Source organism: Phoxinus phoxinus (assembly GCF_949152265.1).
Source record: "Phoxinus phoxinus genome assembly, chromosome: 17".
NCBI lineage: Eukaryota > Metazoa > Chordata > Actinopteri > Cypriniformes > Leuciscidae > Phoxinus > Phoxinus phoxinus.
The window spans coordinates 10260950-10311565 of record NC_136892.1 but is presented as its reverse complement, the minus strand read 5'-3'; the positions used below and the strand labels follow the sequence as shown (position 1 = coordinate 10311565).

The 50616-nt window shown below is 39.3% G+C and overlaps 1 protein-coding gene across 1 annotated transcript; it reads right to left on the bottom strand.

The window, feature by feature from the left end:
• Nucleotides 1–6550: 6550 nt before the first annotated feature.
• fgfr4 (fibroblast growth factor receptor 4) lies at nt 6551–17480 on the bottom strand. Its single transcript, XM_079586165.1, has 20 exons — nt 16782–17480; nt 15685–15868; nt 13811–13992; nt 13585–13723; nt 13114–13374; nt 12926–13015; nt 12663–12829; nt 12422–12545; nt 11541–11731; nt 11300–11438; nt 11019–11212; nt 10769–10914; nt 10560–10681; nt 10354–10464; nt 10079–10269; nt 9296–9418; nt 8938–9008; nt 8565–8702; nt 8376–8481; nt 6551–8283 (listed from the first exon to the last, which is right to left on the bottom strand). The coding sequence occupies exons 2-20, from the start codon at nt 15773–15775 to the stop codon at nt 8107–8109; spliced, it is 2763 nt and encodes a 920-aa protein (XP_079442291.1). The 5' UTR covers nt 15776–15868; nt 16782–17480; the 3' UTR covers nt 6551–8106.
• Nucleotides 17481–50616: the final 33136 nt, after the last annotated feature.

Here is a 50616-nt window from a genome sequence, read left to right as displayed (position 1 = left end):
TGATTTGACAGACAGGTTATTAACACCTTGATAAAACAGCGTTGGAGATTGTCTTTCCCCGTTCAAGACCTGAAACTGAATGGGGCCGCCAAGATGGCCGCCAAGTGGACTGACTTGCCTAAAAATGACTTTTATATTTCTCATGTGTACATACTAATGAGTTGAAATGCTATTTCCACTTCATTAAAGCGCAGACATTTCCCTCATTTTGGTCTTAACTTAAAGTGTTGCAGTGTGTCACGCCTCAACATTCAATGTCTGGAAACTTGCTCTTTTACACTCGGATCCACTTCATTGGAGGCTGCCGTTTTCCCCAGTCTTGGGCCGGATCCCAGTCTGTGCCCTTGGCATGCGTGTCGCTCCCTAGCTGAAGTGTTCGCGTGGAAGATCATATCGTGTTGGTTTAGACATTCGATACTGACAAACATTTATTCACCCCTCCACCCTTTCTCGTCGCCCTCTGCTGTGCCGCCCCAGGTCATTAAAAACTTGTCACAGTTTGGGCCGGTTTAAAGGATCGGCGTGGATAAGTTGCCGTCACACATCTTGTTGTGGGAATGCTGATAAAGTGGGTTGGTTTGGAGACCATGGCAGACTATGAAGGGAAGTGAGGCGGTGAAGGGGCCCAGATTCCCCATTCCGATTGCAGGGGCCCATCCCACTCCTCCCATGCTTGAAATCTAAGCCAAATCAATTACACTCCCCCGGCACCTCAGAAATTACAGAGCAATAAATAACCCCCCAGAACAATTTGAAGGAGTTATAAGGGTCTGCAGGCGGTTGTGAGGCCCATGGCTTCTTCATGGTTCCCTCTGGTCCCCCTCCTTCCGTCTTCGCCGCGCTCTTCCTCTTTCAGTGACTTTAGTTTAGGTCCCCTTGATTCTTCTCTAGTTTCAGGGCTTTCTGTTGTCCATGACCTACAGTCCTGCTTTAGGATATGTGATCCGGCGTGTAGCAGTCGCCCTGCTTCTCTAGTAGCCGACAGGGACTGTGGGACATTTATATTGTTTCCTGAATTGGACCTTGAGCTCTTGGTAGCCCTTAATGGAAGCCAATATCTCACATTTGACAATTTCCCAGATATTTTTTTTGTTTCATTTATGTATTTGCAAAGCTGTTTAAATATAGCATATTTAAATGATGATATTTATTATTCACGAATGTTTATTCTAATTAATTATAGTAATTAATACCACTAAACGTAATAATGTAGCATTGCATTTAATAATAAAATAAATATTCTGTATTTTTATCATCATTTTATTCATTTATTTATGTCTTAGATGTAACTTTTATTAAGACATGTAGAAAGTTTCTTAAAGGGTTAGTTCACCCCAAAATTGTAATTATCAAATCATTTATTCCTCCTCAAGCCAGGTGTATATGACTTTCTTCTTTCAGCCAAACACAATCAGAGTTACATTAAAAAATATCATGGCTCTTCCGAGATTTATAATGGGAGTAAATAGTAAACTGAGATTTTGAAGCCCCAAAAAAGCGCATCCATCCATTATAAAAGTAATCCATACGACTCCAGGGGGTTAATAAAGGCCTTCTGAAGCGAAGCGATGCGTTTTTGTAAGAAAAATATCCATATTTCTAACTTTATAAACTGTAATCACTGCTTACGCAACGGCCGTACGTGAGTCTAGTTCTGACTCGTGAACTTGAGGCAAACGATGGCCGGTAGGATGGCTTGAGGGTGAGTATTATTGGATCATTTACATTTTTGGGTGAATTAACCCTTTAATGAAGGCTGTGATGCAGCTACACCAACACACTCTCATGGCAATTCACAACTATTTTATGTTTAGGCGATAATAATAATAATAATAAGTTTAATTTATATTGCACTTTACACGTGAACAAACATGTCTCAAAGTGCTACAGTTGCACAGGTAAAATCACAGATCATAAAAACAGTAAAAACAGCAAGAAACAAAATTATATTAAGAAAATGCAGTAAAAAATAAGTAGGTCTTTAATTTGTTTTTAAAAACCTCTATAGACTGTGGCGCCCTCAAATTGTTGGGGAGGGCATTCCACAGTCGAGGCGCAGCCGCCTGGAAGGCCCTATCTCCCATAGTGCAGAGTTTGGACTTGGGGACCTGGAGTTTGTGGTTGTCAGAGGAACGGAGATGTCGGGTTGGGTTGTGTCTATTTATGAGTTCTTTGAGGTATAATGGTGCGCTGCCATAGACACACTGATAGGCCAGGAGACAGATCTTATACTCAATCCTGAACCTAACAGGAAGCCAGTGAAGTTTATGGAGGATGGGTGTGATGTGCTCAAATTTGCGCACCCCCATCAGGACCCTGGCAGCGCAGTTTTGAATACTCTGCAGTCTCTGCAGGCTCCTGCCAGGGATCCCGATGAGGAGTGCATTGCAGTAGTCGAGCCTGGAGGAGACAAAGGCATGAACCAGCTTCTCTGCATCGGAAAGAGAGAGGGAGGGGCGGAGTTTGGAGATGTTCCGGAGGTGAAAGAATGCAGTCTTACAGATAAGTTGGATGTGGGTGTTAAATGATAGGTGGGGGTCAAATCGAACTCCCAGGTTTGTTATAGAGGATGTGAGAGGAATGTCGTGGCCAGCAAATGAGTAAACGGTCAAGGGGGAGGATCGGAGTTGGTGTGGGGTCCCAATGAGGAGACCTTCAGTTTTGGAGCTGTTTAACTGAAGGAAGTTGTCAGTCATCCATGCCCTTGTCTCCTCCAAGCAGACAGATAAAGTGGAGAGTGATGATGCGGAAGATGTGGGGTCCAACCTGACATAGAGCTGAGTATCATCAGCATAGCAGTGGAAAGCAACTCCATGCCTGCTGATGATGTGGCCCAAGGGGAGCATATAAATGGAGAATAGAGTGGGGCCAAGGACCGAACCCTGAGGCACTCCACATGTAACTGTGTGGGGCCTCGACCTGTTTCCCCCCAGGGCCACATACTCAACTCTATCAGTCAGGTAGGACCGAAACCATTGTAATGCTGTGTGTGAAATGCCAATAAAGTGTTGCAGACGGTGGAGAAGGATGATGTGGTCAACAGTGTCGAAGGCGGCTGAGAGGTCCAAGAGCAGGAGGAGGGATGGAGAGCCCTGGTCAGCAGCCACAAGCAGATCGTTTGTGACCCTGACCAGGGCTGTCTCTGTGCTATGGGCAGAGCGAAAACCAGACTGGAATTTTTCATAAAGACTGTGTGATTGAAGGTGGTTATGGATTTGGGTGACAATTACTTTTTCAAATGTCTCATTCGTACCTGTTTATATCATCCCCTTACACCCACTGACGGTTAGGTTTAGGGGTGGACCCTCATGCTTACATTTGTTTTGTTTTTTTCAATAAGAAATCTCATACAATTGTTCGTTTTCTAGTTTTCTCATGATCGGATTGAATACACCATAATAATCAGGTAAACCATGATGTATTTACTATATACAATATAGTTACAATTGCTTCGATTTTTTTATCAATTCGTCACTCATTGTACCAAAGTGTTTGCTCCTTTATTAAAAACAGCATTTAGATGTGTTTTGGCAAATAACAGCATGTTTTCTGACCTGACCTGACCGACTCCGCTTATCACCACACAAAATAAACTCCTTTTAAATCCTTACATAACCAGTGTTTCCCAAAGACACATAAAATACATTTTAGCATAAACTCTTTCCATCCAGTTGTACACATAGCATGCTAGTGACTGAAAATCCACTGTGTGGACTCAGAAATGCTAAGCTTAGCTTATGTTGTTTTTAGCTATTTTAGCTAAAATGAACTGAAAACAACAGCATTAATTGTTATGTCTACTTGCAAACTAGTTAACTAAAGAAATGTCTAGGTTTGCTCATTGTGAAGACCACTTTAAAGCACTTCTCTCAAATTTGAGCCTTTATTTAACATGTTAGCGTTTACAGTGTACTGAAGAGCTAATGGAGAGATGTACGAGTCTGACGTCAATTTGAACTGGAATGTCAAACTCCACTATATAGCCTAATCCAGCAGCAATACTGTATATCTTCAACATAAACTCTGACGTATGCCAGTCCATTTCAACGAAGAAGTCCAAACCTGTGTGGAAGCGTAAGAGCCAAAATAAAATGGCGCCATTTACTGGGGGATGTTTACCCTTCACACTTCCTGGCCTCACACACTCTAAGCATTATCCACAGAGGCTCTGTGTATAGACAAGTGTTCAAATACTTCCCTTGATCAGCAGATAGAGAGAAAGAGAAACACACACACACACACACACACACACACACACACACACACACACACACACACACACACACACACACACACACACACAGATAAGCCATTGTGCTCTCGTCCGGAGCACTGGGCTGAAGGCTAAGCGGTTGAACATTAACTTTGAACTGCTGGACGGTTAGCATGACTCAAATACAGCCAGTGCTTACATCATGTGTGTAACAGTGAGAAACTATACTAGATTAAATATTCTATAACAAGAGAAATCAGTTTTGTGAACGAGTCTGATGTTTGTCTTCACTAAGTGAGGGAATGTGTCCTGATTAAGAGAGATTTTGTAAGTGTGTGACCTTAATTGGAACCGGATACAGGAAGGCAAACAGCTGATGTAATATTCTAAAGTAATTGCTCCATAATTACTCTGGCTGGCCTTACTGCACTACACACTTTTCTGTAGATAAAAATGACATTGACATAGTGTGCAATAATGTTTCCATTGCCGTACGTTCTGTTATTACTTTGCTCTTTAGCAATGTCACTCCTCAAGAGGTTTTGATAATAAGATTGACAAATGATGCAATGTTGCATGCAACATATCAATTGTTTACTTTTCAGGGAAAAGGAATATGTATCAGTTAGAGATACTTTTAGGGAAATCAGTGGTAAAGCAATGTTATCAGATTGTAATAGTACTTTGATTTCCCTTTAAAAAAAGTACACTTTTGCATAATTTTAAACCTTATTATGGAAATAATATATTTAAAATAAAATTGTTAAGTGTGAATGTAATGTTTTTTTTACACGTAATTATTTACAATTAACTAATATTTTATTATAGTTTAAATTGATATTAAATGCAATTTATGTTGTTATAATAAGTGCTGTTTTGAAGTAGGACTTAAGTGCCTCTTTATATGTAATTTCATAATTACTTCTAATTATTATATATATATATATATATATATATATATATATATATATATATGGTTAAAGTGTACTGCCAAATGTACTGAGGCATTTACGGTAAATAATTTAACACCATAAATTAAAGTAAAATAAAGTACAAAAAATTATAATCAAGTACTTTACTTGTGCTTTATGTTAGTCAACAAAATAAGAGTATTTCAAAGATTATACTTTTTTTTTTTTTTTACAAAAGTGCACTTTTTAAAGATGGTATATATTAAAATGCCATCAAGGTTATTTAGTGCTGCTAGCAATGCTATGTTTATGGGTTAAAATGGGTTGAACTGATTAACTGAATACCCTGAACTTGGATAAATGCATTAAATATTGCAGATGTTCAGCTACATAACTGCTTGTCTGGCCATGACTGGATCATCTCTACTTCTTGCTGCCAACCAACAATCAGCAGAAGCAGCAATATCTTTGATCAGTAACACCAGAACAGTGATTATGGTCTTGGGATGAGTTGAGAAATATCTCGAAGGTTGGCGGGCTTGAAACACATGCTTGCTTAAATGATTTGAAACGAAGACAAACTATAAGCGGCTTCCAAAAAGCAGTAACTCACAGAAGAGATACTGTTTGACTAAATTGAGGTTAAGTCAAATCCAATCACCAAAGACGAAATACTGACGGATTCTGAAAGACAGTGAAAACTTACATCATTGATGTTTCGATTGAATTGCCTATGAACGCAAAAAAAAAAAAAACAAGGTCAATTCTAGTATGTATTGGCAGGGACATTTCCAAGGACAGCTCCAGCCAACAAAATCGGGGACTATCCCCGGACAACACGGACATCTGATCACTCTATGAACAAAATAAATGAAGTAAGAAAGTAACCAGAGCTTGATGCAGTCCAGGGCATTTGGTAGGCTGGATTGGGCCTTTGCCCTTTGGCTAAACATGCAGGACATACAAAGAGGAGAGACGCCTAGTCCAAGGTGGACAAACTCTTATCTAACCAACACCAGCTGGCTGAGATTGTCTCCATGGAGAGACAGGCACATGTGGACTGTAGTGATAGTTGTCCCGATAATTATCCCGTCTCATAATGGTTTGTTACGCATGAGAGATAAGTAAGTGATGCAGTAGAGTTGCGTCTAGACAATTTAAATGGTGACACTGAGGTGTGATCAGATAGTCAATCTGCATGTTTGAAGCAGACGAAATACTAACAAAGAATTGTGTGAAAAGAATGCATTGATCTGATGTTCATGGAACAAATACTGGCCACGTTAAATAAAAATAAGCGTTTGATCAGAAATTCGAATCCCACGCTAAACCCACCCATCACAAACCCGGTGGCTATAAACCTAGTTCGAGATTCTTCAAACATTCTCTGCTCACGCATTCACAGAAACAAGATACCAGACTGGCTCAGTATTTTAAATTATACTTTATTTAATATAAAACAAACAATAAACAAATAAATTAAATATTTCTAAAATAATTCTTTAGAGGGGAAATTTATAATAACATCGATTGTTACAATGGGGAATACACAAATGGAATGTCATGTGTTTTATAATTCTTTGTACACAAAGAATGTGCTCTTACAATTTTGGAGGTGTGTCATGGACTGCTAAGAGTTTCTTTCCTATTGAGAGGTCAAACATCACTGTAGCTGCCTGAAAAGAAGATATGGAGCTTTGACGATAAATCGAAATTGAACAATTTTGCTCTCATTGGGGAAATCAACCACCAATTGTCCCAGAATATGCCCAAAGGGAACCGTAGGAGCGTCCCTGGCTGAGAATGCAAAGTACTGGGTAAATTAACTTGAGAAAAGCCATTGGCTTCTTATCAGCTTGTGGGATGAGGCTTTGCATTCCCTGAAGGACATTGCTGAGTTTGTTTAGAAAGGCCAGCATTAGCATTTGTATATTAAAAGATAGTGCAGGATAAAGATGGGCAGCTGGAGCCATTAGCATAATAAGGGGCTTTCTCATTTGCACACAGGCCTTAGACAGCCCCCCAATCACCCTAGCCAGCAGTCACACACATTACAGCTGCATGAGACCATTGTCCACCTCGGCCTATGCCTGGATCCCGCAAACAAGCCGGGGTGGTTAAAAGGTTACAGCCAAACAATGGAGGATTCACCATTTGAAATCAATCAATATCAAGGCATTTCACATTCAGTCCTTTTCTTCTGTACAGTACTGACAATCGAAGCATTGCTGGTCCCCGCGTTGTCTCAGTTTGAATGGGGTGATTGGTCGGGGAGATGACAACGACAAACCATGCTTACCAAACGGTGAAGCATGAAATGAACAGAACAACAGGAAGTTGAGTGCTCAGAGGTTTAGCCTTGACAGTGTACAATGGTACGAGCAGCGAACAATAGCTATTGTAAATGTGTCGATTGTTCAGGGATAGCTTCAGAATAGATTTACATAATTTCTTCACCTAAGTAACACCTTCACTTTATATCATTTAGAATAATTTATAAAATGTAATTGTCTTCTGTAATGATATGTACATAAAAATATTTTAAGATATTCACAGGAAATCAAAAAATCAGGCACTTTGCTGCCACTACAACATGCAAGATCCTGAGATTTAAGACAGTTTTTTTTAAATAAAAAATGTAGAATAATTTTATATAGAGAGAGATTTATATTTATCAACGCTATTCGCTTTTAATATCAAAATAAATGTTCTCTTTTTAAAAAAAAATCTGGTTTGAAATCGCTCCTGTATGCTGCTCCAATATAGCTTTCTACATCTAGCAGCACCCATTCAATAAAAACTCATGACCAGTCCTCTAGTAGAAATCTGATGATATGAGAGTGAAAATGATTCATCACCAAGTTTCATAGTGCCAAGCATCGTTATAATGTTCTTAGGCATAACAACAAAGGTGAAAATCCTTGCATCACTTTTCATAGCAACATCTGATGTCCACAAGCTTGTGCCCTCTGCCAAAAAGGCCTATCGCATCGTCGTCTTGAGGTCCATCCGAGAACGCACATCGTGGTAGCCAAGGAGGCATGGGACAGTTGACATAGCATCATGGGTAAACACTGAATCATTGTCTGAAGAGCAAGAGCTGGAGGTGTCCTCACAAGATGGGGAGTACTGTTCGAAAGGGGTGGATAGGTCCAGGTACTAAAACAAATTAAAAATATGAATGGTTTAGAGGTTTGGATACAAAAACAACATCTTGTGGGACTCAAACTTTAGTTGAAACAGGCGTTTACCTCATCTGAAATGGACACCAGCACCCTATCAAGCTCTTCCACAAGCTGTTTGAATGTTGGTCTTTGTGTTGGAACCGCATGCCAGCATTCTCTCATCTTCATGTAGCTATAAAATAAATTTGAATATAAGTAAATCACATTGAAGACTGAAATTAAACGTGTTTTTTTGGTGAACAGATTGATTCTTACAGTTCATGGGTGCAGTTGGAAGGTTTGTCCATTCGATGACCTTCCTTCAGCAGCTTAAAAAGCTCCTCTACCGGTATCCCAGGGTACGGCGATCCCCCCAGTGTGAAAATCTCCCACATCAAAACTCCAAAGGACCAACTGCGGAAGCAAGAGTCAAAAAATGTCAGTGCACCATGTAGGATAATCAGCTTGAGCCGTTCTAATTCAATCCTCTTGTTGAGAGCATATTTTAGTCATTAAAAACGTCCACCATCTAATCAGGATTAAACTATACTGGTGCATTCTGGTTAATCTGAACAGACCAGCATTCCAGCAAGGGGGATCCCTGCTCAGCTGATTCTTTGGCATAGCTATAATGATTAGCCAGACTTACACATCGCTCTGGTGTGTGTAGACTCTGTCAAACAAGGCTTCTGGTGCCATCCATTTCACTGGCAGACGTCCCTGAAATTGGAAACAACAGGGCTGTGAGTGGGACAGTTAGCTGCCACACAGGCCGAGCCAAAGCACTCCACCTCCTTTTGATCCACAAAAATATGACTGCCCATTCTTTCGCTAATCCCCGCCCCCCTTTCCCCAATTATCTTCAATTAAGATTTCTGCCAATCAGTTTGGACACATTACACATCTGTCTTTCAAAGCATTAAGGCATCAAACAGGGCCATGCAGTCCTGCTTACAAATGGGATGTCTTCAAAAGAACAAAAAAACTTGAATAGAATTGTTACTTACATTAGTGGTTTTTTTGTAGTAATCGATTTGATGCACTCCTCTTGCCAAACCAAAATCTGCGATTTTCATCACGTTGTCCTCTGTCACAAGAACATTCCTTGCTGCCAAATCTCTGTGAATGCACTGAATGCCAAAAAAAAAGAGATTTCTGTTTAGTTAAAATGGCACAAACAATGTTTCGCAGACTCTTTTCCGCTTCTGGTAAGTAGATAAACATGTTCACATTGAGGCTAGGGTTTTGTTCCCGCAAACCAGATGAAACCGAAATTAAAGCTACTTTCTATATGAGGTCTGCTGTATAAATCAACATATAGCATGCAACATTTGCAAAAGTTTAAACAAGCCGAACTTTAAATAGACTTGGACTTTACAGAAAAACAACACAGAGCTAGTTTCTGATGTAAATGCATGTCATTAAGTTTATTTTGGTTTTCATTTGAAATAGAAGTGGTATTTGAGGATTGAAAAAGAGGACGAAAAAGGCCCCTGGTTTGTGGCCCTTAATGGAGGGGTTTCAGACGACTGCATTCTTAGCAGGCCACAAAAAGCTAGTAATACGATCCAGTGCACAGGCGGGTCCGAGCGCCTGCTTGCTAACAGATTTATGGCAGTGCTAAAAAGGACAAAGCCCACAGAGACAGGATGGACACAGCGGTAAACACGACACACCACCACTCCACTAAGGAATGCTTGGCATCACGTGTCAGACAAAGGAACGTGTTGATAAGATGCAGGGGGGGCTGGTTTCAAACCGAAGCTAATTGAGCCCTGCAAGCAACTTACTCTTTTGGAGGCCAGGTACTCCATGCCTCTTGCCACTTGGTAGGCGCAGGAAACTAGGTCTTTGAAGGTGAGCTGTTCCTCAGGAACCTTGGTCACATCAAAGGTGTAGTCCATGCCTGGAGGTCGACGAGCTCTGAGGTATTCCCGTAGGCTACCCTTAGAGGCATATTCAACCAGCACGTAAAGTGGACCTGATCCAGAAATATAAATTTAGATGAAGTCCAATGTCCGTATGAAGTTAGTACAACCATGAGATGTCACTGTGTTTAACTTACCATCCTGTGTGCAAACACCAAGAAGATTTATGATGTTCTTGTGCTTGTCCATCACCTTCATTAGCTCCATCTCAGAGATGAGGTCTGCCAGGTCTTTGTCAGTTGCATCATCTAAAAAAAAAAAAAAAAACACAGAAAAATCCTTCTTAGTCTGAAATTCAGAAATGCTTAACACTTGAATACGATATATATAAGTACAAACATACCTTTTAGCATTTTAACAGCTACAGTTGCCGTTTGATCTTGATTTTCTCTGCTTATCCCATAAGCCTCAGCTCTCACCACTTGACCAAAACAGCCCTCTCCAAGTGGTTTCCCTAAAGTCAAACTAGCACAAGAGAATTCAAATAAATAGTCAGTTCACCATCATATAAAAGAAACATATTTTACAGCTATGGTTGCTAGTGCTACTTACTTCTCTCTTGGATACTCCCAGTCAGGGTCATAAGGTAGTTCAAACTCCATAACTCCAGCCAGCATTGGGGAACAACTGGAGGAAAGACGAGCCACCCTCATCAGTGACGCACTTGATTTTCCAGAAGAATTGGACTCCACAGAATACTGAAATAGGGTCCAAAACATACAGGATTAGAAACCAGAATGCTCTGCTGAATACCATGTTCTTGGGGAATTATCATGAGGATTGTTCAGAAGTGTCATCTTACCTGTCTGCGTAGAGGAAATTTGGAGAGTTTCTGCACTGGGAGCGTATCAAAAGGCTCGCGACTGGGATGAACCTGCATGCGGCATAGGACCACAATAACTATGGCCATCACCAGTGCCAGGAAGCCAGATGCATAGATGATGATGTCAGTGTACTTGGACTCCGTAAGGTCTATCTCCTTGGCCACGTCCTCCTCTGTGGAATTGATAAGTTTTCTTTACTCTTACACAAACAGAATATTTATGATTTGTGTCATCAATGTGTCTATACAAACAAATCTACCTAATAAGACTGTAAGCCAAGCAGACTGATGAGAGAATCCAATAGAGTTTCCTGCCAAGCAAGTGTATTCCCCAGCATCCTCCATTGTAATATTGGTAAGATATAAGACTTCCACTTCAGACATGTTCAAGCTTCCTGTCTGAGAAGGTGGAAAAAAACAATCAAAATTTTTATTAATTCCATACCGATCTGGTAATGTGATCTACCTCCAGAAAAGTGTAATGAATGACTCGCTAAATACCTTCACGATCTTCACATAAGGAATGCCATCAGGCCCATAACGGCTGCCATTCATCTCTATGTGCTTTAGCCACTGGATGTGAGGCTGGGCATCACTGTAGACTTTACACAGGAACTGGGCATCTCCACCCACTACAGCTGTAATGTTTTTGGGTAGACCAGCTTGAAGGATGGGTCTGTGTGGAGAGCGTTCTGAAAAAAGAAATCTGAAAGTTCAGTACTTTGATACTATATTCAAAAGATATTTACAGTTCAATCTAAATTCTCAACATCCCCCCATTTGAAGGAAGACCTAAGGCACAGGGATAGACAAGCGGCACAGGGATATTCCAATGCTGATCAAGGCTCACTAATTAGTTCTATGAAGGGATTTTTAGAACCAGGCCCATGTATTGGGTCGCTTTGAAGTCGTTGGGCTCTTAATTTCCTGTTCTTTCCCCCCTGTCTGCTAGGACACAGCAGTTGACCCCATGCCGGACTCTTAACAAACAGGTCTGTCACAGGTCAGGTAGAAAATTGGTCTGGACGCCTCAACCCACAGCGCTTCCAGGCACGTACCACAGACCGATGCCAACCCCCCAACCCGCATTGCCCTGCTGTGATGATATTTATTGCCCTTTTCCAGTGTAGTTCTTAAATATCTGTATAGACATGTAGAGCCTCGGGTGAACCCCGGTGCCTGTGGTGCAGCAGTGTGCCCTGTGGCTCTCTCTGAGGTGCATTTGGTGCCTGTCTCGCTATGTGACGCCACTGAGCTGCTGGTACAGGATCTCACTGATTTGATGCTTATTGCTTCTGACACTTGCTAAGCATGGCAGACTTGCGATGGCTCCTCGTGGAGCCAGGCGGCTGTCTAGAGCAGGCAAGCAGAAGCCCTCTTACCCAACACGTCCAAGAGGTAGGTGTGAGCAATGGACCCATATTTGTTTTCCACCACACAACTGTAGTTCCCACGGTCTGAGGGAACCACACTCTCCATGACCAGGCTCCAGTGTTGATGTCGTAGCTATGAACACAAAATGGCAATGTGTAAGCATGAGGCGGTGCTGATATTTATTGTGAGATTTTGAACAGTTCAAGTTTGTTGGCAAGTCTCCAACAAACCAAAATATCTATCTCTCACCTTGATGCCTCCGATCCGGTGCTCTCCTCTGAATTCTCTTCCATTCTTTAGCCAGCGAATGGTGGGAAGAGGGTTCCCTGTGGCAGGGCAGCGGAATTTGACAGTGTTTCCAGCTGGGACTGCGTAGAGCTTCTTCTCCATCCTTTGAGTAAGAGTCCAGTATGGTGCTAAAATGTAAGAAACAATGGTACATTTCAAGCTATCACTCTGAAACTGAAACGCAAGTAAACGCAACTGAATGTGTAGTTACAATAAACACTAACCTCTGGAGATGTAGACCTGATCATTTTCAATCTCAGGACCAGCGTCATCAATACCATTGTCCTCATCATCATCTCCTGATCCTACAGCATCTGCAAAGGAGCATTAAGGGTTCAAGTTATTAGATGAACATTCAAAAGAAAGGGTTATTATAATAAGACTATTAATCTTCTTAACGGTCAGAACCAACCTGTCACTGTGATAGTGAAGTTGCGTAGAGCCTCTTTGGTGCCACGCAGCATACACACATACACTCCTGAATCTTCATAGGTGACATCCGCAATCTCCATGACTGCTCCCCTTATCTGGATACGAGCATTGTGTTGCACCCGCAAACCACCCTTGAACCACTGGACAGCTCCAGGACGGTTTGTGTCACAACGGAGTTTTAGTACATCTCCAAGCTCTAGAAGTAGATCCTCTGATGTTTCCTCAGTTGGCTCCTCTGAAACTTTTTGGACAAAACATGAATGGCACCACTATCACACTTAACTGAAGCTTACACCTTAGCTGTGACCTTTTAACTACATTATGTGGTTTGTCCTACTAAATACTCGTTATATGGTTTTCACGGCAATAAAACGCCAATGGCTGTCAGAGAATGATGGTAGATCAGCCCTGAAGATGAGAAGGTTAGATGTTATCAGATGCTATGGCTTACCTGATGAGACTTCCAGCCAGGCAGAGCGCGTTGTTTGACCAACTGAGTTTTCTGCCTTGCATACGTACTCTCCAGCATCTTTCACGGAGACATTCACTAAAGGAAGAATGTTGACTTTGGAGAGGTTCTCAAGAAGAGGCTGCGGGGGAAACAAATGTAACATTACTCCCTCTTTCTTTAAGACAGAAAATATGCACAATAGAGGATCTTTAAATCACTTTCTCACCGTAAGCGCTGTAAAAAATGGTGATCCATCAGGCCCCTGGCGATTGCTGTCCTTCTTGAACCACTGGAGACGTGTTGAGGCTGGCTGGTGGAGTTTACACACCAGTTTCACATGTCCTCCAACTAACACAGTAGCATTCTCAGGAAAACCAGGAATAAGAATTGGTCGAGAAACTCGGATATCTGGCGGGATGGAGAAAAGGAGGTTTTGAACAACTACTCCTGTAAATAGTCTGTAGAATAAACCACATTTAATAAACACTTCTAATTAACATAACTTCTCACTAATTGCTAACCAGAGCCTTTCTCACAGAGATCACCACTGTTTTGGAGCAAATCAGGCAAACAAAGCCACAAACAAAAGAGAGAACAGAAACACAATTCTTAGCTGAGAATGACCCAACTTTGACTTCACAGCAGTGTTTCTTGTGGCCCGGAGGTGAATGTAATTTTGAGCATTTGAGTGAAGAACGCCCCCTAACCAAGCAATGTCACCTCCAGCACTGAAGCATAACATTCTTCCACCAACACACTAATGAACTTCACTGAATAAAACTAGGGCCTGGCCCGTATCTGACCCTGAAGAGGGTGTGAATGGTCAGCAGGAAAATAAAGGACAAGCTAAACAAAACACACAAACACATGCGGTCACCAAAAATAGCCTGAATGGCTCAACTGGCAAACTTTACATGAAAAATATCCCTCTTAAGGACACATTTTGTAGGGGCATGCAGTCTACATTTTTAGGTTTAGCATTTATCATAAGGTTTATCATAAGAGGGTAATTTGCAATCATGAAGTATCACAGTACTAACGGAATAATGGAAAACTCCATTAGTCCAATAAATCCACAAAAGACTCGCGTTGTTTCTGAATTTAAAATGTGCATAAAAGTTATAATCAAATAATTATATAACTTACTAGCTGTAGATAAATCAAATTATTACTATGAAATGCTTGTTTTTTTAGTTCCTCTTCAACAAGTTCATTTATGCCTCTTCTTGTTCATTTAGCTCTGCATGTCTCACTTGCTTGGGTGGCTCGGCCCATTAAAGTCTTACAGTTGTCAAATGACTTTAATTTCTCCTGGCAGGAACTTAGTGGGGCATTGTTGGGCTGCACCACAGGGATTTTCAACCTTTATCACCTTCCTAGCACTGTATGTAGCTCACAAGTGTTCAGAGAAAGATGCTTTTAACGAAGACTTTGCCCCAGCATTGACAAGGGTCTACATCTTATCCCTTCATTCTCTAGACCTCAGAATGGTGCACTCAGGGTGAGCATATCAACAGCCTAACATAAATAGCCACATAAAGCTTTTAGGTAATCCTGTGATTTACAAAAAATCCTCTGATTTGTATACATGAGGCTTTTTCACACAAAAAACTCAAAGCCAGTTCTGTGTAAGTCTTAGTAGCTCTTGGAGTTAATCGGATACCTCCCTGGCAGGTACAAAATCGAGACAACCCAGTGTTTGTACAATTAAATAGGAGACCCATCTTGCCCCAAAACACCCCCCCCCCCCCCCCCCCCAACATCCCACAAGCCCCTGTTACTGGCACCGGGCCAGACAGATTTACACTTCCGAGCCTCGGGGCTTTGGAAGGATCAGGTAGCACTGTTTATGGCTCAAGAAAATACTGGGATTCTTTTACTCTCTAAACGATTACATCCTCTCCAACTTCCCCTGGACTTAAATTCTTCACAATCAGCTCGGCTCCTTTTATCATATATTGAATATTCATCAGATAATCAAACCGTTTTAAGTACAATTCTAAATATTAAGTAACATTATCAACTTTGTATTTGTATTTTATACTTGGAAAAGTTGGATTTGGGTGATTTCAAATGAAATTGTTAATTTGTAATCCATACCTTTTGCCCGGACTTCCCTAGATGTTATGCTTCTTGAAAACGCCAGTTCCGTGAAGCAGATGGTAATGAAAACTTTAAAGATGCTCAACATCTTGCTGAGGTAATGTTTGTGTGTGTGTGGAAGACAGCTGGTCAGCTTCAAATGCTGACTCCAGGCATTGGCAACCTCACTGTAGTCACAAACCTGAGAGAAAACAGAACTGATTTACAATTCACAGAAGCTATTGTGAAAGATGAACCTTTAAAATGACATAAATGCATAATGCATTGCACATCCCAACCCTGCCCACTAAACCACATTTGGAAATGAATGTCCTATTGTACACCTACATCGTTGTTAGAGATTGTCTACCTCCTCTTGTACATGAATAACCCTCAGGTACGAATGTGCAGCAGTTAAGGACAGTTGTATATGAATAGAACCTGTACAGCGTGCTTTTGATGGGTCGTTTCAATATAAACACGTGAATTGGACCCGGAACATCTACGATTGCAACAACTAATTGTCCAAACTCTGAACTTTTAAAAAGGTATAAACAGAAATCATGTAGCCTACATTGAAGATTTTTCCACGCATTAGCTTACTCCGAATGTGCTTCTAAAATACTTATTTTGCTCAGCATGAGAGATAAATAAGAGCAAACGTCACGAGGGTACGAGGAGACACATGTGTTCTCAAAACATACGAGAATTTCACACCAGAGTGAGAGTTTGGTTAAGGTAAATAAATCCGTTTACAAGTGTGAAACCAATTGGTAGAGTTAATGAAAGTTATTCTGCGCGAGTAAACCTAAACCGAACCAGAGTCAGAAAACTGCAATTGAATGTAATCAATAAAAGTTTTCATTTACGATCCAAAGCAAGCATTGCGTTTTTATACGAAATTCCCAACTGCGCCGAAATAACGCTTAAGCGAAGTTTAAACTAAACATTTACAATTTATGCTACTATAAGTCCATAAAAATTAGACCTAATTTGCAGTTTAATTTATCTGAAGCAACTAATTACTTAATAAATAGGCTTATACAAATATACATGCAACGAATCTGACCCTAAATTTACCATTTGCAAAAAAAACAAAAACAAACAAAATTTACCTATTTTCTTGTGCACTTTGCCCGGTCCCTATGGGTTCGATGAGGCAGTACTTAGTGCCCTTGGATCGCGGTGGCCCTCGAGATACTCATGTGTCCTTTTTCCCCCTTACAGATTCACAATACTTTATCCTTGGAAATCCAATAAGCAACTTTTGGGAAAGTCTGAGTTACGCTGGTAAATCCATTTAAAAAATAAAACCAATAGACAGATAGTGCAAGGGTAAGACTACTAATCTTCGGATTCAAAGTCCAGTGCTGCTTTCCTTTGATGAGCTTCTACGTGTCTCGCGCTGTGCTCGTGAGCGCTCCAGACTCCAAAACCGCTATAAATCCACAGAAATCAACGACGCGGGGGATTTAGATAGTGTCTATTTTTTCTTCTCAAAATGTAAAAAAAAAAACAACAACAAAAAAATCCAGCCTTAGATTGTGTGAACGAAAGCATCCAATACCAAATACGTTGTAGCGTCCCTCTGTCTTATTTCACATGAATAATGTGATTTGCGCGCACTGACAGCGGAGTGGGGTTTTGCGCGCTCGCTCTCTCTCTCTCGCTTGGGTTCCTGTAGAATGATTTGCTCCACACAGCTTAGGTGAGTTTAAAACTGAAGAGCCCGAAGAGTCTCTATCTGGCAACTCTCTGCTTACACTCTGAGGCAGAGCAAGCGTCTGACTGGCAGTGGGAGACAACAGCACTCTGAGGGGAAGGTTCACAACAATGGACTAAAACCAGAGGGAGAGAGAGAGAGAGGGGGGGAAGGGGGTGTTAAATCCCCCACCCACAAAAACAAACCCCCAGAGGCAGACCCCAGCAACATAGACTATTTATATTAGAGATAGATAGATAGATAGATAGATAGATAGATAGATAGATAGATAGATAGATAGATAGATAGATAGATAGATAGATGGATAGACAGATAGATGTGTAGGCTACTCTTTGTTGGTTAGAAACATTATGTTTGTTATGTGTTGTTTTCCATCCTTATTTTGTGAAAAACTTTCCCTCCCAATTGAGCAATATTTTAAAACAACGACACTGCTTTTACTTTTTATGAGAGTTTAAAAAAATATATATATTTCTTTATAATCTCTGAGCAATTACACCAATTTTCTCTGGGCATTTTTTTTTTTACTTCCAATAAATAATATTTTTTACTTCAGATATTAATAGAAAAAAAATCATCATAGAATAGATTGATTAAGGTATTGTAAGAATTTAAAATAACTTCGTTCTGGACAAAAACAAATCTGATATGTAAAAAGTAAACAATCCCACACTTATATGGTAAATAGACTGACTAAATAACTCTAAATTACACCTAGATTTATTGCATTGTAAATAAGAAGGAAAAACAAATTAGGCAGTTCCTTTGAAAAGTTCACGAGCTCTGTATTCAACAACTGTAAATGACACCTTTCCTTAATTACATTATTGTGTTATCTTTCCCACTAATCCTTTCAGACGTGACGTCACAATGCACGCGTAATTGATTTATTAGTTGGCGATGCCAGGAATGTCTTTTTAGAAACATCGCGCATTTTCTTCTTTCTTGTTCTTTTAATTAATGGATCAACGTATTTGCGACTGATCACAGGCTACGTTTGTTCAAAATAACACATTATTATGGAAAGTAGGCTAATAACTGTTTCCTGTCCACGTTGCAAAGCATCTTATAGCGCATATTAAATTGGACACGCGGTTAATGTGAAATCTTTAAAAGAATTGATCATGGTCAAGTTTCCGCGACCGTGCAGGTGTTATAATGAACTAAAGCCCGAGGCGGAGAGAGTGAGGCTTAGAGTGCTTACGAGAAGGATCTGAGGGGAACACTTGGTTTGAAATGATCCCGTTTCTCCCATTCATCAGCGGACTGTGGCGTAACGAGCCCCGCGGTCAAGTCCAGAGGAGAAGAGTCTAACACGCACACACACACACACACACACACACACACGCGCGCGCGCGCGCACGCACGCACGCACACACGCACGCACATTCATTTATCTCGCATAACTAATAAAGATGATCAAACGCATTATGTTGATCAAAGGCTAAACATTACTCATGAATAAATAAATAAAGATGGATGGATGGATGGATGGATGGATGGATTGATAAATGAGCAGTGTGGCACGCTGCCTTTCTGCTACCTGGGTGAATAAAAGAGAGATTCTGCATGTTGAAAAAGCTTGTCTTTTCTCCTATTCCTACTATAAATCACTGTCCATCCCGCTCTTTCCCTCTGTCTGTTTATCTCTTACTTTTTCTAATTTGATCCTCTGGCCTCTCTCAAAAAAACGCTGACATTCCCCGGAACAATGGCAGATTTCCCCCCACCATCGTCCTCAGCTTGTGTCTCCAAGGCCAGGAATTAAAGCACTCTGGAGCAACAATCGGCCCCTCTCCCAAATCCCACTGCCTGGTCTTTGTTATGTCCTGCTGAATGTGAATGCCCCATTAAAGCCTATTATCTTGAGCTTCTCCGTTGCCCTGCAGATCCACTTCTAACCGTCCCCTCAAAAGAACTCTCTCCTCAAAGCTTTGGCTGACCAGGGTAATCAGGTACACACATTATTTCATCATTATATCTAGTGCTCAGTACTCGAAAAATATCAAAAGCAACTGCTTTTGCCCACTTGTTGCACACAATTCTACATGTTTCTAGATTCGAAAGTCCAAATGTACAAACAAAAACGCAGGAACAATTTAAGCTGTAAAAGATGGTCATTTCTTGACAAGCTCACAAACAAGAGGAAGAACACCAATGACCTCAGCCATTAATAATTTCACATTACTCTCAACTATGCCAGGAATCCTTGGCTTGAAAACACAACATCTTAACCAGTCACTATTGAGTTTCCCTCCAATGAAAACACCCTCAATTCCTGTCACGTATGTTGATAGCCAGTGTTGATGTTTATACTGCATTATTCTAACTGTCCAAAGTTCACTCATGTTACTGGTGTTGGGCAACGCATACACAATTACAAGTGTTTGTGCAAGAGGCTGACTGAATGTTACTGTATTACAGTTCAAACTGTACGAGACAACCTCGGAATGACATCACCGGAGTATACACTTTTTGAAAAGTTTTAGAATTATGAAAAGTATTTTGGTATTTTGCTGCTCACGGTTAGGTTTAAGCTTTAAATGGATAGATAACCGGAAAATTATAATTCTGTCATTAATTACTCACCCTCACCAAATCTCACAAATCAAATCGTAAAATTTGCCCAGGGCTAAAAAACAGTGGGAAAAAAGCTGTTAAAAAAATGAAATAAATACATTTTCTGTTTTTTTTTCTTCTTTCTCTGAAATGTGTCACTTTGATTTTCAGTGACATTGCTTTAACATCAAATATGCAAAAGTTCAGATACATCCCAAAGATAAGCTGTTCCATATATATATGTTCTATATATATATAGGCCTATGTTCTATATATATATATATATATATATATATATATATATATATATATATATATATATATATACTGTATATTTACATACATAAGTTGTCTCTCTATAACATTAACATACCAAATTTGACATTGTACTCTTACACAATATATATTGTGTAAGTTTTACACAATATAAATGGGTAAAAACATAATTATCTTTATATTTTTTGAAAAGCGATCCCATATTTGGAGGTCATTGCAATTAAAAGACCCCGGCTAACGCAAAGTCAAAGGGAACGCAGCATGAGAACCACATTCCCCGAATGCATGTTGGCAACAAATCAACAGCAACATTCTTCTTGTCCTCCCCACCTCCTTCTTATCTGATTACATTAGTGATACGCTGGACGGCCCTTACGCCTCGGCCAGCTGGGAGACCTGAGAGAGTCTGAAAGTATTGATACTTGCATAACTATGCTAATGAGCCGCTCAACTGATGGCTGTGATAGGGGAGACAGTGGTGTGAATAATTAGCCAGGGTTGTAGCCAGTGAACGGCCTATAGCAACAGAGCATGTGAATGCAAGGTGGGGCTGGTCGCTCATTAACCGCAGCACTTGTTGGTCCCAGGCTATTGTCTCGGGTTTGTGTTAATTATTAGCTTGACTAGGCCAGACAATGGTGTGACTGAGAGGTCTACTTTGTAATGCAAGTTGACTTCTGCTGCCAAACATATTCTGCGAGGGTCCCACACCCAGCTGTTTTTACAGAGATGGATATCCCTGCAGCCACTGTTTTCTCTGCTCGTCTTCTTTTCTTCTTCTTCTTCTTCTTTTTTCATTAGAGATGAGGGTACTCTAGATGAACCTTCCCTGAACTCATCTCTCTTGATGAATCTGATAGAATGTGTGAATGATTTCTTAAAGCAGGGGCATATGTGTTAATTGACGAGAGCGAGTGCCAGAAGTTTTAGGTCATCCGCATGCGGTCTCCATTTTAATTAGTCTCCGTTTTAATTAAACTCCTTAATTAATCTTCTTTTTCACTTTCTGGAAAAAAAGTTCAAAGAACAAATACTTCTTTTAAACTTTATTCTGTGGATCATTACAGCCTTAGATATGCTGCCTATGTTTAGTCTAAAAAACAACAACAAAAAGGTTTTTAAAATATCATGGATGGATGGATGGATGGATGGATGGATGGATGGATGGATGGATGGATGGATGGATGGATGGATGGAAGGATGGATGGAAGGATGGATGGATGGATGGATGGATGGATGGATGGATGGATGGATGGATGGATGGATAGATAGATAGATAGATAGATAGATAGATAGATAGATAGATAGATAGATAGATAGATAGATAGATAGATAGATAGATAAGTAGATAGATAGATAGATAGATAGATAGATAGATAGATAGATAGATAGATAGATAGATAGATAGATAAGTAGATAGACAAGTAGATACATAGACAAGTAGATAGATAGATAGATAGATAGATAGATAGATAGATAGATAGATAGATAGATAGATAGATAGATAGATAGATAGATAGATAGATAGATAGATAGATAGATAGATAGATAGATAGATAGATAGACAAGTAAATAGATAGACAAGTAAATAGATAGATAGATAGATAGATAGATAGATAGATAGATAGATAGATAGATATATAGATAGATAGATAGATAGATAGATAGATAGATAGATAGATAGATAGATAGAAAGATAGATAGATAGATAGATAGATAGATAGATAGATAGATAGATAGATAGATAGATAGATAGATAGATAGATAGATAGATAGATAGATGATAGATAGATAGATAGATAGATAAGTAAATAGATAGACAAGTAAATAGATAGATAGATAGATAGATAGATAGATAGATAGATAGATAGATAGATAGATAGATAGATAGATAGATAGATAGATAGATAGATAGATAGATAGATAGATAGATAGATAGATAGATAGATAGATAGATAGATAGATAGATAGATAGATAGATAGATAGATAACCATCAATGTTACAGAGAGAATTTCAGGCTCTGATTTCCCCGTGTGTGTATCTGTGTCAGTATTAGTTAATCATTATTTAAAACTCCCATTCCCTGCGAGTGAATTATGGGAATGCATCATTGTCTCATTAAAACAACAATCCATTGTGTGAGTGTAACAGCTCTCGTCATGAGGCAATTCACACTCTCACTCCAGACGCAAGTCCTGATATAGCCACGGCAGGTATACTTACACACAGTATATTGGGTCTCTATCACACACACGTGTGTATTTACAGAGAAATTCAGTACATATACGCACACATGTCTGACTTATCCTGCAGAATTACTCATCCAAGCATCGCCTAAGCAGGACAGCCCTTTGATAAACGTTGCACATATGAACGAATCAAGAGATTACACTCTGTAAATATGTTCCGAGCTGCGATGATCTCGGGAGGTCCCGTGTGTATTTTGGTTCACCCTGACAAGCTTTTCATCCGAGGGCCTTTCTTTTGAGGATTATGTCCAATTGCTATAGATGTTATCTCCATGGAAACAAAACCATATTTGGTGGAGTATTGATTACAGCTGAAAACAGAAACAGAGCACCCAGACAGTAACCCCGAAGTCCATGTTTATGTTCATAAAGCTTGCGCTAAAGGGATCAAGACATGCGCAAGGAGAAATAACATAGTTGGAATTATATGTAACTGGATCTTCCCAGATCATCCAGATCTCAGAGAAACTGCCCTTTTTCGGGCTATATGTGATGCGAGGCATGCTTGCTGCGTTTTTGAAATCCCGGTGTTCTCCGCTTCCAAGGTTTTTGGAGACGTCCAACATTCGTGACTGATTGTTTTTTGAGCTGGAATCAAAGTGCGCCGAGGCTCGAGCCAGATCAAACCTGACTATTTTAATGAATCAACGCAAGCTAGTGAATATTAGCTCGATGATGTCCTTCAGATCGCTTCATTCCCAACTGCTTGTGACAGATTCCTGAGATTTCTTTTCATTAAGAAGGTGTCTTATGAAGACATTAAGCCTGTTTGACAACGTCACACTATCCTTTGTTGGCTCCACCACCCCCTTTGTGGACCGGCCTTGAGGGGTTCAAAGGGTCGCCATCCCCGGTTTGAATTAAGGAGTATCCAGGGTTCTTCTCCAGGGCTTCCTGCTGTGGCCTATCTTCAGAGGTAATCCAGGGGGATCGGCTCAAAGTTCTCAGAAGCTTATTAGATCAGGCCGCTGAAGAAAGCAGGAGCTGGAGGTCGCATTGTTTGGCCTGATTAAGAGCTTCTCATCGTTTCTGAGGAATCTGGGGAGCCCTGAGTTTGCCTCTCAGCTTTTCTCTCATGTGACACATTGTTGCGGGATAAAGTGAAGAGTTTCTTTTAACGGCGGCTCATGTGTTAACAATAGGATGTGCTGAGATTAGACTTTACTTCTTCAGTTTTACCCTTTAAACTAAGATTTTGCTACTGCAAAGTAGTGACACAGGTGGCCGCCACTGATAGTAGCTGTCGTCATGACTGAATACATCTTCACCCTGTTGTAACTTGTTACCCTTTTTGAGTGCTTGATTTTGATGGATCAATAATGGCATTCTGATCTGAGGTACGGTGATTTTGTATAAAGACCGATAAACTGGCCACAAAATGTTTCTGCATTGCTGCTAATGCAACACAATCTCATGGCAATTTGTAACAATTTTACAGTTCGGAAAATTAGTGGCTAATTCGTATGAATTTGTACGATCTCATTCTATGTTTTTGTGCGATATGCTCACGCCCCACTGATTATTAGCTCTTTCGCCACCATTGACGGAAATCTATGGCTTTCAGTGTTTTCACTGTTAAACGGTAGGGGGCGCTATAACACATCTTCTGAAAGAGTAATAATAATAATAATTTGTTACATTTATATAGCGCTTTTCTGGGTACTCAAAGTGCTTTACATGGAAGGGGGGATCTCCTCAACCACCACCAATGTACAGCATCCACCTGGATGATGCGACGGCAGCCATATTGCGCCAGAACGCCCCCCACACACCAGCTTACTGGTGGAGAGGAGACGGTGATGAAGCCAATCAGTATGGGGATGATTAGGAGACCATGATGGACAGAGGCCACGGGGCAAATTTGGCCAGGATGCCGAGGTAACACCCCTACTCTTTCGAAGGACATCTTGGGATTTTTAATGACCACAGAGAGTCAGGACCTCGGTTTAACGTCTCATCCGAAGGACGAGTACTGAATCTTCGGATCAAAACACAGGCAAAAAAGAAGCAGAAACAAGCGATAGCAGATGTAAGCTGATGCATATGTAAAATAATGCGATCATAAACATTAAACAGCATAAATCAAAATTGCCCAATGTTACTGAATGAAATGTTGACCCGGGTTGATTTATAGGACTGTGAAGCTTTAGGGATGTTTATGGACTCAATCTGCTCCATCAATGTTTTGTATCAAATTCGTACATGAGGTCGTACAAATTTGCACGAATTAGCCACCTCGTAATATACGTACGAATTGGTCGTGAGCGTTGAAAAATTGCATTTTTATCAAAGACTACATCCATTCGTACAAATTCATACGAATTGGGTAACTGGTAAAATACGTACGATTTAGCAAAAATAGTACGAATTTATACGAGTGAGGCCGTATGAATTCGTACGAATTAGCCACCTCATAAAATACGTACGAATTGTCGTGAGATCGGGTTGGATTTTCTCCGCTTTTTGCACAAAATTTAGCTTTTTTTATGATTCAAGTGTTTCTAACTATTTTGAGTTTTGGCGAATTGGTGGCTAATTCATATAAATTCGTATGATTGCATTCATACGTTTTCATTCAATCTGCTTACACTCCATTGATGGTTTGGTTTAGGGCTAAAAATCTTACATTCCTGTACAAATTACATCGTACGATATCACCAACTCGTAAAATAAAAAAAAACCAGTTGAAACCTTCAAACTGACATTATATCAGTCTGCTGTTTACTAAATGGATGAAGTTCATATCATGCTTCAATGTGCTGGTTTATAGGGGAGGTAGTAATGATGATTGATGTGCTCTGAGCACTTGAAACAGTTCATCTCGATAAGCCAGCCTCCAGTGTTTTGACCAGCAGGCAACAGGTGTGCCTGCGGTGTGCATGTATGCATCAGAACAACACAATGATCTTGCTTATAATAGCCCTCCCACCCCTGATCTACACCTGGCCCCAGGAAGCCACGGGTGGGTGCCGAGAAGAAGACCCTCTTAAAACCCACTGGAGATCCCATATCTCGCTCTCATGACCGTAACCCTCGGTGGCGCGTCGCTCTTGAACTCGTCCCCAGAAGAGAGAGGCAAACCGCCTTCACATTCTCCTGAGACAAAAGGGGGATGGTTCCCGTGGGGTGAAGGTTTTTGGTATGTTTGGATTTTGAGATTTCAGTCACGGTTTGAGAGACAAAAGGACCTACACTCCAAACAGAGACAGGAGGGACCAGGTGCCACCTGGAGTACAGCATCAGGGTCTTGCTCGACAGCGCCAGCGTGAGACTGGACCAGCAAAGACATTACCCATGCTTTTAAGATGTTTGAAAAAGGCTTATTTTATATTATTCGATTTTATATTGTTTATTATAGTTTCATTTATTTTTATTTAAATTTGTATTTACATTTCAAATAAATACACACTCGGCTTGGTATTCAAATCGTGATTGAATTCACACTTTATTAAGAATTATATTTAGAATAAATGTTGAATGAATATGACTTTAATCTGTTAATTTATATTATTATATTTTACAACATCATTGATAACAATTGTTATGTTCACTTAATTTAATGTTTATTACATTCATTTACATTAAAAATAAAAATGGTTCAACTTTAATTTAAGGTGACATAGTTACACATTACCGCATGTGCACTGTAAAAAAAAGTTGCTGCCTTTAATTTAAGTACAATCAACTAGGATGTTTAAGTTATTTTAACTTAAATTACATTAAACATAAAAAAATTATTTGAATCTTGTATAACCTATAAAAAAAGTTGATAGTTGATTTACTTATTTTAATGAGTTAAAGCAATGTTATCAGAGTGAATTACTATAGTAATAACAGTAAATTATGCATAATTACAAGTAACAAACCCTAAACCAAACCTACCTATAACAGTAACTCTATAGTTAGCCTACATGATAATTAATATTACTTAGTATACAATGTAACTACGTCACCTTAAAATAAAGTGTAACCTAAATGTTTTTTTAATACATTGTTGTTTTTTATTATCAATGGCTTTGTTTGCTTTGTTTTGTGCTTTTTTGTAGTTGTGACTTTTATTTATTTTATATTATCTTATTTATATTTTACACTTTAAATTCAATTAAATTCTTTTTTTGGTTTAAATGAAACTTTTAAGCTTATTTCCATGTTAAATAAATATATTTTCCTGATTGTTAGTTCACTCTCCCTGGAGATTTCCCGCAGTTTTGGGTGTCCACATCTGTGCCTGATTAGCACAACAAAGGAAGCCCAGCGCCTCTTGCATTAATGAGAGCTCCTCCAAGCCAGGGCCGAGGACCTCAGCACAATACACCCTGCAAATTACCACAGGCTTCTGGAGAAGACGCATTCACATCAATGGCAGCTCCTGTTCTACAGTTTACCAAACCAAAATTACATCTGAAAACCTCTTCCATAAACCTTAACCCTAAGAAAATTCCTCTCCAAATCATAATACTACTCACTCCCACAGTCCTCCTCTATTTCCTGGGAAAGACGTTGGGGAAATAGGAACGAAAAAGACCATAGGTCCATTGGTGATGTGAGCACCATTGTGTTCGGTATGGATTCAGCTGCTTAAGAAGAGCAAACATGGATGACATTTGAGCTGCGCAAACAGAGCGCTCCTTCGTCTGTTTGTCTTTGCATGAAACGTGAGGAATTGTGGAATGAAACTTTTGAAGAAAACCTCAATTTTAGTGTCTGATTGATCACTTTTTAATAGGTTATTGGTTTTGAGCCGGGGTCATAATGGAGCGCTGCAGTGATGACGTATTTTGTAGGCCGACTCGGAAGTCAGCATCACACTGGTTCCCTCCACAAAACCCAATATGATACCATTGGTTTTTAGATTATTGCATAAGCTCTGTGATCAATAAAAGATTCTTCTTCATCACAATAATCTTCACAAATGCACACAACTTTTATGAATTGTGAAGCCTATATAATCGACGGAAGCAAAAAGATAAACGTAGCCTAACAAACTACACCACAGCCAAACTACACCTACACCACATGGCTTCAGCGTATCCACACAGTAAAAAATATTTTATGATCAATTCGTTATGACAACATTTGTTTTTACATTGCTTTAACTCATCAAAATAAGTTAACTTGATTTTGTATAAGTTATACAAGATTCAACTAATTTTTTAAGTCAGTTTAATGTAATTTAAGTTGAAATTACTTAAATATTCAAGTTGATTGCCCTTAAAAATTCAAGGTAACCACTTTTTTTTTTTCACAGTGTACCATAAAGAAACTCTTTTAGTCTTTATTTAAAAACATTTTCCCTTAAAGTTCGACTTTCAGTTTGCAAGAGCGAGATTATAAACACAAACAGACTGTAAAAGTGCAGCGGACTATAGTGAGTAGATGCGTTTTCCTGTTTAATGTCCCTGACTCACAAAATATGTGGTCCCATTTTGCCAGCAACTACCTTTTTTAAAACAAGTAAGCTTCAAACAAATAACAAGAGGGTTTTACTGATTTATTATAGATAGGTAATAGAATAAAACATGAACATATCTTGAGCTTCTATTAACCACGGACCTTATTTCAGACATTTAACCAGAAACCCATTGACTTCAGGACGATGGAAGCGGAAGTGCTAAAATGCTTACTTGTTTCTTGGGTTTGGCCTACAAATATACATCATTCCCGCAGACCTCTTTTAGACATGTTGACATGGACAGTTATAATCAAACTACAGCAAGGTTACTGTCTTCATCTGTCTGTCTAAGTATACATGACACAATTCATAATCAAATAGTTGAATGGCTATCAAATCGCACCTCACAAAATGTTCCTGAAGTCTGATGGAAGTCTATGTTAGAAGTGCATGTAAAGGCACTTATCGAGTGTCCTGTGACAGATAAATGGATCGCAGGTTAATTTCCAAGGAAGAGCACATGTGCCGCTGACATAGCACTGTATGCATAAATCTCACTGTAAAAAAAATATTGTTGGTTTAACTTTTTCAAGTTTTAAATTTTGAGTTCATTGAAATTAAAAAAATTGAGTTAATTCAATGAAGGAGCTTGGTTTAACATAGAAACTCAAAATATTATGTTATCTGAACCACATTAATTATCAAAGTTGATTTGACGAAAGATAAAAAGTTGTGATAACAAATCATGAATTTGTTTTCTTTACAGTGAAGTATGAGTGAGCAGAATCTATCTTCCCTAACTAATACAACACACATTGTTGCTAAAATTGGATCGAAAACTGTCATATATTATCCTTATATCAGAATTACAATACTAAGCTGTTGCCTAACATGTTCATTGTGTCTGCTTAACTGAATACACAATGTTTACAACCCAGAGAGCAACATAGTGTCGGCCCAGATCCGGCCCACATCTGGTGCGTGTTGAATCCGACACAAGTTTGCTTTCTGGGTAACCATGAAACTTGTAGCATCTTATACTGCCATTACTTTTACACACTCATCTCTGGCTGATAACACTGAATATGCATATTCCGTGAAGCTGCTTTGAAACAATGTTGTTAAGCGATACATGACACAAGGTCAGTAATAATCAAGCGCGGGTGCCGAGTGCCGAATGGCTGTTAGAAACGTGGCCTAATGTCAGAACAAGGTGCTAATGTTCTCCAACAACGAAACGATGATTCACGACCGATCCCACATGAATGGTCAATTAATGTCCTCGGTTGCTAGTGTTTATTACCCTGCCTAAATGAATCGGGGGCCTCCCCGGAGTCTCCTTCACCTCCCCTGCTAGCGAAATGAGAAACAGCAAAGGCGCTTTTGCTGATTTGCCGAATCCGCGCTGTGTGGTCTGGAATAGAGGGGGAGAAACGCCTGACTTTACGGGCTTCAGTAATCGGCAGGCGTTAAACTGAACAATTAGGCGCTGGCTATATTGTCGCCCGGTTTATGGCTCTACTCTGGCTTTAGCTCGCACAATATGGCTCCATTCAGTCACTCCTCCCAGCCGCTCTGGTAAGCGGGACGCAGAGACACCCCTGAGCCCAAAAGAGAGGAAATTACAGGTATATGCAGCTAAGCAGCTTAGTGTACCGTTACAAACTGAGCATGGGTAATGAGACATATCAGCGCCCCGCGGCTGGAAGGATGGGACTTCTCATTAGGATGTCTTTCTGGACGTTATGGAGAACAGGTTAAAGGGCCAGACCCCTGAGAGAGTGACACCGGTCTCAAATGGGATCAATCGGGGCAGATGGCAACGGGGCAAAGGGATTATTCGTAGATAATCTGTTTAATGAAATCTTTAATGTTGGAACTTTTCTTGAAGGTGGTCTCAGTTATTGGTCTCAGTTACCCTAACATTGAGTATTTTGTCTCCTTGAGATTGGTAAAAATGTTTTATGTATAATAGTAAAATATAACAGTAAAGGTTTACAATAGGTCCCATTAGTTAACGTAGTTTCCCTTTATTTTTCGATAGTCCACTTTTAAGACATTCTACCATAAGTAATATGTAAACACACTATTATTAATTGTTACTTATAGTTAGTAGAAAGACTATCAAAATTGTGTTACCGTTAAAAAGTGTTACTATTAACGTCAGTTAATATTCTAACATTAACAAACAATGACCAATTTGTTAAAGAATTTATTGGTAACACTTTACAATAAGGTTCATAGTTAACATTTAATTTATTAACTAACATGAACTAACAATAAGCAATACATTTGTTACAGTATTTATTTAATCTTTTTTTAATGTTAGTTAATAACAAATACAGCTGTTCATTGTTTGTTCATGTTAGTTCACAGTGCATTATCTAATTTTAACAATTACAACCTTGATTTTAATAACGTATTAGTAAATGTTAAAATTAATGTTATCTAAGATTAACGAATGCCTAAGAAGTATTGTTCATTCTTAGTTCATGTTCAATGTTGACTAATGAACCTTATTGTAAAGTGTTACCAATTTATCAATCTTTGTTGATGTTAGTTAAAAAAAACTGTTTATGTTTGCTCAGGTCATTAAATAAAATGAACAAATCCGACATTTGATTTTAATAATGTTTTAGTAAATGCTGAAATTTAATTAACTAAGATTAATGACAAATATTTAACAGATGTTTTAACATTGTTTTAACTGATAAAAAAAGTCAACTCTTTTATAAGTTTCTTTAAAAAAAAAACAGTTTAATGTAATTTAAGTTAAAATTACTTAAACATCCAAGTTGATTGTACTTAAAAAATTCAAGGCAGCAACTTTATTTTTATTTGTTAGTGTTTAAGTATTTTTGGTAGGTCATGTAAACTTATGTGGTTAACTAATACTAACAAATGGATCTTATTGTAAAGTGTTACCAATATAACATATGGTAAATAAATAAAAGCTGTTTTTATACACTATATTTATCCAGCGTCTTTCCTCTACATTTTCTGAACCGGTGGAAAGCCACAGGGCTTGGGCCCCAGAATGACAGAAGGTGAGAGTGTACGTGATGTGTTTGTCGACAGATCCGACAGGGCCACAGCTGCGGGCCGACCTCAGGGTCTCCCGAAAGGTGTTTGCAGTCGGATGTAGACCCTCTCCATCATCCCGAAAACTGATGACCCCCCTGACAGTCCCCTGGCCCCTGTGGAAAAATGTGTGTTTTGCGGAAGACAAATGTGAGCCAAATTTGCCATAGAGGATGATATTTATCTCTGCTGTGAGACTGAGATGAGCAGCATTAGTTTAGTATATCTGATGGGTACATGAGTGACTACGCTGAAAGGGTTAATTCACCCAAAAATGAAAATTATGTAATTTACTCGCTCTCAAGTCGTTCAAAAAAACACACACACAGACAGATATGATTTATAAGCAGTTCAAAAGCCGACACCAAAAAATTTAAGGATTTTGTATATTGCCATCTTTGTGACATTTTTGACACACACACTCACACACACACACACACACACACACACACACACACACACACACACACACACACACACACACACACACACACACACACACACACACACACACACACACACACACAGATATTTTGAAAACCGTTCCAACTATTTTGTTCACTCTGGACTCACATTAACTTTAATGTGTTTTGGCGTGGTAATGAATATGACAATGTTATGACAAATTTAACATAATCTGCAAGTGTAGTTTTTTTTTAAGATTTAAGATTCGAGGTACACTACAAGTGCACATACAATACAATTAGGCACACTTCTTTTTCACAAGTTACAGATTTGGAACAACGCGAGAGTGACAAAATGCTTATTTTTGTGTAATCTATACCTTCAATTGTTCTTTTTGTTACAATGCATACTTTTCGGTTGCAGAGATGTAGAAATAAAACTATCTTGGTGTTTTTTCATGCCCCGTCGAGTCTTCCGCCCCATGCCAGTCTAAAAATAGCAGCCCGTGCACTTGTGGCTTGTGATGGCCTGACTGATTGCGCTGTAGCGGTCTGTGATTTCAGCTGAGCAGAAAACCATATCGTTTCCGTGCGCCACGTGTTCTTTCCCCTGTTGTTTTACATGTGGCTGTAAGTGATTCCAGGCGTTTGCGATGCACTGTGACGCAGATTACGAAATGTAAGTCAGGGTACATTGCACGAGAAGCCTTCAATTCACCTTCTAATTACTTTCATTATATCTAATTATGTCTATTAATTATCTGTGAAATAGCCTCAAATGCACAAATGGCACCGATTTGTTAAGTTCAGGACGTTTTATTCGGAAGGTCCCGGAATGGTTTCCCTGGTCAAATACACTGTTGGGGAAACGCATAGGTCGTAAGTGATGGCAGCTGCTGTGTTTAATATGGCAAATCTCAGCTTCCTAACCATTGGCTGGGTGAAGTGTTAATGCTCCCATGTGATGACAGGACATAAACAAAAAAGATGGCTGAAAAGGGAAATAGGAAAATGGTTGAGTTGTCAAATAAGTATTAAATCGTTCATTTTTTCTGTCAGTAGATGCTGTGAGATCCTAGACTCATAATAAATGATTGCGTCTGTAAAAATAGACTAATTCTGAAGTCTCAAGGATACATTGGTCCCCGAAATAGAGGATTTGGACACACTGTAAAAAATAATCCTGTAAAAAAAAAACAGTAAACTACTGGCAGCTGTGGTTGCCAGCATCATACCGTAAAAATACGGTGTTACTGTTTTTAAATTAACAGCTAAATACCGTTTTATCAGCTACAGTATAAAACTGTAATTTAACAGCATATAGCTGTAACTGACAAAACAGTATTTAGCTGTTAATTTAAAAAACGGTAACATTCTGTATTTTTACAGTATGATGCTGGCAACCACAGCTGCCATTATTTTTTTACAGTGGCAATAGTTTACCCAAAATTTTGTATAATTTTCTCGCCCTTCATGTTGTTCCAAAACTTTCTGCAAATTATTTTCAAGCTGATTTTTTGTTCTACTAACATTTGACAACCAGAAAATGTCACAAAAGTGTACTTTTCGGGCCAAAGTTTCCGGGGGCCCCAAGTTGATCCCTGTAATAAGAGCAACTCGTTTTAGATAGAAGCCACTACTTGTACAAATCCTCAGCTAGTGATCTTAGCTCAGCACTGAGCGTCAAAGAGAACGACAGAGCAATCCAATGAGCAAGTCAGGGTCCGAATCCTCCGGTAGTGATTGAGGGCCAGGTGGGGGCCCTTTCAGCTCAAACGGACCTTGAAGGCGGCTGATTGAATTCCCACTTCCTCTCTGTGTTTCCCTCTCAGCGGTGTGGACAGCAGGAGTGTATCCTGCACGGCACTTCATTCTGCTCCACTACTCTTTCCACACTCAATGTGCTTTTTGTTCCCCCTTTACACACTTTTTACACACACATACACGCTCAGAGAAGAAGGACAGAGGAACTCACTTAGGTTTTACAGTTATGGTAGACACTTCAGTTGAAATGAAACAGAACAATGTTCAACACTTCCATGCAGTGTGAGCTGCATACTAAAATAAAAAGTATGTGACACAGGATGCAGTTTGCAGTCACATACTGTCACATGACTTAGGTAGGTTGTTTGATTAATTTAATGATTTAAATTGATCTAATAATGGGTTGAGAAGATGTCAAACTTATCATGCTGGTGAAAGAAGGTCATGTGCATTGCATTGTGGGATACATTATTCCATGTGCACATTTTGGAAGTAGCAGGTAATTCGATTACTCCATGCATTCCTACAGTTTACAAACTACAGTGGACAGAATACATACTGCTTACTTCAAAAAACGTATCACTGTCATTCTAAAGATATTCAAAAAGATTCCACCAAAATTACACACACGAGAACCAATCGAGACTGTATTCATTTCTCACTATCGTGACTTAATTTTCCTATGATCTCGATATAACAAATGTTGCCGTCTTGTGATTTTCAACTCAATGCATTTTGAGAAACTGTTCATCAACTCACCATTTCCCTGGTCAGCCGCAAACCATGCAGATGTGTCTTTGACAATAGTCTCCGTCTCAAATGTCAGACACTAGTTTAAAAGTGGTCTATCACTGACAGACATGGAGTTATTTCAGTCTGAGTGTCTGATCAGAGTAAAAACCAACATTCTTGTCCATGACAGACATCCCACCTCTCCTGGAAGGTCCTGGGGTCTCCTGCATTATTGATAGCGGCTCCCTGACGCCCGCAAATCCCAGAAATCCCAGAAGCCTGTTTCCAGCTGGTTTTAAAGTCCCCCTGTAGTCAATTGTATCCCTTAAAACTTATCTTTGATCACCAAAATTCCTTATTAAATCTTTTTTTCCTTGAAATTAGTTTTTGCAGTGTGGGATGTCTGCCATGATTATACTGAACTTACTGGTAGTAATGTTTTTTAAATAAAGGAAATTAGAAAGAGTAAGTAGAGATCTGAATTTTTTGTTATACATTAAAATCATGAGGAAAATTTAGATTAATTTGAGATTAACAAAATAATAATTGTCATATCGAAATCACAAGAAGTTTAAGTCAAGATCAAATTTTTCCTAATCACAAGAAAGATAGGTAGCGAGAGAGAAAATCAAGTCGCAATCTTGAAAAAGCTACTTTTGTTGTGTCCAAACCACAAGAAATTCAAATTGAGATCTTGAGAAATAACTTTTGTTGTTTCAAAATAACAAGAAAATCAAGTCAAGAGCTCAAGTCAACAACTTTTGATGTGTTGAAATCAAAGTAAAATCAAGCCTTGATCTCAAGAAAACAACTTCTGTTTTGTCAAAATCCTAGGAAAATCCCGTCAAGGTTTCTGAGAAAGCAATTTTCGTGTTGTATCCAGAATTTCAAACTGAGATTTTGAGAAACAACTTTTGTTTTTTGAGAAACACATTTTTATTTTGATGTGATCACAAGAGTATTAAGTTGGGATCATGACAAAAGAAGATAATAGAGCTCCTGAGCAGAAACAGATCTGTGAAAAAGCTTGTACTATGATTCTGACAACGCTATCTCACGACCAATTCGTACGAATTTGTACGAGTGATTAAAAGGTGGCTAATTCGTACGAATTTGTACGACCTCACTCGTACGAATTTGTACGATTTGTCTAAACCCACGTGACGGTTGGGTTTAGGGGCGGGGTCAGGGGTAGGTCATTCGTATGAATTCATACGATTTTGGCAAATCGTAAAATATGTACGATTTAGCAAAAAACGTACAAATTCGTACGAGTGAGGTCGTATGAATTGGTACGAATTAGCCACCTCGTAAAATTCGTACGAATTGCCGTGAGATCGGGTTGGATTCTGAACATCCATTGTGCATTTTATAATACGAAACATTCAGAATATACACATAAATGGTCGACGTGTTGATCTTCAATAATTTCTGAATATTTTTCAAGCATTCCTGACATAAAACATCTGGAGTGTTGTAGAACATCTCATAAGGCCACAATTATTTTTCTCTAGATCAATACCCTCTATTTACGCTTTCCTTCGAAATCAAGCAAAACCCTGTTTACGACTCAATGTAAGTCTGTAGTAGGCCGACCCAAAAAGTGCACCCTGCATCCTGTTGCATAGACATGTATCTATTAACATTTCGGTCTAGACCCCTCGGTCCCTGTTACATAGACTCGGAGGCACCATAAGTATCCACTTAAATTTATTGGACTCCCTTAAAACCACAAACTCAGTGTTGAGCTGCCGGTTGTCTGAGGCCCCTCTCTCAACACCCGTGTAGTGAAAGTCCTGTCTAATAACAAGACGGACGTGGGCTGGGGCGACGTCAGCTTTCGGATCCGGCTGGTCCGTTACAATAGACTCCTGTCACCGACCCCTCCACCACGGGATTCGGAGGGAGTGTCTGGATACGAAGGCCAGGGTTGGTGCTGTTCATCCAGGCAGAGAGCGGCCCCCGGGGATTACGCAGGGGCCGACGGACAGACAAGCCGACTGCAGCGCCATGCCGCCATCCACTTTTGAGGAAATGACCCCATGCTAAGTGCTGCCTGACATACTAGAGAGGCTGGTGATAAAGTAATTGGCAAACGTAGAGACTAATCTCACTTGTTGAGCATTTACAGGCTGATCTGAAGCTCTGATAAGCACAACCCAGACTGCTAACCTGCATATCTTAGTCTTGCGCAATCAACCTAAAGACTTAAGATGAAGTTCTGACTAGTAATGATGAGAACGGTTGAGCAGGCTAGACTTTGAATGCACTTTTTCAAAGTATTAGACGATAAAAGTGTCGTTAAAGGAATGGCTTATCCAAAAACTCAGGCATTATTTACAATATTTATTCACCACTATATATGTCACGAAGTGGCTCTAGTCACATCGTCTTTAATCATAAATCCAACTGGGAACTAACAGGAGATCACAGGGATAATAAGCATTGCAAACAATCATGTAAAACATAGACAAGACCGAACAAAGAACAATGAACTAAGGGGCTTAAAGTTTTTTAGCTTTTTGTATGAATGTTAGTCTTAAAGGGATGGTCCGGAGTAAAATCAACCTAGGGTACTACTTTGCACCATGACCTCGAGCCAAACACCCCCCCCAGAAGCCTTTTTTTCCTTGGTCGAACAATATTAAAGTTATAGCTTATTTAGAGAAATCAGCCGAATGGCTTAGTGTAGGCGCTAACGGCTCCAAATATATATCTCGTAAATTACCCCACTAATAATGTCCAGAATGGTACCAAACTACTATAGTAGTGCAAATATGTTCTGTACTCATAAAACGAGGCATTGGAAAGTTTTTAAGTACATCACAAGTTTATTAAAATAACACTTGCCTGATTGGTTATGCTACTGCTAAACCGGACGTTGACGTCACTTCTGTGATTTGAGAAAACTCAGTAAAAGTCCTGGCAGAAAGCGAAGCATAAGGATGTAGTGTGATGACGAATCTGCCAGGACTTTTTTTTCTAAATTTCTCTCGATTTCTCCAAATAAGCTATAACTTTAATATTGTTCGACCAAGGGGGAAAAAAAAGCTCATGTTTGGCTCGAGGTCATGGTGTAAAGGACCCTAGGTTGATTTTACTCCGGACCATCCCTTTAAGCTTATGGATAAGCTGGTGTGTTCCAAAAACAATGACAAAATTTGCAGTTACTGTAGGAGATATAAGCATTCAAAATGTATAGTCTCTCACTTCCGCTAAAATGGGTCACAGATTTTTATGACATCACCGCGGACTTTACCTTCTCATCACATCTTCTGTCCAATCAAATGCTCTCTAGAATCTACAGCTCCGCCCACTATGCTATAAATACCACCTGGCCAAAGCGACCGTTGACACGTCACGGAGCAAAATGGGTTGAAGATTTGTGTTCGGTTGCTCAAACCCTCTTAACGTTGGTTAAGAATGAAATGTCTAGAATTTATTCACGCCTCTACTATTGAATCCAACCTATCCTCAGCGCTCGGATTCGCTTCCATGGTGCTGTCAAGTACGACTTGCAGTCTGTGAGGTAAACTAAATGCTATTGGCTATTTGAAAAGGGGGAGGAGCCATTCAAAATGTCCCGCCTTAGCTTCCTGTTTCAGTTAAAATTACGTCAACGATATACAAAGCTGCGCCATCCAAGGCACTTCAGTGGGCCTTTAAATTCACACATGGACTAATCAACATAACATGGAACAGGTGCATAACTCAAATCTGAAACCATAGCAACCAACAAGAAATGATAACACAGGCAAACAGGAAAAGGGGAAACAAAACCAAAACACAAATTAAACTTACATACCTTGACAATAGGCTTCTTGTCCAACCCAATGTGCTTTTTTTTGTGTCTGTTCATAACCAGAAGTAGATTTTTTTTAGTCCATACAACTCATGTTTCCTATGAACGACTTGTTAATGACTTGTCAAGTAAACATCCACCAAAAATGTTGACGTAATTGCGGGCAAATTAATTATTTTCTTTAAATTATAGTCACAAATGGGAGATAGATGCAAGTATTTCATCTGATTATCAGATGTATCCGATCTTTTAAAATCAAAATGAAAGGATTCTTGGCTGTGCAATATAGCAAACAATTTTCTTTTTTTATTAGTAGTATGAACTTTTTTAATAGATTTTTTGAACACTTTTACTTTTATTTTTTTAAAACTGGGTAACAATTAAAACATTTAAACTTTTGTCTAGCACAGGAAAAAAAAAACAGCATATGGGTTTGAAATCTGAATAAATTATGACATAAATTAAATTTTTGGGTGAACTATTCTTTTTAAATGGTCAAAAGCTTACGATAACACTAATCATGCCAAAGTCCTGACATACAGAGGAAGACATGCGGACTGACACGGCTTGTACACAATGTGTATTGAATGAGACAGATGTTTCCGGATCATCATGACATATGGCCAGTCAGTCAGTGGTCTGGTCATCCAGTAGTCATACTGACTGAATGAGTCACTCTTTGTGGCTTTTTCATCCAGGATATTTCACAACGGAACTAGGCTGTGGATTAGAAGTGTGTGAAAGAGTTCTTCCGAGAATGCAAACCTCATTTTCGTGCTGGCTAAGAAAACAAACACGGAATCGGAAGGGAAAGTGAGAATTGTAAACAAACTGTTCTCTTCTTTTCCCGGGATTTTCTTAATTGCACATGGAAAAATGGCAAGAAGAGATCAAACCGATCTTTACATGTGTTCAGCGGCGCCCTCACATATTTAACGCTTGTATTCTTTTGACGCTTGTATTCGTCTTGTTAAAAAGAGGTAATGAAAACAGCCTCGCATTTCTGCAGGCGACATAATCAAAGCCTCATTGGCTGCTCTTTGAACACATCTTTATTTTTGCACATTGACAGAACAAAGCTTTGCTGGAACCAGCCAGAGTGGCCCACACATCCATTCTGTAATTTATGGATTTGAAAGAAAATTAGTTTTAAAATGCAAGATATTCTAAAATTAAACCACATCAGAAAGATGCAGAGCCATTAGCACAGTTCAGGGGTTAGTAAGCAATATTGAAATGTAATGGTAAGAAACTCTGTAAGAAAAGTTATAGAAACTCACATAAAAGAACTGTAATAAAAACTATAACTAAAACACAGATTTCAATGAATAAAATTGGACAAAAACAGTACTAGTATATTGAACAATACAACCAATAAACTATAGTCAAACAAACCCCTAACCCTTTTTAACTTTTGACATGCAATCATCTTGCAGTTTGTCACATAAAACAGGTGAAAAATCCCTCAGAATTACTTCGGAGGAAGGACCTAAACCATATAGAGACCAAAATATCAACATATTTTGTTGATCCTGGAACAACATTCGTGTACGAAAAAGTAGTCCTAACCATATTCCCTAAACCCCACCCATAAGTTATCCCTAAAATCAGAGGGAAATCAGGGGAATAAAACTGATGTAGAAGAGCCTAAACCTGGTTTGTAAGCCTAAACTTGAAATAAACTGTAAACTTGTCCCTCAAATCTGATTGCTTGATTGGAATGTTGTTCCAGGATCAACAAAGATGTTGACCCAGGAAGATGTTTGTGGCGAGCGGGACGAGGCAGAGGGCCGTGGGAGAACGGCGCGAGGCCAGTGGCGTGATTGATATTGATACGAGACCGGTGCGTCGCGCAGGTGTCGTTCTTTATCAATCACTCCCGCGGCCCTCGTCCTGCTCGCCACAATGTTGTACTAGGTTAAGTCGGGTTATGCAAAATATCATTGAGACAAGCAACCATCCAAAACACACCTGCAAGGACCTAACAACTCAGAACACCCTACATCTTAGCAGTGTCTCCACGTTTTGTGGGCAACCACCACTCATGATCTCGAGCTATTTATTAAATACAGTTCAAAATGCATACAGTTGCAAAATAAATGAAAAATAATAGGCTACATGATGTGGTTTCTGCGTGATTTCCAGTTCAACCAAAAGGGCCCTTATTTATCTCGCCTAACAGACTTGGAGGAGAGAGACGGCGAGTCCAGGGAAGTGAAGCAGACCACATTGAATCGCTCCCGTTTGACACTAATAAGCAGATAGGTTCTCCAATAAATGCTGGTGACATTTAAGAGCAGTGCCAGCTGTTTGTGGAATCTGTGTGGAGAATGAAGGGAGGAATTAACCGGCTACAGGAGGATCCTGACTCCCTGTATACTGCCTGTACACACACACACACACACACACACACACACACACACACACACACACACACACACACACACACACACACACACACACACACACACACACACACACACACACACACACACACACACACACACACACACACACACACAAACCCACAGAACACCAAGATCCGGCCCTGAATAGACTCCACTGGCTCAGGTTCCATAACTTCCTGTCCTCCTCTTCCATCTAACCAAGGGTAAAATATCATTTTATTTCTCTGCCCTTACTTCCAGTAAAATTTGGGAAGGGAAAAGCGGGAAAGAAAAAAAGGTTGTCAGGAATATATTTTGATTTCATAGACTCTTGTTTTGAATATCCACAAACATCTACAAAGTTACAGAACCACAGGGCAATGAAAGGTTAAAAAGGATAACAAGATCTTTCTCTCAAGAGAACAAAGCATCAGAACGGTATGAAGAGAGAGACAAGAGAGAAGAATGTACATGTTCAGTGTGTGCTTGTGGTCTCCGTGCCTCATGTCGTGTTCGGTGGGGGCTTGTGGTTACTTCGTTCTGCGAGGGAGACAGACTGACGGCGACCCGACACATGTGGCCCGTACAGCTCGAATTCCTCCTGACCAGAGAATCAGTTGAGAAGCAACCGCCGAGCATTGGCTGAATAAAAATGACTCTTGGTTTAATTTCATTCCTCTTTTTGTATTCTATACAGTGCAATAGTCAGGCTCTTGGAGTAAAAATCCCATTCATTTTCTCCAGGGGAATTGGATTCGAATGATAACTTGTAAATCATTTACTGTAAAAAACCTCTCCAACTCAAAAAATTTCAGTTAATTTTATCAAGTCTGTTACCATGTCTTACAATCAGAAATAATACTTTGAGACAATGGAAAGATGTAGTTTGTTAGTTCAGTGATTCGTGGAAAAACTACATTACCGATGATTTTGGAACATTGTGCATTGTATAGTGCCTGTCCACTCACATGAACGAATGATTTAATAGAGTTAGTTTCCCATGTGCTCCCAAATTACTTAAATTTCGTACATATATTCTTATTTTGTAGTAAACTTAATACTGTTTCTATATACATAATCAACATATTTAAATCAATAGTTTTATATTTCTCCTTTGTTTTTATTGAATATGTAATTTGCAACGCTTCTTAGGATTGTAGTTATTTCCTAAGTCTTTTTTTGTCCGATTTTAAACTGTAAATTTGGATCAAATTAAAAATTTTAAATCCATTTGTGACAAATGAATGGGGAGAAATACTTCTGGAGCCAATATGGCTGAAAAAGTAGACAGACACATTCTATAGGCTACATTTCCACTGAATCTCTTCTTACATTTTTCCAAGAAAACGTAAGTGGTCTGTATACCAACTCACTATCATGATGGTTTTGGTTGTTGTGTCTGGGCCACTGCTAGTTAATGGGGTGAAAGGTATTGTTAATTCTCGAAACTCTCTAGTCTCTAGATATAGCTCAAGACCCATTAGTCTATGTGAATTTTTTGACATTTGATGGACTTCTATAAGTCAGACCTATGACCAGCTTCGTCTCTATACTGGCGATCTTGATCAGAGATGAATCCGATCTCTAAAAAAAGGAACTGGATTAATATTTGAATGCTACCGATCCAAAATCTGATTTCATACTTGTGATGCAGCCTGAATCATAATGACACCGTGTTTGTTTCGTTGACCAGAGGAGAACTGGCTTCCCGACTAAGCCTGGTTTCTCCCAAGGTTTTTTCCTCCATATCACCTGATGGGATGACTACATTACTTTTTTCTGCAGAACTCTCTGCTTTATAGATGAAATGAACTGATTCAAAAACAGATGATCTTTACAACGGAGCTGAATCAACACTGAACTGACTCAGCTGAACAATGACACTATTTTACTTATAGAGCTGCTTTACAGCCGGAATGAACTCTGTTGCATCATTGAATCATCTTCCTGTTATCACTGTAAAGCTGCTTTGAAACAATCTGCATTGTATAAAGTGCTATATAAATAAAGATGACTTGACTTGACTTCTAGGCAAAAATCTTACGTTTTTTTACTTACAAAGTACAACTCGCAATTCATTAGTAGCAAAACTACTTAATTCATGTTTGTAGCACAACCAGTGTGGGACAAGTTTGGGTTACATTTTATTTTAGAGTGACATAGTTACATTGTACTTACTAAAATAAGTACTGAGTAATATTATTTAATGTACTAAAGAGTTATGGTTAGGGTTTGGTTTAGGGTTAGATATAGGGTTAGGTAATTATGCATAATTTACAGTCATTACTAGTACATGTAGTAATGTCTCACTACATCACCTTAAAATAAAGTGTTACCCAAGTTTGGCATAAAAGTTTAATACTTTGGGTTAGGGCCCAGGGGTTTATTAAATCAATATTCATTATTATGAGTAATAGTAAGGGTGATGATTGCTAATTGTGCACAGCACCAAATACATTGGCCTTGCTCATAAGGTCACTAAAGTGTTTGTTTGTCCTTCAAGTGCTTTGAAGCATGGTTTCGCATCTGGTTCTCAAATATGTGTGCTGTCTTGGTTTGGCACTTGCATGCGGGTAATATGCGTCTATTTAGAATATGCAGTCAATGTGTCCGAACTGACAGTTAAAACACTGTGACACACCAAGCCGACGGCATAAATCAAACCCTGTTGCCGTTTTTTTGGCCGATTGTCCAAGTCCATGATCAATTTGTATACCCAAGTATGAATTAAAAGTTCTGGGATGTGCTATAAACTATGGACTGTGCATCTTACGTTACTTAAACGTACACCAGAATAGTTCAGTGCAGTTTCATCTGGCGTTCAGAACAGGCAGAATCCATTGAGTCCAGAGTCAGCATGCGAGTGAGTCCTCAGGACATTTGGATGATTCTGATTCTACAATCTTGATTGATGTGACTGGACCGGCTTTAGGTCTTCAGAGAGTCAAACTGGAGCGCTGAGATAGTATTGCAGATAGTTTACACGGAAACTTCTGAACCCTGTATTTCACCTAATTAAAGGAGACCTTAGTCTGTGTGTAAAATGCCCACGAGACCCTTGTTAAGAAAAAGAAAATTCTGGGTTTGGATATCTGAATATAAGTGCCATTGACGTAGTACGAGCAAAATTGCATGCAACTAAATAATTTCTCCGTGATCCGCTTTCAAACAATTACAGACCTCAGATCCCACAGAGAATTTTAAATGTACATGTTAGATGAAATTCTGATGTCAAGAAATAAGTAATCACCCCTTAAACCGCACTTTTAATTAGACTTTGGCGCATTTTATAAACTGCGGTTTCCCTTCGATAGTTTGCAGGGCTGTGAAATGCAGTGTGAATGCGACACTTAAGGTGATTTATGTTCCACTTCTTCTTTGTCCCGGCAGCTGAGTTTCCACACAGTTAAGTGTCTCCCAGTAACCACAAAGTAAACTGGCTTTGTTAGACTATTCTTTTGTTTTTTTATTACTACAGCGTACTCAAAACCTCTTTGTTTTGTCTCGTCTTTCTGCCTATGTACAGACACAATAATGAACACTCTCAGCTTGGTGAATCATTTATGAAACTTTTCACTTTAATCACAGAGTCGAGAAAGTTCTGCCGATACACTTGTTAACCACAGGACATTTGCAGAGAATGTCAATGAATTTCAAAAAAAAAAAAAAAAAACACAATGTATTTTGTATTTCTGTAATCGTTTCCGTAATCAGGATGAGGGGTAAATGTTATTTGCGGTGTTTTGGTTTTTCTCCGGCCTGGCGACGGGAGAATTGAGGCTGAGGCTGGGCCATCATTGCTTCCCAGTAGAACTCCCAAACCCGACCAGACGCTAATGAAAACCTTCCCTCTCCGTTTAACAGCTCATAGATAAAAAAAAGGAACTCGAGAAGAATAGAGACAGTGCCAAACTCCCTATCTCGCCCTCTCAGATTTATTCTTCCACTTCGTGGAACAGGGATCTTGTCTGTCGTTTGAGCTTTGCCATTAAGGGGAAATCTGTGACAATATTCAAATGGATCAAACTGATTCTTAACTATCACTATAACTATATTCAGAAATTCTAGCCAAATATATATATATATAGTTAAATATGTAAGCCAATATATATATATATATATCATACATTCATTTCTTATTCAAAAAAAATATTTTAGGTGGACAGATCAATACAGAAATTTAGGATGTTGGAAAAGAACAATGTCTTTTCTGTTAACCAACTGCTTTTTAATCTTCACTATTGCTTCAATGCCGCCATTTGTTGCATAGTGACGTGCATGTTCAAGTAAGCCAGATATCTAGCCAGATTAGTCAGTCTCGCATCAGTGACTCTCAGCTGATCCATGTCTACCTATAGGAATACGGCACCTATCACTGTATACATATCTAAGCTCCTTCAGTATTATCAGCAACTATCACGTTGCTCAGGAGCTAATACCCTCCTCCCTCCCCAGCTCCACCTCTCTTCAGTCAGGATTTGGCATTCTGATTCCCCCTTGAATCAGAATAAATTCTCGAATTATGTTGTACTTTAAAATCTTGAATTAATGATATCTGCAATACATTCATGTTGGTTCTGTTCTGTTTACCCGAAGGGGGGTTATTGCTGCTCTCCTGCTCTTATCCATCCTAGGCTGCATGGATGCCCAGGGAGTTCTCGCCCAGAACAGAACCATGCCGCCAATCCTGATAGAAATGCGCAGATTCTGCGCAATACGCTATATTTAATATTTCATGATGACTCACAAGTTGAGTATTTACACTAATTCTGCACAGATTTGGCTTACACGAACTTCCCCAGCAAAGTGAGTAAACATAATAAGTAACACGCCAAATTGGTTAGTGATTTGACAGCGTTACCCGCCACAGTTGATTTTTACCCGCATTTGTCGGGTTGACGGTGTTAATTTCAAACTCTGACTATAACTAAACCCTATGGTGGTAGCATCCACATCTGGTTGAATCACTCTGGGGTGGGCCGTAGTTGTTGGCTAGTGTGGCGGCACAGACAGGTGATAATGAGGAGGCTGTCTGCTTTTACAGTAGGGCCGATGTGGGCCCCATGCAGCGGGGCACAAGGACGGCGTAGACCTCGTCAAGGACTACCGATGGGGCAGCAAGGGAGTGATTAAGTTTTTAGGGAGCTGGCGGGCAGATATGGGGGTTAGAGGCTAAAGAGAGGGGATTTATTAGGGCTGTAAATTACAGTCAGACGGCTTCCTCCTTCTCCCTCCCCGCTTCCTTTCCTCTCACCCTCCCTAGCTTCTCCACAAAGTCCTCATAGTTCCTGAACCTCTCCCCAAGTTTAAGGGGGCAGTAGAGACAGAACCCTCCAGGCTCAAAGGCGTCTTTGTGCACAAGAAACCGAGAGAAAGAGAGCGGGTGAAAGATGGATATGAGAAAGAGAGTCAATCATTTGCTTTGACAGATTATTGTGACCTTTGTGAATGTCATTAACACTTCAGTCAAACAATCAGGCTTTGTCAGGGGTTGACACATCTCCTAACTGACCACTAGGGTGAACTTGAGTTAGCCGAGGAGATGGAAATACACTGCATGCTGGGTTTTATTTTATTTATTTTTTTTGGGGGGGGGGGGATCTTTGGAAACCCCCCTACATTCAGTGAACGTCATCTTTTCATTCATAGCTGGACAATATTCCAGTAGCCTTAGTAAATAGAAAGTGTAAAACTACACAAGCAGACATTAACTGCATCCGGACATTTATTTGGCGTAATAAATCATAATATTCCATACTCCCTCGCCTGAATCCTGAATAAGCACACTATTTCACCTTCAACAGAAAAGCACTGTTGCATACTGCAAACGCTCCACTTTTGACTGGTGACTGGTGCTTCAAAAGCGCTTTCTTAGGTATACGTTTACAAGACAACGATGTACTAAAAACAGAAACAAAATTTCCTTTTCGTTTTTCACGTACAGACGTCACCGGTGTCAAAAATTCCCCCTGTGAAAACAATTTAAAATGCTGTATTCTGCTAGCCTGGTTCTACCAGACTCTTGTACATTACATTTGTACAGAGAGTCTGGCCTCTGTCCATTGACAAGCGTTAACTTCCTTGAAGGCGGGTCCTCTGTTGAAGTTTAAAACTATTGGATCTGCCCAGAGTCACTCTGGATCTGCCATAACCAATCGCTAACGTTTGGCTCAACGTCATCGTTCTCAGCCACTCCCTCTGTTCGCTGATTGGACCTGCAAAAAATTGATCGGAGAAAACCCAAGAATATACCACAATCCCAGAACTAGGGCCGTTTCTCAATACCAAGTACGCAAACTTCGGACTTGCGACCTTGGTAGTTCAGACTTGCCAAGTTCGACTTAGGAGAACGAACTCCAGAGGACAAGAGGACGCAAGTCCGGTTATTCTGCAAATGGGACAGCTGCAATTTCTGCAAATTGATCGCGTCACTCAGCACGCTCTGGCTACTCCGGTTATCTCTTTATGTATATTTTAGGCAACAAAAACTAAATATGGTATAAAACAACACTCTGCCTCTTTTCATTTAAAAAAAATCTTAAACACATTATGGCCACACAAATGTGGTTCAGGCAACGTGTACATTGATTATCTTCACTGCATAACAACACGAAATAAAACGCAACCCTGCTTCTTTTTGCTTTCATTTTAAAAATATTAAACATTATTGAACATTAAAACTGACATTTAATAAACAGACGGGGTTGTGTCATTTTATTTTATTATACATGTACAGTGAAGAGAATGTATAATAAAATAAATATAAAAAATATTATATATATTTTAAAATATATAGCCTAAAATAAAATTACACAACCCTGACTCTTTTTGTTAAATGTCCGTTTTAATGATCTGATATCCAGTATAAAAGTATAAGTAAATAAAAATAAATAAAGCAAACAATTCAGTCAAACATAAGTCAGCTTAAAATAGCCTATAGATAGCTCAAGTTAAATAGCCTAAATATATAAAATTATGAAACTTCACTTTGCCCTCAGCCAAAACGATTTGCCATGGAACAAATTATAGATTAATGAGACCAAAGATCGCCCGTTAGATATACACAAGACGAATTATATCTCATGTTTAACCACTAGACTAAAGACACCAGAGCCAGCGGCAGACATCAGAAGCACTAGCCGAGGAAAAGCTGTTCCAGTCGGGGTTATTGAGCGCTGAACGCCCGGTGATCGCCTGGATCTCACAACTCCGAAAAAGTCAGATACATTTTTTAAATAGGCGCTATCTTTATAAATAAACCACAGATTTGAGCTTTAAACAACTACATTCTCGACTGAAACACTCTTAGAATTACATTTCGTGACACGATAACAGTAGTATTTTGATATTACCCGGGTTTTCTCCTCTGCCATTGACGCTTGCTGGTGGGACGAGATGCATTCTGGGATACCTGTCTGTCTCAAGTTTGCACAAGTCACCTCTACATGCATCCTCGGTAAAAGGGCGGATCAAGAACACATCCGGGGATTTGAACTGGACTTGGCTAGATGTGAACTTTTGAATTGGGACAGTACTTGGGCAGCGACTGATGACGTTTCACAAGTCCACAAGAACACAAGTACAGACAAGAACACATATTGAGAAACGGCCTAGTACTGAAGGAAAATGAAAATTGAGTGGAAGTACGTAGGAGGGCGGAGCCAGGCTAGTATTCTGCTGCCAGGCCAGTTGGCGATGTCACTTTGTAAGGAAACACGATAAGCCTATAGAGCTGGTAAGTCCCGCCCCCTCCGTAAAACCCCGCTGGACCTCAAAGTTGAAAAACCGTCAATGCAAGTGAATGGGAGAAAATAATTATTTTCTGGTCCCGTTCGAATTGTGCCATGAATGTGAACATATGTTGTCTGTGAATTTTTTATATAATCTTTCATGTTACAAGTTTGACAGTATATGGTATGATTCGTCGGCTAGCAGTTGTGGAAAAGACATAACGAGAAAGACTACATGTCGCCTATGTGACGTCACCCCATAAAGTTGACTTACCCGTGGTTTTCGCCAACCTCAACGATTTTGTCCTCTCCCTGAAAGAAGGCGGTGAAGTGCACCAAAGACACAGCCATGTCTAGCGGGATCCGTGAGCTAGAGCCGTGAGCTAGTGGTGTTGATGTTTCAAACGCGTCGACAGCAGCGAAGAGTTGTAGTCCACAAAGTGCTCTCACACAAAGTCTACCCGTATCAAACTTCTACCCGCTAAATTGTCGCATTCTTCACACGAAAGATTATATAAAAAATTCACAGACAACATATGTTCACATTCATGGCACAATTCGAACGGGACCAGAAAATAATTATTTTCTCCCATTCACTTGCATTGACGCTTTTTCAACTTTGAGGTCCAGCGGGGTTTTACGGAGGGGCGGGACTTACCAGCTCTATAGACTAAACACGTAATATCAATGCGCATGACGTCACCGGTTTCACAAATTTGCGTTTTTGTAGTTTACATGGAGACGGTAACGGTATCGTTTTCAAAAAACCCGTTTTCGAAAGTTTTCATTTGCAGGCCCCCAAAATGCAATTGTCGTGTAAATGAACAGCCAAAACGCATAAAACGTTTTTTAGTTCCCCTTCCACCGCAAGGATCACAGGTGATCCTGATTTTTTTTTTTTTTTTTTCATTACTAGTTTAAAACATCACACTCTTACTTAATCTGGACAATATTAGCTTTATTAGGATGGTTTAAAACTCCAGCTTCGATATTTGACCACTGTTTATAATTAAACTGGTTTTCAGTGACATTAATTTCTTAATTTATCCCAGGAGTGCAAAATAATTAATCTGTAACGTTCGTTATTTGGAATAGAAATCATCACTTACACAGCAGCCATTCATCTCACCTCCGTTTTATTTGTGTTCAAATACAAACAATATCCACGATCCGCGAGGGATATTAGTCCAATGGTGCACACATTTGGAGAAATAATGAATTATTATGACATTTTTTAAAAATATTTTATAATGCAGAAACACATTTCTATTCAAATATACTTGAAATAAGCGATCAAAAATGCTAAAAACAGCTAACAGAGCTAGCGATGACTCTACTCTTCCTGACTCGAGTAAACCATGACATCAGCGCGATATGATTCGTTTCTAAATCTGTCAATCATCCACGTGTTCAACGTGACCAAAAGGCTGTCCTTCTTCACTGACGCGCTGTCTGCTCTGTTTACTTCCTCATTCTGAGCTACGAGACAAACGCAACTAAACATCTCTTTGTGTGATTAAAACAAGCTAATAAAAGCAGGATTCAAGTCATCTGGTTTGTGTATGTGCTGTCTGTTCGATTTTGGTTATTGTATAGGAACAAAGAATGTTTACAGTATGCATGCTAGTAAAGATAGCCCCTAGCTTCGTATAAAATGCTAAATAAAACATATTTCAAAATATTTTTTTCACTTGAAACCATTTTAAACCGCGACCGGAATATGATTCAAATACTCGATGGTGTTTTAAAGTGAGCTTTAAGTAAAACTGTAATTTTAATAAATTATATTGTGTCATTTAGCTTGAGGCTACATGGTGAGCTAAATGCACCTGCTACATGAGCTTGACTAACGTTATTCCATACAATATTTTTTTTAAAAGAATTTTCAAGAACAGTTATTTTTTTGTTTGTAGACTGAAGATAATATATGTATTACTTGTATTAGTGGGATGGCAGAGATTTAGATGACCAAGCAAATAACACAGGAATGCAGGCTATTATGGCTGATCTCAAACAAAAGAATAAGAATAAAAGAATAATGGAAGATTAAGTCTCTCACTGGCAGAAGTGTTAAATGTTGGTCAATTTACACTAATGGGCCATTTCTCCTCGCCAGACATTAGTCAAAGACTGTAAATGGGTATTTATAGGGCAATACACATACCTAAAAATGCATCTCTAAAGCCTCCCATGAAAACTTCTCCAAAGCCTCCCATGATAAGACCTTATAATAGGCTTCATAAAATGCATACTTTTAGTGATATCATCCTCAGATTTAAAATGAAGCATGACCACACTTGTAGCTACACTTTAGTTGTGGTTATAAGTTGATATCCTACATTTAAAAAAATATTTTATACATTTAATAAATATATCCTTAATATTTGTTGTTTTTGTTTTATGTTTGACCTTATATATCTCAATATTTATAACAGTTTGATGAATTTTGAGTCTTGAACTGTAAACTCTCAAGGGTTGGCTTTCTAAATATATGTTGGTTATGTGTCTATTCAGAATGAGTTCTGAGCAGAAATCTTTTTATTTTGGCTATGTCATGAATGCATCACTTGCCAAAATTGAGGGTGCAGAGGAAGGGGTTTTAAAAACGGTCATGTAAATGCTCGCATAAACTATTCTGTCTCTCATTGGTGGCATTGGATACCAATTGATTTATTTTATTGAATTGGTTAATTCAGGTGTTCATATACTACTCTAAATATAGCGATTCTAAAAAAACGATTCACCAAATTGAGTCTCTAATATTTACTTAAATATAACTGTTCATAATTATGAAAATATGCGTCTGATTACATTATAAATTATATTATTCAGCAGCTAGATCCAGTCCTC

What these genes read in the sequence shown, in the direction of transcription:
- fgfr4 (XM_079586165.1), bottom strand. Translation starts at nt 15,775, where the DNA reads ATGTTGAGCATCTTTAAAGTTTTCATTACCATCTGCTTCACGGAACTG. An exon ending in CTTCACTATCACAGTGACAG is followed by an intron (nt 13,016 to 13,113) that starts GTTGGTTCTGAC and finishes GCTCCTTTGCAG; the next exon opens with ATGCTGTAGGATCAGGAGAT. An exon ending in AGCTGTTAAAATGCTAAAAG is followed by an intron (nt 10,465 to 10,559) that starts GTATGTTTGTAC and finishes TTTTTTTTTTAG; the next exon opens with ATGATGCAACTGACAAAGAC.